Source organism: Salvelinus namaycush, chromosome 7 (genome assembly GCF_016432855.1).
Source record: "Salvelinus namaycush isolate Seneca chromosome 7, SaNama_1.0, whole genome shotgun sequence".
Lineage (NCBI taxonomy): Eukaryota > Metazoa > Chordata > Actinopteri > Salmoniformes > Salmonidae > Salvelinus > Salvelinus namaycush.
In genome coordinates, this window is record NC_052313.1 from 11,712,815 (window position 1) to 11,784,903 (window position 72,089).

General features: G+C 44.7%; 2 protein-coding genes across 3 annotated transcripts in view; one reads left to right on the plus strand and one right to left on the minus strand.

Annotated features, from left to right (window-relative positions):
* Window positions 1-7,702: 7,702 nt before the first annotated feature.
* Window positions 7,703-59,664, minus strand: LOC120050962 (SH3 domain-containing kinase-binding protein 1-like). 2 transcript variants are annotated; one of them, XM_038997512.1, is made up of 19 exons: window positions 59,401-59,664; window positions 57,824-57,981; window positions 42,223-42,325; window positions 40,793-40,899; window positions 34,892-35,036; window positions 32,909-32,982; window positions 32,696-32,779; window positions 20,414-20,483; window positions 20,160-20,254; window positions 13,399-13,500; window positions 13,240-13,291; window positions 10,600-10,677; window positions 10,134-10,272; window positions 9,974-10,038; window positions 9,573-9,682; window positions 9,356-9,502; window positions 8,828-9,054; window positions 8,637-8,700; window positions 7,703-8,545 (listed from the first exon to the last, which is right to left on the minus strand). In XM_038997512.1, exons 1-19 carry the CDS (start codon window positions 59,402-59,404, stop codon window positions 8,507-8,509), a joined length of 1,863 nt encoding a protein of 620 aa, XP_038853440.1. In that variant the 5' UTR covers window positions 59,405-59,664; the 3' UTR covers window positions 7,703-8,506. The 2 variants fall into 2 exon arrangements, with proteins under 2 accessions (XP_038853440.1, XP_038853439.1); XM_038997511.1 differs by lacking the exons at window positions 40,793-40,899; window positions 59,401-59,664 and having other exon boundaries at window positions 57,824-57,933.
* Window positions 59,665-68,279: 8,615 nt separating this feature from the next.
* Window positions 68,280-72,089, plus strand: part of LOC120050333 (thiosulfate:glutathione sulfurtransferase-like) — a 9,456-nt gene continuing 5,646 nt past the window's right edge. Inside the window, exon 1 of the mRNA XM_038996914.1 lies at window positions 68,280-68,585. Within this exon, the coding sequence (XP_038852842.1) occupies window positions 68,435-68,585 (151 nt within the window). The 5' untranslated portion in view covers window positions 68,280-68,434. The remainder of the gene's footprint in view (window positions 68,586-72,089) is intronic.

Below are 72,089 nucleotides of genomic sequence, written 5' to 3' on the forward strand. Positions count from 1 at the left end.
AGTGTGTGTGTGTGTGTGTGTGTGTGTGTGTGTGTGTGTGTGTGTGTGTGTGTGTGTGTGTGTGTGTGTGTGTGTGTGTTAATAGTGTGAGTGACTGGTGTCTCTGTCCCAGGCAGGAGATGAAGCAGTTGTCCAGTGACCTGGACGAGGAGAAGAGTATCCGCCTCACTATGCAGGTGAACACATCTAGTGCTAAACAACATTCATTTACCGCTGCTACATTTTTCATCTTAGCTGTACATTACATGTACAGGGAGAGCTAGAGGGATGGAGTGAGAGAAGGACAGAGAGAGCTAGAGTGATGGAGATAGCGAAGGACAGAAAGAGAGCTAGAGGGATAGAGAGAGAGCTAGAGCTAGAGTGATGGAGAGAGGACAGAGAGAGAGCTAGAGTGATGGAGAGAGAAGCACAGAGAGAGAGCTAGAGGGATGGAGAGAGAGGGCTCAAGGGATGAGAGAGAGGACAGAGAGAGCTAGAGGGATGGAGAGAGAAAAGGACAGAGAGAGAACTAGAGGGATGGAGAGAGAAAAGGACAGAAAGAGAGCTAGAGGGATGGAGAAGGGATGTAGAGAGGAGGACAGAGAGAGAGCTAGAGGGATGGAGAGAGAGGACACAGAGAGAGCTAGAGGGATGGAGAGAGAGGACACAGAGAGAGAGAGAGGGATGGAGAGAGAGGACAGAGAGAGAGAGCTCGAGGGATGGAGAGAGAGGACAGAGATAGCTAGAGGGATGGAGAGAGGACACAGAGAGAGAGCTAGAGGGATGGAGAGAGAGGACAGAGAGAGAGAGCTGGAGGGAGAGCTAGAGGGATGGAGTGAGAGAAGGACAGAGAGAGCTAGAGTGATGGAGAGAGCGAAGGACAGAAAGAGAGCTAGAGGGATAGAGAGAGAGAACAGAGAGAGAGCTAGAGGGACGGAGAGAGAGGACAGAGAAAGAGCTAGAGGGATAGAGAGAGAGAACAGAGAGAGAGCTAGAGGGATGGAGAGAGAGGACAGAGAGAGAGAGAGAGAGAGGGATGGAGAGAGAGGACAGAGAGAGCTAGAGGGATGGAGAGAGAGGACAGAGAAAGAGCTAGAGGGATGGAGAGAGAGGACAGAGAGAGAGCTAGGGGGATGGAGAGAGAGAAGGACAGAGAGAGAGAGCTAAAGGGATGGAGAGAGAGGACACAGAGAGAGCTAGAGGGATGGAGAGAGGACACACAGAGAGAGAGAGGGATGAGAGAGAGGACAGAGAGAGCTAGAGGGATGGAGAGAGAGGACAGAGAAAGAGCTAGAGGGATGGAGAGAGAGAAGGACAGAGAGAGAGCTCAAGGGATGGAGAGAGAGGACAGAGAGAGCTAGAGGGATGGAGAGAGGACACAGAGAGAGAGCTAGAGGGATGGAGAGAGAGGACAGAGAGAGAGAGCTGGAGGGAGAGCTAGAGGGATGGAGTGAGAGAAGGACAGAGAGAGCTAGAGTGATGGAGATAGCGAAGGACAGAAAGAGAGCTAGAGGGATAGAGAGAGAGAACAGAGAGAGAACAGAGAGAGAGCTAGAGGGATGGAGAGAGAGAACAGAGAAAGAGCTAGAGGGATGGAGAGAGAGAAGGACAGAGAGAGAGCTCAAGGGATGGAGAGAGAGGACAGAGAGAGCTAGAGGGATGGAGAGAGAGAAGGACAGAGAGAGAGCTAGAGGGATGGAGACAGAGGACAAAGAGAGAGCTAGAGGGATGGAGAGAGGACACAGAGAGAGAGCTAGAGGGATGGAGAGAGAGGACAGAGAGAGAGAGCTGGAGGGAGAGCTAGAGGGATGGAGTGAGAGAAGGACAGAGAGAGCTAGAGTGATGGAGATAGCGAAGGACAGAAAGAGAGCTAGAGGGATAGAGAGAGAGAACAGAGAGAGAACAGAGAGAGAGCTAGAGGGATGGAGAGAGAGAACAGAGAAAGAGCTAGAGTGATGGAGAGAGGACAGAGAGAGAGCTAGAGTGATGGAGAGAGAAGCACAGAGCGAGAGCTAGAGGGATGGAGAGAGAGGACAGAGAGAGAGCTCAAGGGATGGAGAGAGAGGACAGAGAGAGCTAGAGAGATGGAGAGAGAAAAGGACAGAGAGAGAACTAGAGGGATGGAGAGAGAGAAGGAGAGAGAGAGCTAGAGGGATGGAGAGAGAGGAGAGAGAGAGAGAGCTAGAGGGATGGAGTGAGAGAAGGACAGAGTGAGAGCTCGAGGGATGGAGAGAGGACAGAGCGAAGGACAGAAAGAGAGCTAGAGGGATAAAGAGAGAGAACAGAGAGAGAACAGAGAGAGAGCTAGAGGGATGGAGAGAGAAGCACAGAGAGAGAGCTCGAGGGATGGAGAGAGAGGACAGAGAGAGCTAGAGGGATGGAGAGAGAGGACTGAGAAAGAGCTCGAGGGATGGAGAGAGAGGACAGAGAGAGCTAGAGGGATGGAGAGAGAAGCACAGAGAGAGAGCTCGAGGGATGGAGAGAGGACAGAGAGAGCTAGAGGGATGGAGAGAGAGGACAGAGAAAGAGCTAGAGGGATGGAGAGAGAGGACAGAGAGAGAGCTCGAGGGATGGAGAGAGAGGACAGAGAAAGAGCTAGAGGGATGGAGAGAGAGGACAGAGAGAGAGCTCGAGGGATGGAGAGAGAGGACAGAGAGAGCTAGAGGGATGGAGAGAGAGGACAGAGAAAGAGCTAGAGGGATGGAGAGAGAGGACAGAGAGAACTAGAGGGATGGAGAGAGAGAAGGAGAGAGAGAGCTAGAGGGATGGAGAGAGAGGAGAGAGAGAGAGAGAGCTAGAGGGATGGAGAGAGAGAAGGACAGAGAGATCTAGAGGGATGGAGTGTGTGTGCTTTTACCAAATGGGAGGTTTGAGTTTGAAGAGTTTTTCTGCAGCCTGCGTAGCTTTAGGGATGTCGTCAGCTGACATACTAATGGTGAAGAACGGTAACTAACATCCCATTAATTGTTCGTCTTCTCTAACGAGCCCTTACGACCCAGTAAACTGTTTAACCTTACACCTGGGAGAGAGAGAGAGCAAAAGAGAAAGAGCAAAAGAGAGAGTGAGTGACTAAACAGGAAATTGAGTATTGATCCCTGGGGAACCCCAGTGACACAGTCAAGTTAAGGGTGTAGGGGATAGGTTTACATGTAAGGGTTTACGGGTGTACTACAGTAGTGTAGAGTTCTTATCCATCTTCCTCAGCTCGAATGGAACTCTCAAACTTTTGTCCAGCAACAATGAGCAGAATAGCCAGGTTGACACCAAAGTAGAGAGGTGGCCTCAGTTCAAAACGTTTCCTGTACCTAGAGAGAGAAAAAGAGACAATTTATAGCCTACAAGGCCCCCTTCTTGGGGACAGTGCCTCATGGGACATAGCCACATGGCCCCCTGCTTGCTCGGGCTCCTGGGCTTCAGTCCTGGCAAACCTGTGTGTGTTTGTCTCACCACTGGATGGCATTGTCCCTGTTCTTGGTGTCTTAACAGTCAGATTCGAGGAAGATGTCCTTGCAGATCCGTCCACACAGACAGAACATGTCTGAAACCGGGGGGTCACATGACTTAACACATGTGACATCAAACCTAGAGCTCCCGGTCCCCTTGGCTGTTCCACCTTGAAACATGTTGGTATTACAGACTCAAAACTATCAAAATAAGGAAAGTCGCACACTCCATATATAAACTCCCAGCAATTTAATGGGTATTTACCAACATTTCGGCATCACTGTACCTTCCTCAGGGTAATGTCATGAATACTTGAACCAAATTATGTAGAAAAACAGTGCAATTAGTGCAACCAATGACAATAGTGAGGGGTGTTTACATACACCTTAGCCAACTACATTTCAACTCAGTTTTTACTAGTCCTGACATCTAATCCTAGTAAAAAAATCCCTTTCTTAGGTCATTTAGGATCTCCACTTTATTTTAAGAATGTGAAATGTCAGAATAATAATAGAGAGAATGATTTATTTCAGCTTTTGTTTCTTTCATCACATTCCCAGTGGGCCAGAAGTTTACATACACTCAATTAGTATTTGGTAGCATTGCCTTTAAATTGTTTAATTTGGGTCAAACGTTTCGGGTAGCCTTCCACAAGCTTCCCACAATAAGTTGGGTGAATTTTGGCCCATTCCTCCTGACAGAGCTGGTGTAACTGAGTCAGATTTGTAAGCGTTTCCTCTAAACATAATGATGGTCATTATGGCCAAACAGTTCTATTTTTGTTTCATCAGACCAGAGGACATTTCTCCAAAAGTACAATCTTTGTCCCCATGTGCAGTTGCAAACCGTAGTCTGGCTTTTTAATGGCGGTTTTGGAGCAGTGGCTTCTTCCTTGCTGAGCGGCCTTTCAGGTTATGTCGATATAGGACTCGTTTTACTGTGGATATAGATACTTTAGTACCTGTTTCCTCCAGCATCTTCACAAGGTCCTTTGCTGTTGTTCTGGGATTGATTTGCACTTTTCACACCAAAGTACGTTCATCTCTAGGAGACAGAACGCGTCTCCTTCCTGAGCGGTATGACGGCTGCGTGGTCCCATGGTGTTTATACTTGCATACTATTGTTTGTACAGATGAACGTGGTACCTTCAGGCATTAGGAACATTGCTCCCAAGGATGAACCAATTTTTTTCTGAGGTCTTGGTTAATTTCTTTTGATTTTCCATTGATGTCAAGCAATGAGGCACTGAGTTTGAAGGTAGGCCTTGAAAAACATCTACAGGTACACCTCCAATTGACTCAAATGATGTCAATTAGCCTATCAGAAGCTTCTAAAGCCATGACATAATTTTCTGGAATTTCCCAAGCTGTTTAAAGGCACAGTCAACTTAGTGTATGTAAACTTCTGACCCAGTGGAATTGTGATACAGTGAATTATAAGTGAAATAATCTGTCTGTAAACAATTGTTGGAAAAATTACTTGTGTCATGCACAAAATAGATGTCCTAACCGACTTGCCAAAACTATAGTTTGTTAACAAGAAATTTGTGGAGTGGTTGAAAAACGATTAAACGTTTTAATGACTCCAACCTAAGTGTATGTAAACTTCCGACTTCAATTGTATGTTGATGCTAATATGATGTATAATATTCAATTATGTTTCTATATGATAACAATGGCGTAATATATTTAATATGCCATAAACAATTGTTTTTTTAACAGTTTAACTAATTCATTTTAATTAACTTAATCATTATGACACACCCCTCACTATTGTCTACATAACCTGGTTCAAGTATTCATGACATCACTCTGAGGAAGGCACAGTGATGCCGAAGCGGTGGTAAATACCCATTCAATTGCTGGGAGTTTATATATGGAGTGTGCGACTTTCTTTATTTTGATAGTTTATAGTTTATTTGCCGTTTGTCAGCACCTCCACACAAAATACATTTCCTGGGTGTGCGCCATCTCATGTTTTTAATCTAGTATTACAGACTCAGTCAGGGACTGGTGGAAAATGTCAGAGAAGACACTTGCCAGTTGGTCAGCGCATGCTCTGAGTAAATGTCCTGGTAATCCGTCTGGCCCTGCGGCCTTGTGAATGTTGACCTGTTTAAAGGTCTTACTCACATCAGCTACGGAGAGCGTGATCACACAGTCATCCGGAACAGCTGGTGCTCTCATGCATATTTCAGTGTTACTTCTATGCTCGCTTCGAGGCAAGTAATTTAGCTCGTCTGGTAGGTTTGTGTCACTGGGCAGCTCGCGGCTGTGCTCCCCTTTGTAGTCTGTAATAGTTTGCAAGCCCTTAGTACGATTCAATCTTAGTCCTGTATTGACGCTTTACCTGTTTGATGGTTCGTTGGTGGGTATAGCGGGATTTCATATAAATTTCCGGGTTAGAGTCCCGCTCCTTGAAAGCAGCAGTGCGGATGTTGCCTGTAATCCATGGCTTCTGGTTGGGTATGTACGTATGGTCACTGTGGGGACAACGTCATCGATGCACTTATTGATGAAGCCAGTGACTGATGGGGTGTACTCCTCAATGCCATCGGAGGAATCCCGGAACATATTCCAGTCTGTGCTAGTAAAACAGTCCTGTAGCTTAGCATTTGCTTCATCTGACCACTTTCTTATTGACCGAGTCACTGGTGCTTCCTGCTTTAGTTTTTGCTTGTAAGCAGGAATCAGGAGGATAGAATTATGGTCAGATTTGCCAAACGCTTTGTACGCGTCCCTGTGTGTGGAGTATAGGTGGTCCAGAGGTTTTTTCCTCTCTGGTTGCACCTTTAACATACTGGTAGAGATTAAGTAGAACGGATTTAAGTTTCCCTGCATTAAAGTCCCCGGCCACTAGCAGCGCCGCCTCTGGATGAGTGTTTTCCTGTTCGCTTATGGCCATATACAGCTCATGGAGTGCGGACTTAGTGCCAGCATCGGTCTGCGGTGGTATATAGACAGCTACGAAAAATATAGTTGTAAACTCTCTTGGTAAATAGTGTGGTCTACAGCTTATCATGGGATACTCTACATCAGGGGAGCAAAACCTCAAGACTTCCTTAGGTTTCATGTTACCAGCTGTTGTTTACAAATATACATAGGCCGCTGCTCCTTGTTACCAGAAGCCGCTGTTCTATCCTGCTGAAAAAGCTTACAACGCGCCAGCTGTATGTTAATCATATCGTCGTTCAGCCATGACTCGGTGAAACATAAGATATTACCGTTTTTAATGTCCCTTTGGTAGGACATACATGCTCGTAGTTCGTCTATTTTATTATTGATTGATTGTACGTTGGCTAATAGAACCGATGGTAAAGGTAGATTACCCTCTCGGCGACGGATCCTTACAAGGCACCCGGACCGCCGTCCTCGATATCTCCGTCTTTTCCTCCTGCGAATGATGGGGATGAGGGCCATGTCCGAAGTAAATCCTTCTCGTCCGACTCGTTGAAGAAGAATTCCTCCAGTATGAGGTGAGTAATCGCTGCCCTGATATCTAGAAGCTCTTTTTGGTCATAAGACATGGTGGCAGAAACATTATGTACAAAATAAGTTAACAAATAACGCGAAAAAACATATACAATAGCACAATTGGTTACGGGATCGTAAACCGGTAGCCATCTCCTTCAGCGCCATATATAATCCACTGTCTGTCCTCTGGTCTGACACCCCCAGACAGCCAAGCGGAGTTATGTCCACCGCCTGAGGACATTCTTCAACTGTCGCACACGATCTGCGGCTTTAATCAAAACAACACACACACACACAAAACATGCACACACTACCTGATGAGACAGAGATGGTAACACACTTGTCTACAACACACACAGCAGTTTATACAAGCAAGTGTCTGTGTGTGTCTGTGTGTGTGTGTCCAGCACTCTATGATGTTCAACCAGACTAATTACCTGAATCAACAGAGTAAAGAGCAGTGGAGGGGCACTGGACAAACACACACAAACAATGCACACATGTGGGGTGGCAGGTAGCCTAGTGGTAAGAGCATTGGACAAGTAACCGAAAGGTCGCAAGATTGAATTCCCGAGCCGACAAGGTAAAAATCAGTCGTTCTGCCCCTGAACAAGGCAGTTAAACCCACTGTTCCTAGGCCGTCAATGAAAATAAGAATTTGTTATTAACTGACTTGCCTAGTTAAATAAAAGTAAAATAAAAAATGTGTATGTTTGGGTTGGGTAAGGTAGTCTGAGACAGAGTAACTGATACTGTGGCTCCCCCTACTGGGGGTAGGGTGACAGACAGAAACAGGTTGGTTGAGTTTTTTTAAACTTTTATTAAAATCGGCACACATCCATAATCTTCATCTTTAGAACACTGGAATATAAAAGTCTATTTCACTTTCCTGGAGATATGAAGTCCAGAAACTGTCTTTATGTCATCAGAAACTGTCTTTATGTCATCAGAAACGGTCTTTATGTCATCAGAAATGGTCTTTATGTCATCAGAAATGGTCTTTGTCATCAGAAATGGTCTTTATGTCATCAGAAACGGTCTTTATGTCATCAGAAACGGTCTTTATGTCATCAGAAACGGTCTTTATGTCATCAGAAATGGTCTTTATGTCATCAGAAATGGTCTTTATGTCATCAGAAACGGTCTTTATGTCATCAGAAACGGTCTTTATGTCATCAGAAAGAAAGACATCTAAAACAGGAAGGAAGGCCACAGTGTGGGGTTGCCATAGAAACATTGTATGCTGACACACACACACACACACACACACACACACACACACACACACACACACACACACACACACACACACACACACACACACACACAAACAAACAGCAGGTGAAGGTGTTCCAGGTGTTTTGAGTAGCGTGGTGTCGGACAGAGTACTAGTGAGGCTACGCCCTTGATCCAGAACACTCCAATCAGATAGCAGGAAACAAAAAAATAAGCAAGCCTTTTCAACACAGACAAGAGGGGATTGGGATCGTCTGTCATTGATGTTGATTTCTGGCACAAACTAGTTCATCTGAACCCTGCCCCGGGATGACATCACACTCTGGCTCCAGCGTGAGGTGACGTCATCAATATGCGCCGGGGAGGGTGAAAGGTCATTTAAATAAACTCCTCTTAATCTTCTCCACCTCCATCTGAAAAAGACAAACACCAAATGTAATGTACAGCTAAGATGAAAAATGTAGCAGCGGTAAATGAATGTTGTTTAGCACTAGATGTGTTCACCTGCATAGTGAGGCGGATACTCTTCTCCTCGTCCAGGTCACTGGACAACTGCTTCATCTCCTGCCTGGGACAGAGACACCAGTCACTCACACTATTAAAACACACACACACACACACACACACACACACACACACACACACACACACACACACACACACACACACACACACACACACACACACACACACACCTGTGTTGGCTCTTCAGCAGTTCTACAGAGGCTCTCAGCTCTCTCAGTTGTCCCCTCAGCTCCTCCAGGGTGGGCATCGGCCTGGGCTCAGGGGAGGGGCTTATACATGAAGAGGTGGGTTTTGCGTATGAAGGGGAGGGGCTTATAGGGCGGAGGGCCAGGCTTTCTGTCGACGGTGGGTGAAGGACAGCAGGCTTGGGTGTCAGCACACCCTTACTGTCAGGTACCTGTGGAGTATGGCACAAATCAGGATTCATGAGTTAGCCAGCTAACTTACTTAAATGTTTGGAAATAACTTCCCATTTGTTAGGAAGATATGCTTGAAATGGGCATGGATTGATTCTATTGTTTCCATCAGCAACTCATACACAGGTCTAGGTTCATTAATAAACCAGAAATCCTTTTAATTTTTCGCAGGCCAACTTGATGATCCAGGAATACACAAACACACACAATATACTACACACAATACACTCTGATTCACTGCTAAAATATAACTCAACACATTTAAATTCAACAAATTCTTACAGTGATGGTGGGAAGTGCTTTCCTCTTAGAGACATTTACTGGTCTAGGACACAAGGAGTCCTGCAGTTTCTCCTTTTCTCTGTCCTTCCCCCTTCTCTGCTCCTCCACCGGAGGAGAGTCCAGCAGGTCAATACTGGACAGAGAAGACTGAGAGAGAGGAGAGAGGTGTCATCAAGACATGTTAAAGAAAAGAATGTGTGTGTGTGCGTACACTTACTGTGCTGATGATCAGGGAGCGTGGTCTGCGGACGAGGACTCTTGGTCGCATTGCGGTGGGATGGCTTAGTTTCTCTGTAGACAAGACTAGCGAGTCCAAATAAACCACATCTACACACAGACATACATTATATTGTTAATCCACAGGAACACATAAGATCTTACCAGAGAACAGGCACAAACAAACACACAGTTCCCTGACCAATATGAAGGCTAGGGCAGCTAACTCCTCACATATGGACAGAGACAGAGAGAGAGAGAGAGAGAACTGAGGATCTTCATTCATATTCAAACCTCTCTGTCTCTTAAGTCAGCCAACTCCCTACTCTGATTGGACTAGTGTCCTGTCACATAACTGTCAAACTGCCCAGGTCTGCCCTTTGTCCTCTCAGTCAAACTCACCAACGTCTTTTGACATGTCAGAGGCAGGATCTGGAGTCCCACTCTCAGACGTAGGGCTCTCACACCTGAACAGGCAGACCAGTTGACAACTTTAGTGTGTGTGTGTGTGTGTGTGTGTGTGTGTGTGTGTGTGTGTGTGTGTGTGTGTGTGTGTACTGACGGTACAGAAGGAGGTCTCTCAGGTCTGTCTGGGCCTCGGGGAGGGAGGTGGGAGGAGCTTGTCTTTGGTGGGCGGGGCTTTTTTGGAGGGATGGACGGAAGGGCGGGCTTAGGGATCTCTCCATTCTTCACCTCCTCACCTACACACATACACATACACATATATGGACGGGATAAGTGGGGATGTCACACGCGCACGCGTACACACGCACACAGTGTAGAGGCGAGGTGTGAGCCAGCTGAAGAGGCGAAGAGAGTTAAGGCAGGCAGGCTGAATAGGGCCATATAGGGTAGTAGTCAGGCTGCAGCAAGCCAAAGCAGGTATTGTAGATGATTGTGGAATAGTGTAGTATAGTAATGGTAGTAGTAGTAGTATAGTAGTAGTAGTAGTAGTACCTCTGTTGTCATCAGATCTGAGGCAGAGTTAGTAGCTTTTTTATAGTATTACTGTAGTAGTACTGTAGTACCTTTGTTGTCGTCAGGTGGTCTGTGAGGCACGTGCTCTGGGCGCTCCGGGGGTACCTTCCTGACCTCTGACCTTTTCTCTACAAGTCACATAGGGGTCAGCGGTCAACTGAGGGTGACATTACTGACACTCTTCCCTATAGATATCTCTATCTTTGGTTCTCTCCCTGTTTAATTATCACCATTTGGTTCTCTGCCTGTTTAATTATCACCATTTGGTTCTCTGCCTGTTTAATTATCACCATTTGGTTCTCTGCCTGTTTAATTATCACCATTGCTCCTAGTTTCTATCTCTCTCCCTTACACACAATAACACAAAACAGAGAAGAGCAGAGATGGAGATAGAGAGATGATTGATGATTGAGACACGCACAAAACGGTACCAGTGGCTGAGCAGAGAAGAGCAGAGAGGAGAGATAGAGGATTGTGATAAAGGAGCAGTAAAGTGAAGAAAAATAGTGGGATTACCTGTGGAGAGAGGAGATGGGGGGATTACCTGTGGAGAGAGGAGATGGGGGGATTACCTGTGGAGAGAGGAGATGGGGGGATTACCTGTGGAGAGAGGAGATGGGGGGATTACCTGTGGAGAGAGGAGATGGGGGGATTACCTGTGGAGAGAGGAAATGGGGGGATTACCTGTGGAGAGAGGAGATGGGGGATTACTGTGGAGAGAGGAGATGGGGGATTACCTGTGGAGAGAGGAGATGGGGGATTACCTGTGGAGAGAGGAGATGGGGGATTACCTGTGGAGAGAGGAGATGGGGGATTACCTGTGGAGAGAGGAGATGGGGGGATTACCTGTGGAGAGAGGAGATGGGGGGATTACCTGTGGAGAGAGGAGATGGGGGGATTACCTGTGGAGAGAGGAGATGGGGGGATTACCTGTGGAGAGAGGAGATGGGGGGATTACCTGTGGAGAGAGGAGATGGGGGGATTACCTGTGGAGAGAGGAAATGGGGGGATTACCTGTGGAGAGAGGAGATGGGGGATTACCTGTGGAGAGAGGAGATGGGGGATTACCTGTGGAGAGAGGAAATGGGGGGATTACCTGTGGAGAGAGGAGATGGGGGGATTACCTGTGGAGAGAGGAGATGGGGGATTACTGTGGAGAGAGGAGATTACCTGTGGAGAGAGGAGATGGGGGATTACTGTGGAGATGGAAGATTACCTGTGGAGAGAGGAGATGGGGGATTACCTGTGGAGAGAGGAGATGGGGGGATTACCTGTGGAGAGAGGAGATGGGGGGATTACCTGTGGAGAGAGGAGATGGGGGGATTACCTGTGGAGAGAGGAGATGGGGGGATTACCTGTGGAGAGAGGAGATGGGATTGAGAGGAGATGGGGATTACCTGTGGAGAGAGGAGATGGGGGGATTGGGGGGATTACCTGTGGAGAGAGGAAATGGGGGGATTACCTGTGGAGAGAGGAGATGGGGGATTACCTGTGGAGAGAGGAAATTGGGGGATTACCTGTGGAGAGAGGAGATGGGGGGATTACCTGTGGAGAGAGGAGATGGGGGATTACTGTGGAGAGAGGAGATTACCTGTGGAGAGAGGAGATGGGGGATTACTGTGGAGAGAGGAGATGGAAGATTACCTGTGGAGAGAGGAGATGGGGGATTACCTGTGGAGAGAGGAGATGGGGGATTACTGTGGAGAGAGGAGATGGAAGATTACCTGTGGAGAGAGGAGATTACCTGTGGAGAGGGGAGATGGGGGGATTACCTGTGGAGAGAGGAGATTACCTGTGGAGATGAGATTACCTGTGGAGAGGGGAGATGGGGGGATTACCTGTGGAGAGAGGAGATGGGGGATTACCTGTGGAGAGAGGAGATGGGGGATTACCTGTGGAGAGAGGAGATGGGGGATTACCTGTGGAGAGAGGAGATGGGGGATTACCTGTGGAGAGAGGAGATGGGGGATTACTGTGGAGAGAGGAGATGGAAGATTATCTGTGGAGAGAGGAGATTACCTGTGGAGAGATGAGATTACCTGTGGAGAGATGAGATTACCTGTGGAGAGATGAGATTACCTGTGGAGAGAGGAGATGGGGGATTACCTGTGGAGAGAGGAGATGGGGGATTACCTGTGGAGAGAGGAGATGGGGGATTACCTGTGGAGAGAGATTACCTGTGGAGAGATGAGATTACCTGTGGAGAGAGGAGATGGGGGATTGCCTGTGGAGAGAGGAGATGGGGGATTACCTGTGGAGAGAGGAGATGGGGGATTACTGTGGAGAGAGGAGATGGAAGATTATCTGTGGAGAGAGGAGATGGGGGATTACCTGTGGAGAGAGGAGATTACCTGTGGAGAGATGAGATTACCTGTGGAGAGATGAGATTACCTGTGGAGAGATGAGATTACCTGTGGAGAGAGGAGATGGGGGATTACCTGTGGAGAGAGGAGATGGGGGATTACCTGTGGAGAGAGGAGATGGGGGATTACTTGTGGAGAGAGGAGATGGGGGATTACCTGTGGAGAGAGGAGATGGGGGATTACTGTGGAGAGAGGAGATGGAAGATTACCTGTGGAGAGAGGAGATGGGGGATTACCTGTGGAGAGAGATTACCTGTGGAGAGATGAGATTACCTGTGGAGAGAGGAGATGGGGGATTGCCTGTGGAGAGAGGAGATGGGGGATTACCTGTGGTGTGTTTACCCGAAGGGACGCTGGGGGGAGGCGGCTTCTTTGGTCTCTGCAAACGCACACAAAGAAACACTAAGTGATTTTGCTCTCATGAAATGTCATTCGTTGAACACTATAATAACAATAAAAAAATCTAATGATATTTGTGCGTCTTACCTCTTTCTCCACATCAGGTATTAACAACTTGACAAAGTTATCAGGGAAGACTCCCTTTCTCCCCCCTATCTCCCCCATCCACCACCCCGCGTCAGCACAGTCCTACAACACACAGAATCCACATACACAGGTTAAACACACTAGGCTTGGGCGGTATACCGTATAAACTCTATACCGGGGTATTTGGAAACAGCCACGGGATGGGTTTCAATACCGTTGAAACTATTTTCAATCATTTGAATATTTGTAGCTACTTTAAGTAAATACCTGCAGTCAACTTGTGCAATACATTAGGAGATAAAGCAGATCACATTCTTCATTTCACCTGTCACATTATTTTACATTAGGAAGCTTAACGTAGTTCCCCACAACAGTTGAGCCAGTCACATGTTTGTGAGTCCAGCTGTTTATTGACAGGGGTCACGGTTTATATTGAAAGTGAAGTGTTTTTTTTGCTACAATAGAGTGATCAGGGACGTGCAACTATAGTTTTCCTTCCCAGAAAATACATCAGTGCACCACATTCGGCAGAAAACAGCTTTATTGTCATCAGATGACTACAGAAGTGCGACGCTAATTGGCTGCCAGCCACACAAGTAAATGAGCTTACAATGAAAAAGCAAGGTATTTCTTTGCAAAAAATGATGCATGGCCATCATATTTCTAATGTTTATCATATAAAGAATGTAACCAGCTACATTTCCTAATGTTTCGCTTAAAGTTAATATTGCATTTTACCGAAGAAAAATAGGCTGGCTACACCAAGAAAAGTACCAGAGAAAAGTAGCTCCACATCAGTCATAGGCTGTCTGCTGATAGAATGCCCGTTCGTGAATTCTCATCCGAGTGGAGAAGCGCAACTGAAGCAAAAAATTAAGTTAGATCTGCGTTTACTAAACGCAGCAATATATTTCTTATGCATTTTATCTTTTTCGTTTATTTTCATTTGCGCTCGTTAGCATATTTAGCTAGCAGCCTCCATGGAAATTCACCTATAGTTGTGCTAATTTTGTTACCATTCTGGTAAAAGATGCCCAATTGGCTTTTTGGCGCCCCCTCGTGTACCAAACGGGTAATACAGCCAATCCCAACGTGAGAGAAGGACAGTCTGGATGCAACCCAAGCATAATACACACCGGGGTTGGGGTCAATTAAAATGCCATTTTAAATTGCAATTACATTTTTGAATTCACTCATGACGGGGAGCATTTATGTTGAATACAAAACAATCTTCCAGCTATGGAATTGTAATGTTTGAATTTAATTGGATTTGCCATATATTTTTCAACTGTGCTGTGATGCTTCACAAAAGTACTGAACCTTTCTATTCTCATAGCTTCTACAGATTGTTTTTGCTAAAATAATTATTATATTATTCATTGATTGACTGTGTCTTTTCAAATCACCCAATATTGCTATCTGCAGCGTTAGTTCTAGGCAAATGTTGCAATTCTTCAGCCATTCCTGGACCTGTGACCAAAAATGAGCTACATATGGACAATACCAAAATAAATGATCTAATGACTCTGCCTCCTCACAGCAGAATCTGCAGAGCTGGGAAGATTGTATTCCCCATATATATAACATTCTATTGGTTGCAAGAATTTTGTATAGTAATTTAAATTGAAACATTTGAAGTTTTGAATCTGGTGTTGTTTTGCGTATCAATTCATAAACCATGTGCCATGGAATGGGTACATCGAAAATCTCTTCCCAACTATTTTGCAATTTATATGGCACAGCTGTCAGTTTTTTGGTCCTTAAATGAAATTGGAATATGTTTTTATTTATCACACTTTTTTAACCATTTATGTTCTTTAATGCAGGGCCGACAGACAAGTGTCTTACTTTTTTACGCTTCTACTTGCCTCTTCCATTTTTGTGGTAATGCTGCAATTAGTTGGTTATAATTTTGGGTAGAGCAGACATTTCCATATGTCTGGGTTAGCTGCATGTGTGACATAACTCTACCAGTCCTATTTATGATATCATTCACAAAAATTATACCTTTTTAAAAATGTATATTTATATAGTATATTTGAGTTTAACCACAATATTTGTTCTATTATTTGTTCTGTCTTTTCAGGTGGATTAAACTGAAATTGCAACCAACTTTCTATGGCTTGTTTAAAAACTAACAATATTTTGGAGATTATTTCCTTTTCAAACAACCGAAAGTGAGCAGGTGTAATCTGGATAAAGGGGAAAAGGCCATTCTTGAACATGGGATGAGACATTCCTACCAATTTACTAGAGAACCAGTTTGGATTTAAGTATAACTTTTGTATGACTGATGCCTTTAGTGAGAGGTCTAATGCTTTAATATTTTATAATTTCATATTCGTTATATAAATAGGCCCTTTAAATCTTGTCTGGCTTGCCATTCCAAATAAAATGGAATATTTTTTGTTCATATAATTTAAAAAGCAGGTCACAGGCAAAACCATAAGCAAATAGGTAAACTGTGATATGACTAAAGAGTTGATCAGGGTGATTTTTCCACAAATAAACAGATATTTTCCTTTCCATGGTAGCAAGACCTTATCTATTTTTGCTAACTTTCTATAAACATTTATTGGAGTGAGATCATTTCTTTCTTTTGGGATTTGTATACCGAGTATGTCCACATCTCCGTCAGACCATTTAATTGGTAAACTACACGGTAATGTAAAATTTGCATTTTTTTGTGATCCAATACGTAATATCACTTATCATAATTTGGTTTTAATCCAGAGAGGATAGCAAAAGTATCTAGATCCTCTATGAGGCCGTGGAGAGATTCTAATTGTGGTTTAAAAAGAAAACATGAATCATCAGCGTACAATGACACCTTAGTTTTTAAGCCACGGATTTCAAATCCCTTAATATTATTGTTGGATCTAATTTTAACAGCTAACATTTCGATGGCAAAAATAAATAGATATGCCGATAGTGGACAACCTTGTTTTACTCCTCTAGATAGTTTAAAACTTTCTGAGATGTAGCCATTATTTACTATTTTACACCTAGGGTTACTATACATAACTTTAGCCCATTTTATAAAGAGATTCCCCAAAATTGAAATATTCTAGGCATTTATATATGAACTCCAGTCGTACTTTATCAAAAGCCTTTTCAAAATCAGCTATGAAAACCAGGCCTAGTGTCCCCGATATTACATAGTATTCTATTGTTTCCAGTACTTGTCTTATATTATCTCCAATGTACCGTACATGTAAATAACCTGTCTGATTAGGATGAATAATATCTGACAATACTTTTTAAATTCTATGCACCAAGCATTTTGCTAGGATTTTTGCATCACAACACTGAAGTGTAAGAGGCCTCCACTTTTTTAAATGGACTGGATCTTTACATATACCACTTGGCTCCTGTTTCAGTAATAATGATATCAGACCTTTGCCCATGGGAGAAGTATATTTCGCCCCCCCAGTCCTTTTTCCACAAAACTTAATCTAAAACTGTTGAATGAGTTTCCTGTAAACAATAGATATTATATTCCTTCTCTTTTGGCCAGGTAAATACTGATCGTCTTTTCTTATTATCTGCTAGGCCATTACAATTGTAACTGGCTATACTTATTTCAACACTTAACAAACTGAGACACAACTTTCAATTCTATTTATCAAAATATATGTTTGTAAACGTACCATAAAAAGTAACATGATGTTTTCTGTACCATGATATTTGCATTGCTACTAAGTAAACCTCCAATTGGTCCCCACCATTCCACCCACTAAAAGCCCTCCTCATCCCGAGTTGGGTTGTCATCCCAATGGCCGGCAGACCACCCTCGACCCCCCGTATCCCATAGCCCTGAAGAGACTGGGATCCATCCTTTGAAAAGTGCACACAGTGCCATTTACTGAATTGAAGTAGATCAACTGCCAAATGCATTTCCATCGCCCTCACCTCGATGTGTACTATATATAGCCATCAACAACAACAAAAACATTTTTAAATCCTGTTTCTTATTTTCCATAATTAGTTATCAATATTTGTAGTAATGTAGGCAATTTATGCAAATGATTTTACCTCTCACCAGTCTCGCCATTACCAAAATTACATTATTGCAAGCAATTATTATATTAGCAAACAATTATTGTGAATCAACTCTTAATGATCGGCTATGAAAAGCCAACTGACATTTATTCCTGATTATTATTTGACCATGCTTGTCATTTATGAACATTTTGAACATCTTGGCTCTCTCTAATTCTCTCCTTCTCTCTTTCTTTCTCTCTCTCGGAGGAACTGAGCCCTAGGACCATACGTCAGGACTACCGGGCATGATGACTCCTTGCTGTCCCCAGTCCACCTGGCCTTGCTGCTGTCCCAGTTTCAACTGTTCTGCCTGCGGTTATGGAACCCCTACCTGTCCCAGACCTGCTGTTTTCAACTCTTAATTATCGGCTATGAAAAGCCAACTGACATTTATTCCTGATTATTATTTGACCATGCTTGTCATTTATGAACATTTTGAACATCTTGGCCATGTTCTGTTATAATCTCCACCCGGCACAGCCAGAAGAGGACTGGCCACCCCTCATAGCCTGGTTCCTCTCTAGGTTTCTTCCTAGGTTTTGGCCTTTCTAGGGAGTTTTTCCTAGCCACCGTGCTTCTACACCTGCATTGCTTGCTGTTTGGGGTTTTAGGCTGGGTTTCTGTACAGCACTTCGAGATATTAGCTGATGTACGAAGGGCTATATAAAATAAACTTGATTGATTGATTGAATCATCCTATATTGTCCCTAACATCTTTTACTCCTTCGCAACAGTTGTGGGATACGCACATACACCCACACACACTCAACCCTTTCCCCCTCACATAACCATAAGCTCACATTCTCAACAGTTCCATCATCCCAGAGCCCAACTCAAGAAAGGTCTTGATTTATGAATGCATATACAGTTGCATGAGAAGGCCTGCAAGACTGTGCAAAAAAATGGGCAGAAATGGGGAGATGTTATTAACCATTGTCACGTCCAAGATGATGGAGGTCAAATGTACCCCTTTCCCTGAAACACGGTCCCCCGTGATAGGACAATAAATAAATTAAATGTATAATTTATTTTAAAATGCTGTTCCACCATGATAGGACAATAAATAAATAAGACGTATAATTCATTACAAAAAGTATATCCATCATCTGAACAACATTGAAAGCTCTCACACCCCCGCTCACAGCAATACATTGATTCTGGGATATGCAACAATTTCCTTTCTCACTCAACGCCACACATCAACAAAAAAACACACACCATCCACACATACTGTGCCCTCTGTTTACTGAGTTTTTATCTCCACCATGTTGAATTAGTGCTTTTGTGTTTCAATTAGTTATATTTGAAAATATATAGAAAAGCTATATTTTCTGTTGTATTATTACAATCCATAACCGGGCTAGAATTGTGTTTCATTATTTTCCTCGTCTATAAGAACTTTGTAATTTCCGTTCTGCAATTTCCTTTGGGAACTGGTCGTTCAGGTGAGGACACGACAGTTCACCTGACACAAGACTGAATCCAAACATTACACTGTTGATTGTATGATCATTTTACATTTACTGTACTTTTTGCTGCATTTGCTGATAAAGAAATCTGAAAATATTCTGGATATATTCAGTAACATGATAAGAATATTCTTGGTATATTTGGGGTAGGTGCAACATACGACGAAAAACTGGTGTCTCCAAGTGGTCACACACCTCTCCAAAGTGTGCACAGTTATTTAGTCATTTCAATGCACTTTTATGACTCAAAGAAGAGTCTTCAACTATAAGGTGCTTTTTTAAAGTTCTCCTAGCTGTGCCATTGAGGAACTAGAGCAAGCACACCTTGGAGTTGTTTTGTTGGAACACAGTCCTGCAATCACACAATTAGTGTTGTTTACCCAATCCAAAAACAGTCCATTAGAATTCGCAATCTGGGTCAGGTGGGCATCATTTGAAGGTGTGCTCTATTGCCAACATGACTAGCTAAGTTATAAAATATAATATGACATGTAGTCTTTGGTGCGTATAGAAAGGTGTGTTTTCAGCTCTTTATAGGCTCCTTCTGTTCAGGACAACCCAGGATATGACGCCATGTCATCTTGTAACTGTACATCAAACATAGTGATCATAAACGCTGACACTGTATATGACATTAGTTTTATGATATGGAAATGTGAAGTGCACATTTGCACTCACAGGCGTTTGGCTTGCTTGTATGACATCAAAGCGGTATTTATTATAATCCTCAACGTCTCATCTTTCAAAATATATAGTCCTTTTTTATTTACATAAAAAAATGTGCAAAAATGTGCAAAAGTTGTGACCAAAAATGTGCAAAAGTTGCCCAATCAGCAGGAGGGATGGGGGCAACTTCTTGGCGTGCGGTGCTCAAGTTCAAAACGGCTGTCAGTCAAAATCCACACAGCGCTGTGAACCGAAGAGCCAGAGCTCTGACATCATGTATAGCATGTTACTGTACAGCCACTGTGTTCCAACTTAGGTGCTTATTAGTGCCATTTTCAACCCGTATACGGGTACGAGTAGAAAGGGCTGCTTGAATTGGAATTCAATATTTATACATCTCCCCGTTAATGGATTTAATGCACTTAAAATAAAGAATTTACTCCAGAATTTGAATTAAATGGAATTTGGAATTTACAGGTAGAGGGAATTGAAATGGGATTGTGGAATTGTGGAATTAACCCCAAACCTGATACACACATGCACAACGGCATGCATAGACACTCAGAGGTTAGACACACACACCCTGTTGATTATGGTGACAATCTCTCCCTCTTTCATTGACAGCTCGTCTTCGTTATGGGCGTCGTATGGGAAGATGACCTTACACAGCTCACGGCCTGGGAACCAATCAGAATACAGACACTCACGTTGAATCCCAAAACTCAGGTTTATTCAAGTAAATCAAGAGACTCAGCAGGTGCGAGTCTTTATCTTATTCTAGGTGTGAAACAGGAATTGAGAAACTGTCTAGAAGATCCCAGGCCCCTCCCTCTCACCTTTCACCATGCCCTCAGGTTCCGCCTTCATGGTTTCCAGGGAAACAGAGGGTGATTTCCTAACCTGTGCCTAGAGAAGAGGGAAACACACAGGAAACTACATTACCAGAATACTCCATTTGCGATCAATTCCGGACAGACTGGGCCCTGTCTATGTGACACGCACACACACACACAGGGCCCGGTCTGTCTCAAACACACACAATTCTCTGTTTCACACTCAGAAGAACATCCCAACTCCTCTCCCCCTCTCTCTCCCCCCTGCCCCTCTCTCTCCCCCAGTCCCTCTTCACCTCCCTCCCTCCCTTCAGTCCCAGTTCCCTCTCCAACTTCCTGCCTCTCTCTCTCCCCCTTCAGTCCCAGTTCCCTCAACAACTTCCTGCCTCTCGCTCTCCCCCTTCAGTCCCAGTTCCCTCTCCCTCCACAACTTCCTGCCACTCTCTCTCTCTTCTTTCCTCCCACTGCATCCCTCTTTCTACCCTGTCGAGCTGTTCTAATTTCAAGCCATGTGGAGCACACACACACACACACACACACACACACTCTCTCTCTCTCTCTCTCTCTACTGGTCAAAGTAACGTCAGACTGTGACACACAGCTGGATACTCCTCAGCCCTCAGGGGAAGATAGACGTCAGTCTAGTACACAAGTTAACTGTAGACACTGTATTTTTTGGAGGTTGGGCAATCTGATCCTACATCTGTGTTTAAAGGCTACTACCAGGACCCACCCCCCAAAGTAACCCCCTCCCATCTAAACCCCTCTCCCACCACCAGCCCAATTATCATTAGAGAACAGCGATTACACTTCCCATAAACCACCACTACACAGCCACCCGCACAGCAGGACAGGCTGCAAAATATCCTACACACATCAGCACAAACACACACACACAGCCTGACACGTACCCAAACTCTCACACACACAAACACTGATACAGATCAATATACTCATACACAACAAACACTACACAAGACACACCCTAAACCAAACATGACCCTGCCATCATCCACACAGTCCCGTTATAAATCAGACTCCATTGTAATAAAGCGAGAGTGTGACAGGAGAAAAGGAGAGAGAGCAAAGTGAAGAGAGAGAGAGAGAGCAAAGTGGAGAGAGAGAGAGTGAGCGAGAGAAAGAGAACAAAGTGAAGAGAGAGAAAGAAAGAGAGAGAGCAAAGTGAAGAGAGAGAGAGAGAGAAAGAGAGAGAGAGCAAAGTGAAGAGAGAGAGAGAGAGAAAGAGAGAGAGAGCAAAGTGAAGAGAGAGAGAGAGAAAGAGAGAGAGAGCAAAGTGAAGAGAGAGAGAGAGAAAGAGAGAGAGTAAAGTGAAGAGAGAGAGAGAGAAAGAGAGAGAGTAAAGTGAAGAGAGAGAGAGAGAAAGAGAGAGAGTAAAGTGAAGAGAGAGAGAGAGAAAGAGAGAGAGTAAAGTGAAGAGAGAGAAGTGAGCAAGAGAGAGAGAGATAGAGAGAGAGCAAAGTGGAGAGAGAGAGAGTGAGCGAGAGAAAGAGAACAAAGTGAAGAGAGAGAGAGAGAGAGAGAAAGAAAGAGAGAGAGCAAAGTGAAGAGAGAGAGAAAGAGAGAGAGCAAAGTGAAGAGAGAGAGAGAGAGAGCGAGAAAGAGAGAGAGAGAGAGCGAGAAAGAGAGAGAGCAAAGTGAAGAGAGAGAGAGAAAGAGAGAGAGCAAAGTGAAGAGAGAGAGAGAGAGTAAAGTGAAGAGAGAGAGAGAGAGTAAAGTGAAGAGAGAGAGAGTGAAGTGAGCGAGAGAGAGAGATAGAGAGAGAACAAAGTGAAGAGAGAGAGCAAATTGAAAAGAGAGAGAAAGGGAGGAAGAGAGAGAGCAAAGTGAAGAGAGAGAGAGAGAGCAAAGTGAAGAGAGAGAGAGAGAGCAAAGTGAAGAGAGAGAGAGAGAGCAAAGAGAGAGAGAGAGAGCAAAGAGAAGAGAGAGAGAGCAAAGTGAAGAGAGAGAGAGAGAGCAAAGTGAAGAGAGAGAGCAAAGTGAAGAGAGAGAGAGAGAGCAAAGTGAAGAGAGAGAGAGAGAGAGAGAGAGCAAAGTGAAGAGAGGGAGAGAGAGCAAAGTGAAGAGAGAGAGAGAGCAAAGTGAAGAGAGAGAGAGCGAGAAAGAGAGAGAGAGCGAGAAAGAGAGAGCAAAGTGAAGAGAGGGAGAGAGAGAGCAAAGTGAAGAGAGGGAGAGAGAGAGCAAAGTGAAGAGAGGGAGAGAGAGAGCAAAGTGAAGAGAGGGAGAGAGAGAGCAAAGTGAAGAGAGAGAGAGAGAGAGCAAAGTGAAGAGAGAGAGAGAGAGCAAAGTGAAGAGAGAGGAGAGAGAGAGCGAGAGAGCAAAGTGAAGAGAGGAGAGAGAGAACAAAGTGAAGAGAGGAGAGAGAGAGCAAAGTGAAGAGAGAGAGAGAGAGAGAGCAAAGTGAAGAGAGAGAGAGAGAGAAAGAGAGAGAGAGCAAAGTGAAGAGAGAGAGAGAGAGAAAGAGAGAGAGAGCAAAGTGAAGAGAGAGAGAGAGAGAAAGAGAGAGAGAGCAAAGTGAAGAGAGAGAGAGAGAGAAAGAGAGAGAGAGCAAAGTGAAGAGAGAGAGAGAGAGAAAGAGAGAGAGAGCAAAGTGAAGAGAGAGAGAGAGAGAAAGAGAGAGAGCAAAGTGAAGAGAGAGAGAGAGAGAAAGAGAGAGAGCAAAGTGAAGAGAGAGAGAGAGAAAGAGAGAGAGCAAAGTGAAGAGAGAGAGAGAGAAAGAGAGAGAGCAAAGTGAAGAGAGAGAGAGAGAGAGTAAAGTGAAGAGAGAGAGAGTGAAGTGAGCAAGAGAGAGAGAGAGAGAGAGAGAGAGATAGAGAGAGAACAAAGTGAAGAGAGAGAGCAAATTGAAAAGAGAGAGAAAGGGAGGAAGAGAGAGAGCGAGAAAGAGAGAGCAAAGTGAAGAGAGCGAGAGAGAGAAAGACAGAGAGAGAGAGCAAAGTGAAGAGAGAGAGAAAAGGAGAGAGAACAAAGTGAAGAGAGAGAGAGAGAGCAAAGTGAAGAGAGAGAGAGAGAGCAAAGTGAAGAGAGAGAGAGAGAGCAAAGAGAAGAGAGAGAGAGAGAGCAAAGAGAGAGAGAGAGAGCAAAGTGAAGAGAGAGAGAGAGCGAGAAAGAGAGAGCAAAGTGAAGAGAGGGAGAGAGAGAGCAAAGTGAAGATAGGGAGAGAGAGAGCAAAGTGAAGAGAGGGAGAGAGAGAGCAAAGTGAAGAGAGGGAGAGAGAGAGCAAAGTGAAGAGAGGGAGAGAGAGAGCAAAGTGAAGAGAGGGAGAGAGAGAGCAAAGTGAAGAGAGGGAGAGAGAGAGCAAAGTGAAGAGAGGGAGAGAGAGAGCAAAGTGAAGAGAGGGAGAGAGAGAGCAAAGTGAAGAGAGGGAGAGAGAGAGCAAAGTGAAGAGAGGGAGAGAGAGAGCAAAGTGAAGAGAGAGAGAGAGAGCAAAGTGAAGAGAGGAGAGAGAGCAAAGTGAAGAGAGAGAGAGAGAGAGAGAGCAAAGTGAAGAGAGAGAGAGAGAGAAAGAGAGAGCAAAGTGAAGAGAGAGAGAGAGAGAAAGAGAGAGAGAGCAAAGTGAAGAGAGAGAGAGAGAGAGAAAGAGAGAGAGAGCAAAGTGAAGAGAGAGAGAGAGAGAGAAAGAGAGAGAGAGCAAAGTGAAGAGAGAGAGAGAGAGAAAGAGAGAGAGAGCAAAGTGAAGAGAGAGAGAGAGAGAAAGAGAGAGAGCAAAGTGAAGAGAGAGAGAGAGAGAAAGAGAGAGAGCAAAGTGAAGAGAGAGAGAGAGAAAGAGAGAGAGCAAAGTGAAGAGAGAGAGAGAGAAAGAGAGAGAGCAAAGTGAAGAGAGAGAGAGAGAGAAAGAGAGAGAGCAAAGTGAAGAGAGAGAGAGAGAAAGAGAGAGAGCAAAGTGAAGAGAGAGAGAGAGAAAGAGAGAGAGCAAAGTGAAGAGAGAGAGAGAGAGAGTAAAGTGAAGAGAGAGAGAGTGAAGTGAGCGAGAGAGAGAGAGAGAGATAGAGAGAGAACAAAGTGAAGAGAGAGAGCAAATTGAAAAGAGAGAGAAAGGGAGGAAGAGAGAGAGCGAGAAAGAGAGAGCAAAGTGAAGAGAGCGAGAGAGAGAAAGACAGAGAGAGCAAAGTGAAGAGAGAGAGAGAGAGCAAAGTGAAGAGAGAGAGAGAGAGCAAAGAGGAGAGAGAGAGAGCAAAGAGGAGAGAGAGAGAGCAAAGAGAAGAGAGAGAGAGAGAGCAAAGAGAAGAGAGAGAGAGAGAGCAAAGAGAGAGAGAGAGAGCAAAGTGAAGAGAGAGAGAGCAAAGTGAAGAGAGAGAGAGAGAGCAAAGAGAGAGAGAGAGAGCAAAGTGAAGAGAGAGAGAGAGCAAAGTGAAGAGAGAGAGAGAGCAAAGTGAAGAGAGAGAGAGAGCGCAAAGTGAAGAGAGAGAGAGAGAGCAAAGTGAAGAGAGAGAGAGAGAGCAAAGTGAAGAGAGAGAGTGAAGTGAGCGAGAGAGAGATAGAGTGAAGTGAGCGAGAGAGAGATAGAGAGAACAAAGTGAAGAGAGAGAGCAAATTGAAAAGAGAGAGAAAGGGAGAGAAAGAGAGAGCAAAGTGAAGAGAGAGAGAGAGAGAGAGAGAAAGAACGAAAGAAAGAAAGAAAGAGCAAAGTGAAGAGAGAGAGAGCAAAGTGAAGAGAGAGAGAAAAGGAGAGAGAGCAAAGTGAAGAGAGAGAGAGCGAGAAAGAGAGAGCAAAGTGAAGAGAGAGAGAGCGAGAAAGAGAGAGCAAAGTGAAGAGAGAGAGAGAGAGAGAGAAAGAAAGAAAGAGCAAAGTGAAGAGAGAGAGAGCAAAGTGAAGAGAGAGAGAAAAGGAGAGAGAGCAAAGTGAAGAGAGAGAGAGCGAGAAAGAGAGAGCAACGTGAAGAGAGAGAGAGCGAGAAAGAGAGAGCAACGTGAAGAGAGAGAGAGAGAGAAAGAAAGAAAGAGCAAAGTGAAGAGAGAGAGAGAGCAAAGTGAAGAGAGAGAGAAAAGGAGAGAGAGCAAAGTGAAGAGAGAGAGAGCGAGAAAGAGAGAGCAAAGTGAAGAGAGAGAGAGAGCAAAGTGAAGAGAGAGAGCAAAGTGAAGAGAGGGAGAGAGAGCAAAGTGAAGAGAGGGAGAGAGAGCAAAGTGAAGAGAGGGAGAGAGAGCAAAGTGAAGAGAGGGAGAGAGAGAGCGAGAGAACAAAGTGAGAAAGAGAGAGAGAGCAAAGTGGAGAGAGAGAGAGCGAGAAAGAGAGAGCAAAGTGAAGAGAGAGAGAGAGAGAGAGAGAGAGAGAAAGAAAGAAAGGGAGAGAGAGCAAAGTGAAGAGAGAGAGAGAAAAGGAGAGAGAGCAAAGTGAAGAGAGCGAGAGAGAGAAAGACAGAGAGAGCAAAGTGAAGAGAGAGAGAGAGAGCAAAGTGAAGAGAGAGAGAGAGAGCAAAGAGGAGAGAGAGAGAGCAAAGAGGAGAGAGAGAGAGCAAAGAGAAGAGAGAGAGAGCAAAGAGAAGAGAGAGAGAGAGAGCAAAGAGAGAGAGAGAGAGCAAAGTGAAGAGAGAGAGAGAGCAAAGAGAGAGAGAGAGAGCAAAGAGAGAGAGAGAGAGCAAAGTGAAGAGAGAGAGAGAGCGCAAAGTGAAGAGAGAGAGAGAGAGCAAAGTGAAGAGAGAGAGAGAGAGCAAAGTGAAGAGAGAGAGAGAGAGCAAAGTGAAGAGAGAGAGAGAGCAAAGTGAAGAGAGAGAGTGAAGTGAGCGAGAGAGAGATAGAGTGAAGTGAGCGAGAGAGAGATAGAGAGAACAAAGTGAAGAGAGAGAGCAAATTGAAAAGAGAGAGAAAGGGAGAGAAAGAGAGAGCAAAGTGAAGAGAGAGAGAGAGAGAGAGAGAAAGAACGAAAGAAAGAAAGAAAGAGCAAAGTGAAGAGAGAGAGAGCAAAGTGAAGAGAGAGAGAAAAGGAGAGAGAGCAAAGTGAAGAGAGAGAGAGCGAGAAAGAGAGAGCAAAGTGAAGAGAGAGAGAGCGAGAAAGAGAGAGCAAAGTGAAGAGAGAGAGAGAGAGAGAGAAAGAAAGAAAGAGCAAAGTGAAGAGAGAGAGAGCAAAGTGAAGAGAGAGAGAAAAGGAGAGAGAGCAAAGTGAAGAGAGAGAGAGCGAGAAAGAGAGAGCAACGTGAAGAGAGAGAGAGCGAGAAAGAGAGAGCAACGTGAAGAGAGAGAGAGAGAGAAAGAAAGAAAGAGCAAAGTGAAGAGAGAGAGAGAGCAAAGTGAAGAGAGAGAGAAAAGGAGAGAGAGCAAAGTGAAGAGAGAGAGAGCGAGAAAGAGAGAGCAAAGTGAAGAGAGAGAGAGAGCAAAGTGAAGAGAGAGAGCAAAGTGAAGAGAGGGAGAGAGAGCAAAGTGAAGAGAGGGAGAGAGAGAGCGAGAGAACAAAGTGAGAAAGAGAGAGAGAGCAAAGTGGAGAGAGAGAGAGCGAGAAAGAGAGAGCAAAGTGAAGAGAGAGAGAGAGAGAGAGAGAGAGAGAGAGAGAGAAAGAAAGAGAGAGAGAGCAAAGTGAAGAGAGAGAGAGAAAAGGAGAGAGAGCAAAGTGAAGAGAGCGAGAGAGAGAAAGACAGAGAGAGCAAAGTGAAGAGAGAGAGAGAGCAAAGTGAAGAGAGAGAGAGAGAGCAAAGAGGAGAGAGAGAGAGCAAAGAGGAGAGAGAGAGAGCAAAGAGAAGAGAGAGAGAGCAAAGAGAAGAGAGAGAGAGAGAGCAAAGAGAGAGAGAGAGAGCAAAGTGAAGAGAGAGAGAGCAAAGTGAAGAGAGAGAGAGAGCAAAGAGAGAGAGAGAGAGCAAAGTGAAGAGAGAGAGAGAGCAAAGTGAAGAGAGAGAGAGAGCGCAAAGTGAAGAGAGAGAGAGAGAGCAAAGTGAAGAGAGAGAGAGAGAGCAAAGTGAAGAGAGAGAGAGAGCAAAGTGAAGAGAGAGAGTGAAGTGAGCGAGAGAGAGATAGAGTGAAGTGAGCGAGAGAGAGATAGAGAGAACAAAGTGAAGAGAGAGAGCAAATTGAAAAGAGAGAGAAAGGGAGAGAAAGAGAGAGCAAAGTGAAGAGAGAGAGAGAGAGAGAACAGCACATGGCCTACAGCAGAGCCTGGACCTGCTAGAGCAGTACTGCCAGACCTGGGCCCTGGCAGTAAACCCCAAAAAGACTAAAATAATGATTTTCCAGAGAAGATCCAGATCTCAGGGAATTAGACCAAAGTTCTCAATTGGTACAAAATATATAGAGCACTGCACACACTACAATTACTTAGGTTTAAAAATAAGCTCAACTGGACACCTTAATGAAGCAGTGAATGAACTGAGAGAGAAAGCACGCAGGGCATTCTACGCAATTAAAAAGCAAATTCAAATTGAAATACCTATTAAAATTTGGCTAAAACTAATTGAATATGTCATTGAACCAATTGCACTTTATGGCAGCGAGGTGTGGGGTCCACTTGCAAAACAAGATTTCATCAAATGGGACAAACATCCCATTGAAACCCTGCATGCAGAGTTCTGTAAGATTCTCCTACATGTCCAGAGGAAAACTACAAACAATGCATGCAGGGCAGAATTAGGCAAATATCCACTAATAATAAAAACTCAAAAAAGAGCAATTAAGTTTTGGAAACATCTAAAATACAGTGACCCCCTCTCATATCATTACCAAGCCCTGCAATACCAAGAGCTGAACAAAGAAAAGAGTCCCCTCATCCAGCTGGTCCTGGGGCTGAGTTCACAAACCTGTTCTACTAACACACTGAAGCCTCAGGACCAGAACATCCAATCAATCAGGATAAACCAAATTACAACACAGTCAAAACAAAACTATATTGCTTATTGGGAAACACAAGCACAAGCACAGAGCAAAATGCAGTGCTATCTGGCCCTAAATCGACAGTACACCGTGGCTAAATATTTGACCATGGTTACTGATCAAAACTTTAGAAAAACCTTGACAAAGTACAGGCTCAGTGAGCACAGCCTTGCCATTGAGAAGGGTAGACACAGGAAAACCTGGCTCCCTGTAGAGGAAAGGCTGTGCAACCACTGCACAATAGCAGAACCTGAGACGGAGCTGCATTTCCTGACAAAATGTCAAAAATATAAAACAATTAGAGAGTGTCATTTCCCCAAATTTGAAACTCTTATTCAAGGTTTCAAAGACCTCTCTGATGAGGATAGGCTACCCGTCCTGTTGGGGGAGGACGCAGAGAGCTGTGGGTTGGCAGCGCACTACATTGCTGCCTGCCATAAGTTGAGGGACAGTGTCTGACAGACCAATCAACCTGCACATGTCCTTTACTGTATATTTATTGTTATTGTTGAATGTATGGTTATTTTGACCCTTGGTTATTGTTGTTACTGTTGTCCCGTTGACAATTTTGATTCTCATTTTTACATTGTAAACAAGCTTTGGCAATATGTACATTGTTACGTCATGCCAATAAAGCAAATTGAATTGAATTGAATTGAATTGAGAGAGAGAAAGAACGAAAGAAAGAAAGAAAGAGCAAAGTGAAGAGAGAGAGAGCAAAGTGAAGAGAGAGAGAAAAGGAGAGAGAGCAAAGTGAAGAGAGAGAGAGCGAGAAAGAGAGAGCAAAGTGAAGAGAGAGAGAGCGAGAAAGAGAGAGCAAAGTGGAGAGAGAGAGAGAGAGAGAAAGAAAGAAAGAGCAAAGTGAAGAGAGAGAGAGCAAAGTGAAGAGAGAGAGAAAAGGAGAGAGAGCAAAGTGAAGAGAGAGAGAGCGAGAAAGAGAGAGCAACGTGAAGAGAGAGAGAGCGAGAAAGAGAGAGCAACGTGAAGAGAGAGAGAGAGAAAGAAAGAAAGAGCAAAGTGAAGAGAGAGAGAGAGCAAAGTGAAGAGAGAGAGAAAAGGAGAGAGAGCAAAGTGAAGAGAGAGAGAGCGAGAAAGAGAGAGCAAAGTGAAGAGAGAGAGAGAGCAAAGTGAAGAGAGAGAGCAAAGTGAAGAGAGGGAGAGAGAGCAAAGTGAAGAGAGGGAGAGAGAGCAAAGTGAAGAGAGAGGAGAGAGAGAGCGAGAGAGAAAGAGAGAGAGAGCAAAGTGGAGAGAGAGAGAGCGAGAAAGAGAGAGCAAAGTGAAGAGAGAGAGAGAGAGAGAGAGAGAGAGAGAGAGAGAGAGAGAGAAAGCATTTGATTCAATTTGGCACGAAGGTCTTTTTTATAAACTAATAGAAAGTGGTATTGGAGGGAAAACATATGATTTTATTAAATCAATGTACACTAAAAACAAATGTGCGGTTAAAATTGGCAACAAGCAAACAGACTTCTTCTCTCAGGGGCGGGGAGTGAAACAGGGCTGCCCAATAAGTCCAACATTATTTAACATCTACATTAATGAATTGGCAAAAACATTAGAAGAATCGGCAGCACCTGGTATCACCCTACACAACACTGAAATCAAGTGTCTGCTGTACGCAGATGACCTGGTGCTGCTGTCTCCCACTAAAGAGGGGTTACAGCAGCACCTAGATCGTCTTCACAGGTTCTGTCAGACCTGGGCTCTGACCGTTAACCTAAAAAAAACAAATATAATGATATTCCAAAAAAGGTCGGGAAATAAGGATGACAAATATAAATTCTATTTGGACACAGTTCTATTAGAACACACCAAAAACTACACATATCTAGGACTAAATATGAGCAACACAGGTAGCTTTCACATGGCTGTGAATGAGCTGAGAGACAAAGCAAGAAGAGCATTTTATGCCATTAAAAGGAACATCAAAATTGAAATTCCAATTAGAATCTGGCTCAAAATTTTTCAATCAGTTATAGAACCAATTGCTCTATATGGCAGTGAAGTATGGGGTCCACTCTCTAATAATGAATTTACTAAATGGGACAAACATCCAACTGAAATATTGCATGCAGAGTTTTGCAAGACTGTATTGCAAGTACAAAGAAAAACTCCAAATAACGCATGTAGGGCAGAATTGGGCCAATACCCCCTCCTCATTCGAATAGAAAAAAGAGCCATCAAATTTTACAACCATCTAAAAACAAGTGACCCTAAAACATTCCATCACACAGCTCTACAATGTCAAGAGATGAAACCAGAGAAGAGTCCCCTCAGCCAGCTGGTTCTGAGGCTCAGTTCACCAACCCAAACCAACCCCATAGAGCCTCGGGACAGCCCTCAGAAAATCTGGCCCAACCAAATCATCACAAAACAAAAAGAAAAATATATAACCTATTGGAAAGACACCACAAAAAATCAAAGTAAACTTCAATGCTATTTGGCTCTAAACAGACAGTACATGGTGGCAGACTATCTGACCACTGTGACTGATAGAAAACTGAGGAAAACATTGACTAGGTACAGACTCAGTGAGCACCGTCTGGCTATAGAGACCGGTCGTCACAGACAAACCTGGCTGCCCAGAGAGGACAGGCTGTGCTCACTCTGCTCCAGAGGAGAGGTAGAGACAGAGGTGCATTTCCTACTACACTGTGACAAATACTCAGACCTAAGAGCATATTTCTTTCCCAAAATTATAACTCAATACAAAGAATTTGAAACTATAAAAGATGAAGAAAAAATCAAATATTTATTGGGTGAAAAGCCAAAATGTGCAGTTTTGGCAGCCAAATATGTGTCCTCCTGCCACAACCTGAGGGACAGCCAGTGAAAAATGCAAAGTAATGTTGATAATATTTCCCATTTAGCTTAGTTTTGTTTTGTCTTTCATACCAGGTCATATGTCTTCTCAGTCATATTGACACTGGTCTACTACTGTTGCTTTAATTTATTGTTGTTCTGATTAATATTGTTGTTGTAGTTGTTGTTAATGGTAATCCCATGTCCACAACTACTGTTATTATTGCTGTTGGTCCCACCATTTATTTATATATAAATATATATATATTTTGTATATATATACATATATATTTGATTTTGATTTTCGATATGTATACTTTGACAATGTAAGTAATAACGAACTTGCCATGTCAATAAAGTCAATTGAATTGAATTGAATTGAGAGAGAGAAAGAAAGAAAGAGAGAGAGAGCAAAGTGAAGAGAGAGAGAGAAAAGGAGAGAGAGCAAAGTGAAGAGAGAGAGAGAGAGAACAAAGTGAAGAGAGAGAGAGAGAACAAAGTGAAGAGAGAGAGAGAGAACAAAGTGAAGAGAGAGAGAGAGAGAACAAAGTGAAGAGAGAGAGAGAGAACAAAGTGAAGAGAGAGAGAGAGAACAAAGTGAAGAGAGAGAGAGAGAGAACAAAGTGAAGAGAGAGAGAGAACAAAGTGAAGAGAGAGAGAAAAGGAGATGTAGGCTTGTCTTACCCTAGTCCTGTGGTTCTAGACACAGCCCTGCTACATCAGCCATGCTATTTCAGCCCTGCCAGCCACAGTGACTCAGTGTGTGTGTCTGTGTCTGTGTGTACATGTAGGTGAAAACCTCTACTGCCCTCCCTCCCTCCGTTACTCCCTCCCTCCCTGTAGAGCGCTCTCACACGCCTTCATCACTGAACGGTGTGTGTGTGATATAATGAGGTACTTCCTGAAACTGAAAAAGAGGAAAAGGAGGAGCCTGGAATGGACTTCCTTCCTCCCATTTACACGTAAACACTGACATCGTATACAGATGTAGGATCTTAACTTGTCATGCAGCGTTTCCCAAACTCGGTCCTCGGGACCCCAAGAGGTGTACGTTTTGGTTTTTGCCCTAACACTACACAGCTGATTCAAATGATCAAAGCTAGATGAGTTGATTATTTGAATCAGCTGTGTAGTGGTAGGGGAAAAACTAAATGTACACCCTTGTGGTCCCAAGGACCGAGTTTGGGAAATTCTTTTGTAGTGTATTTCAGGTTTAAAAAGGCTTCCAAACGTTTGTGATTTTCACTTTAAAAATGTCAGACATGATTTACCCTAAAGACAAATGTCCATTAATTATAATCCATATAATAATTCACATTTCTTACTGCTGAATAATTATTTTCCTGCTTTAGCAAACTGGCTCAAATTAAAATCCTACATCTGTATGCACCATTAAAGGGATAGTTCAGGCAGAATCTATACTTGGGTGGAATTTCCCTTACATTGAGTTGTGTCTGAAGGCCCATAGTTACAGAATCCACAATAGTCCATTGTTTCCTTCTGCCATAGCCAGGAGCTTCCATAATTAGGATCATCTAAATTCATGAATTTAAACAGCTGGACTATTGTGGATTCTGTCACTATGGGCCTTCAGACAACTCAAGGTAAGGGTAATTCCACCCAAATATAGATTCTGCCTGAACTATCCCTTTAAGTTTGTGTGCGTGCGTGTATCACCTTCCCTCCCTCCATGTCTCCAGATGCAGGTCCCAGTCTGATGGGCTGGTCTTTAAAGATGTCACCGAACCCAAACCCTCGAACCTGGAGACACACGTTACCACGACTATAGTTACCGCGACAATACTGTTCTAACACATTACACGTATCATGAAACTGTTATTAAACTACACTTACAGACAGACAGACAGACAGACAGACAGACAGACAGACCTTCTTGGGTTGAATCTCTCCACTGTCAGAGCGACTCTCTCCTCCGTCACTCTCGCTGCCTGGACTGTCTTTACCTACGCGCACACACACACACACACACACACACACACACACACACACACACACACACACACACACACACACACACACACACACACACACACACACACACACACACACACACACACACACACACACACACACACACACACACACACACAATGACTATTTATGCTAACAATTGATTAGAAACCTTGTTGAGTTCAGCAGAATCATGTAACAATGTTCTTTAATTGTGTTACATCATATGAATATTGATCTGCCATTTCATGCATATAAAAAACATTTGATCAGTAACCAGGTTTCCATCCAACCTTTTTGTGTGTGTAAAGTACACGTTGGATAAAAATGTCACGACAGGCCTGATGGAAAACTTTCCAAATGTCAACAAAACTAAATCCACTAGACAAGGTGGTAAAATGAATTTTACAAGAAATGACGGTGGAAACGTTTTTATACGCAAATATTGATATGACAACCATCATTTCGAAGTCAGCTTGGAGTCATGCGATGGATGACATGTTGTGTGGTCCTCCCACTACGACTCGTCGGGAAACCATGCAGTTTATTAGACTTGTGGCGGATGAATCAGAATTAGTTGGGTAACATAGATAATTAAGATGTTTTATTTGCATAATATGCTTATGTGAGATACTTGTCATAAGAATGTATCCTTTTGGACTATAGTGTTGGCAGTTTGCAGAATATCAGAAAGGGAAGAGAACAGAATGGAACAATGTCTTCATATGTGAATGTGTCTTTACCTATTCTTAAACCATGTGAAGGGATGGCGTGATTAATAGGGAACCAATTACTTGTCTCCACAATGTCTGTGCGCCAGTCACTCCCTCCTTTTCCCATTGGGGGGAGGTGTCTGGCAGTGTCTGGAAACATTGTATGTCCTCTCTGATCTTACACTTATCCTGGGATAGTGTATGACCTAGAGGCTCACTCCCCTCAGTGAGCTTGTCCAGGAGTGGGGTCAAGAGGGGGTTTACTTGAGATGGGAGTATCTAGAGTTGATAATTGATATATGCCATTGGATGAGTTGGTGTTTTTGTACTATGAAGTACCAGGAACGAGATTAGAACCTCGTCTGAGGGACCAAACTCAACGATAATTAATAGCGAATGTTATCTGGCTAAGGGATACTCCTTTCTCAAGAAAAAGTATTTCTTTGTGAACAGTTCCTAAGATCTGTGGTTCGTCATGTAAATTGAGAGGGGTGTATCTTGGCTATAAAAGATATTTGTATTTTTCTGTTGGTACTTCTCAACAGTTCATTAGAAATAGGGAATTGTTGAAAGTCAAATGCTATTGCAAAGCTTATTATTATTATTAAAGATGTAGTTTAAGTATAACTCTGACTGGTGTGTAGTTTGTAACTCTCCTCATTTGGTTAAGCAGAAATATGCCACCACAGACTACAGATTAAATCAATTATGATTCATTTCACAGGGTGGTGAAAGTGCACGGTAATGAGCTTGATGCTGCTTTCCAATGAATATCGAGGGTCTTATTCTGGTGGCATGATGATCTATGCTTGACTGCCGTTTGACAAATAGAAATCCATAATAATCTCATCATGTAGACTAGACAACCCTCACAGCCTACCTGCACTGTATCTGTAGCTGTTGGCTAGAGTAGAGTTGAAAATGCGATAGAAACACATTGAATTTAAGAATTTTTATTCGGTATGTGAAAATATAAGCCAAAAGTTACTTTGTGCGCACTACGTCATCACGCACTGATTTTTATCCATAACAAGTCTGTTTAGTGGAAACACACAACTGGTGGGAAAATGAGCATATTTACTTTATGCAGATTTTAGAATATTCGCATGAAAATCTGTCACCAATTGGATGAAAACCTAGCTTGTGATGGTTTGTGCATGTGCATGGCTGTGATGAGTGTGTGACTCACTGGTCTTGTTGCTGCGTAGCTCCTCCTGTGATGACCTAGTGGATGTGTCTCGTGAAGGGGGCGTGTCCTCCAGCTCTCTGGTGAAGTTGGAGGGAAACATCCCTGTCTTACCCTTCAGACTGCCCTCCCACCAGCCCTCCTCCACCTGAACACATGAAACATCTCTGTCTTACCGTTCAGACTGCCCTCCCACCAGCCCTCCTCCACCTGAACACATGAAACATCCCTGTCTTACCGTTCAGACTGCCCTCCCACCAGCCCTCCTACACCTGAACACATGAACATCCCTGTCTTACCGTTCAGACTGCCCTCCCACCATCCCTCCTCCACCTGAACACATGAAACATCCCTGTCTTACCCTTCAGACTGCCCTCCCACCAGCCCTCCTCCACCTGAACACATGAAACATCCCTGTCTTACCCTTCAGACTGCCCTCCCACCAGCCCTCCTCCACCTGATCACATGAAACATCCCTGTCTTACCGTTCAGACTGCCCTCCCACCAGCCCTCCTCCACCTGAACACATGAAACATCCCTGTCTTACCGTTCAGACTGCCCTCCCACCAGCCCTCCTCCACCTGAACACATGAAACATCCCTGTCTTACCGTTCAGACTGCCCTCCCACCAGCCCTCCTCCACCTGAACACATGAAACATCCCTGTCTTACCCTTCAGACTGCCCTCCCACCAGCCCTCCTCCACCTGAACACATGAAACATCCCTGTCTTACCCTTCAGACTGCCCTCCCACCAGCCCTCCTCCACCTGAACACATGAAACATCTCTGTCTTACCGTTCAGACTGCCCTCCCACCAGCCCTCCTCCACCTGAACACATGAAACATCCCTGTCTTACCGTTCAGACTGCCCTCCCACCAGCCCTCCTACACCTGAACACATGAACATCCCTGTCTTACCGTTCAGACTGCCCTCCCACCATCCCTCCTCCACCTGAACACATGAAACATCCCTGTCTTACCCTTCAGACTGCCCTCCCACCAGCCCTCCTCCACCTGAACACATGAAACATCCCTGTCTTACCCTTCAGACTGCCCTCCCACCAGCCCTCCTCCACCTGAACACATGAAACATCCCTGTCTTACCCTTCAGACTGCCCTCCCACCAGCCCTCCTCCACCTGATCACATGAAACATCCCTGTCTTACCGTTCAGACTGCCCTCCCACCAGCCCTCCTCCACCTGAACACATGAAACATCCCTGTCTTACCGTTCAGACTGCCCTCCCACCAGCCCTCCTCCACCTGAACACATGAAACATCCCTGTCTTACCGTTCAGACTGCCCTCCCACCAGCCCTCCTCCACCTGAACACATGAAACATCCCTGTCTTACCGTTCAGACTGCCCTCCCACCAGCCCTCCTACACCTGAACACATGAACATCCCTGTCTTACCGTTCAGACTGCCCTCCCACCATCCCTCCTCCACCTGAACACATGAAACATCCCTGTCTTACCCTTCAGACTGCCCTCCCACCAGCCCTCCTCCACCTGAACACATGAAACATCCCTGTCTTACCCTTCAGACTGCCCTCCCACCAGCCCTCCTCCACCTGATCACATGAAACATCCCTGTCTTACCGTTCAGACTGCCCTCCCACCAGCCCTCCTCCACCTGAACACATGAAACATCCCTGTCTTACCGTTCAGACTGCCCTCCCACCAGCCCTCCTCCACCTGAACACATGAAACATCCCTGTCTTACCGTTCAGACTGCCCTCCCACCAGCCCTCCTCCACCTGAACACATGAAACATCCCTGTCTTACCCTTCAGACTGCCCTCCCACCAGCCCTCCTCCACCTGAACACATGAAACATCCCTGTCTTACCCTTCAGACTGCCCTCCCACCAGCCCTCCTCCACCTGAACACATGAAACATCTCTGTCTTACCGTTCAGACTGCCCTCCCACCAGCCCTCCTCCACCTGAACACATGAAACATCCCTGTCTTACCGTTCAGACTGCCCTCCCACCAGCCCTCCTACACCTGAACACATGAACATCCCTGTCTTACCGTTCAGACTGCCCTCCCACCATCCCTCCTCCACCTGAACACATGAAACATCCCTGTCTTACCCTTCAGACTGCCCTCCCACCAGCCCTCCTCCACCTGAACACATGAAACATCCCTGTCTTACCCTTCAGACTGCCCTCCCACCAGCCCTCCTCCACCTGAACACATGAAACATCCCTGTCTTACCCTTCAGACTGCCCTCCCACCAGCCCTCCTCCACCTGATCACATGAAACATCCCTGTCTTACCGTTCAGACTGCCCTCCCACCAGCCCTCCTCCACCTGAACACATGAAACATCCCTGTCTTACCGTTCAGACTGCCCTCCCACCAGCCCTCCTCCACCTGAACACATGAAACATCCCTGTCTTACCGTTCAGACTGCCCTCCCACCAGCCCTCCTCCACCTGAACACATGAAACATCCCTGTCTTACCCTTCAGACTGCCCTCCCACCAGCCCTCCTCCACCTGAACACATGAAACATCCCTGTCTTACCCTTCAGACTGCCCTCCCACCAGCCCTCCTCCACCTGAACACATGAAACATCCCTGTCTTACCCTTCAGACTGCCCTCCCACCAGCCCTCCTCCACCTGAACACATGAAACATCCCTGTCTTACCCTTCAGACTGCCCTCCCACCAGCCCTCCTCCACCTGAACACATGAAACATCCCTGTCTTACCGTTCAGACTGCCCTCCCACCAGCCCTCCTCCACCTGAACACATGAAACATCTCTGTCTTACCGTTCAGACTGCCCTCCCACCAGCCCTCCTCCACCTGAACACATGAAACATCCCTGTCTTACCGTTCAGACTGCCCTCCCACCAGCCCTCCTCCACCTGAACACATGAACATCCCTGTCTTACCGTTCAGACTGCCCTCCCACCATCCCTCCTCCACCTGAACACATGAAACATCCCTGTCTTACCCTTCAGACTGCCCTCCCACCAGCCCTCCTCCACCTGAACACATGAAACATCCCTGTCTTACCGTTCAGACTGCCCTCCCACCAGCCCTCCTCCACCTGATCACATGAAACATCCCTGTCTTACCGTTCAGACTGCCCTCCCACCAGCCCTCCTCCACCTGAACACATGAAACATCCCTGTCTTACCGTTCAGACTGCCCTCCCACCAGCCCTCCTCCACCTGAACACATGAAACATCCCTGTCTTACCGTTCAGACTGCCCTCCCACCAGCCCTCCTCCACCTGAACACATGAAACATCCCTGTCTTACCGTTCAGACTGCCCTCCCACCAGCCCTCCTCCACCTGAACACATGAAACATCCCTGTCTTACCCTTCAGACTGCCCTCCCACCAGCCCTCCTCCACCTGAACACATGAAACATCCCTGTCTTACCGTTCAGACTGCCCTCCCACCAGCCCTCCTCCACCTGAACACATGAAACATCCCTGTCTTACCCTTCAGACTGCCCTCCCACCAGCCCTCCTCCACCTGAACACATGAAACATCCCTGTCTTACCCTTCAGACTGCCCTCCCACCAGCCCTCCTCCACCTGAACACATGAAACATCCCTGTCTTACCCTTCAGACTGCCCTCCCACCAGCCCTCCTCCACCTGAACACATGAAACATCCCTGTCTTACCCTTCAGACTGCCCTCCCACCAGCCCTCCTCCACCTGAACACATGAAACATCCCTGTCTTACCCTTCAGACTGCCCTCCCACCAGCCCTCCTCCACCTGAACACATGAAACATCCCTGTCTTACCGTTCAGACTGCCCTCCCACCAGCCCTCCTCCACCTGAACACATGAAACATCCCTGTCTTACCCTTCAGACTGCCCTCCCACCAGCCCTCCTCCACCTGAACACATGAAACATCCCTGTCTTACCCTTCAGACTGCCCTCCCACCAGCCCTCCTCCACCTGAACACATGAAATATCCCTGTCTTACCCTTCAGACTGCCCTCCCACCAGCCCTCCTCCACCTGAACACATGAACATCCCTGTCTTACCGTTCAGACTGCCCTCCCACCATCCCTCCTCCACCTGAACACATGAAACATCCCTGTCTTACCCTTCAGACTGCCCTCCCACCAGCCCTCCTCCACCTGAACACATGAAACATCCCTGTCTTACCGTTCAGACTGCCCTCCCACCAGCCCTCCTCCACCTGAACACATGAAACATCCCTGTCTTACCGTTCAGACTGCCCTCCCACCAGCCCTCCTCCACCTGAACACATGAAACATCCCTGTCTTACCGTTCAGACTGCCCTCCCACCAGCCCTCCTCCACCTGAACACATGAAACATCCCTGTCTTACCGTTCAGACTGCCCTCCCACCAGCCCTCCTCCACCTGAACACATGAAACATCCCTGTCTTACCCTTCAGACTGCCCTCCCACCAGCCCTCCTCCACCTGAACACATGAAACATCCCTGTCTTACCCTTCAGACTGCCCTCCCACCAGCCGCCCTCCACCTGAACACATGAAACATCCCTGTCTTACCCTTCAGACTGCCCTCCCACCAGCCCTCCTCCACCTGAACACATGAAACATCCCTGTCTTACCCTTCAGACTGCCCTCCCACCAGCCCTCCTCTACCTGAACACACAAGTCAATATTGTAATGAAACAGGAAGGGAGAGTGAAGTTGTCTGAAGATTAAAATTGAAAGCACAAGGTTCTGGTTGGGAGACCTGCATGCTCTCCATGGTGTAAGACAGCTAGCTCTCGTGGAGGAGCTAATATACATGACTGTGAACACAGGGTCACTACAGTATTATGTGGTTTAACAGATCTGTCATGTGGCCATCAGAGGAGGAAGTTACTACAGTAAAGAAAAAGTTGAAAACGACACACACCCAAACACACAGTCACCCTCCCCTCTCACCTCGCCCAGTATGTCACCCTCCCCTCTCACCTCCCCCAGTATGTCAGCCTCCCCTCTCACCTCCCCCAGTATGTCAGCCTCCCCTCTCACCTCGCCCAGTATGTCAGCCTCCCCTCTCACCTCGCCCAGTATGTCAGCCTCCCCTCTCACCTCGCCCAGTATGTCAGCCTCCCCTCTCGCCCAGTATGTCAGCCTCCCCTCTCACCTCGCCCAGTATGTCAGCCTCCCCTCTCGCCCAGTATGTCAGCCTCCCCTCTCACCTCGCCCAGTATGTCAGCCTCCCCTCTCACCTCCCCCAGTATGTCAGCCTCCCCTCTCACCTCGCCCAGTATGTCAGCCTCCCCTCTCACCTCGCCCAGTATGTCAGCCTCCCCTCTCACCTCGCCCAGTATGTCAGCCTCCCCTCTCACCTCGCCCAGTATGTCAGCCTCCCCTCTCACCTCGCCCAGTATGTCAGCCTCCCCTCTCACCTCGCCCAGTATGTCAGCCTCCCCTCTCACCTCCCCCAGTATGTCAGCCTCCCCTCTCACCTCGCCCAGTATGTCAGCCTCCCCTCTCACCTCGCCCAGTATGTCAGCCTCCCCTCTCACCTCGCCCAGTATGTCAGCCTCCCCTCTCACCTCGCCCAGTATGTCAGCCTCCCCTCTCACCTCGCCCAGTATGTCACCCTCCCCTCTCACCTCGCCCAGTATGTCAGCCTCCCCTCTCAACTCGCCCAGTATGTCAGCCTCCCCTCTCACCTCGCCCAGTATGTCAGCCTCCCCTCTCACCTCGCCCAGTATGTCAGCCTCCCCTCTCACCTCGCCCAGTATGTCAGCCTCCCCTCTCACCTCCCCCAGTATGTCAGCCTCCCCTCTCACCTCGCCCAGTATGTCAGCCTCCCCTCTCACCTCGCCCAGTATGTCAGCCTCCCCTCTCACCTCGCCCAGTATGTCAGCCTCCCCTCTCACCTCCCCCAGTATGTCAGCCTCCCCTCTCACCTCCCCCAGTATGTCAGCCTCCCCTCTCACCTCCCCCAGTATGTGGATGACATCTCCTATCTTCAGCTCTAACTCATCCTCGTTCTGGGGAACATAGCTGAAGGAAGCCTTACACCTCCTCTGGCTGATCTGATCTCCTGGAACACACACACTAGAATATTATTTAACTATTTATTATGTTCACAAATATTATTTGTAGCCCACACATACTAACATTATATATACATATACACACACACACTACCGGTCAAAAGTTTTAGAACACTCATTCAAGGGTTTTTCTTTATTTTTACTAATTTCTACATTGTAGAATAATAGTGAATACATCAAAACTATGAAATAACATATGGAATCATGTAGTAACCAAAAAAGTGTTAAACAATATATTTTTTATTTGAGATTCTTCAAACAGCCACCTTTTGCCTTGATGACAGCTTTGCACACTCTTGACATTCTCTCAACCAGCTTAACAATGTAGCAACCTGGAATGCATTTCAATTAACAGGTGTGCTTTCTTAAAAGTTAATTTGTAGAATTTATTTCCTTCTTAATGCATTTGAGCCAATCAGTTGTGTTGTAACAAGGTAGGGTTGGTATACAGAAGATAGTCCTATTTGGTAAAAGACCAAGTCCATATTATGGCAAGAACAGCTCAGAAAAACAAAGAGAAATTACAGTCCATTACTTTAAGACATGAAGGTCAGTCAATACGGAAAATTTCAAGAACTTTGAAAGTTTCTTCAAGTGCAGTCGCAGAAACCATTAAGCGCTATGATGAAACTGGCTCTCATGAGGACCGCCACAGTAATGGAAGACCCTACGCTCTTTCTTCCTGAGGTCTTGGCTGATTTCTTTTGATTTTCCCATGATGTCAAGCAAAGAGGCACTGAGTTTGAAGGTAGGCCTTAAAATACATCCACAGGTACACCTCCAATTGACTAAAATTATGTCAATTAGTCTATCAGAAGCTTCTAAAGCCATGACATAATTTTCTGGAATTTTCCAAGCTGTTTAAAAGGCACAGTCAACATAGTGTATGTAAACTTCTGTGATACAGTGATACAGTGAATTATAAGTGAAATAATCTGTCTGTAAACAATTGTTGGAAATATTACTTGTGTCATGCACAAAGTAGATGTCCTAACCAACTTGACAAAACTATAGTTTGTTAACAAGAAATTTGTGGAGTGGTTGAAAAACGAGTTTTAATGACTCCAACCTAAGTGTATGTAAACTTCCGACTTCAACAGTATGTATATATATAGTACTGTTAATATTGTGAATAATTCCTTTAGTGAACGGTAGTACCAGGAATGTGTGCACGTGTGTGTGAAGGACAAAGGATAACCTGACGCTAATCCCTATCACTCTAATAGGATCTGTGTATGAGCAGGGGGACATTAACCTACCTAAGGATGTGTGTGTGTGTGCGTGTGTGTGAAGGGGGGGGGGGGGGGTACCTTTCCTGGCTGGTCGTAGGTCAGGCTCAGGTACAAGGCTTGTACTGCCATTGGACAAATCAGATTTAGGACCCGCCACTCTCTTCACCTCCTTCTTCATCTCCTGGACAGAGACAGAGAGAGAGAGAGAGAGAGAGAGAGATAGAGCGAGAGACAGAAACAGAGAGATAGAGCGAGCGAGAGATAGACACGTGAGAGAGAGACAGAAACACAGAGAGAGAGAGAGAGACAGAGACACAGAGAGAGAGAGATAGAAACACACACAGAGAGAGAGAGTTTGAATGTTTGTTTTGTATCTCTGTGTATCTTATGTCCCATCTATCTATCAGGTGCTGAAGTCATGGTAATGGTTAAAAGGTCTGTAACCCGAGTCACCTAACCCTTTATGAGCAGGAAGAGGAACACACACACACACACACACTTCATGTCCACCCACAAACGCTAACGCAGTTATTGTGTCTTGCCCTTTTTTTCTTATGTAAACTATCACAGGACACACACGACCCAAGTTACTATGTGTACGTCAGCATTGCCCTACCCGAGTTACTGTGTGTACGTCAGCGTTGCCCTACCCGAGTTACTGTGTGTACGTCAGCATTGCCCTACCCGAGTTACTGTGTGTACGCCAGCATTGCCCTACCCGAGTTACTGTGTGTACGTCAGCGTTGCCCTACCCGAGTTACTGTGTGTACGTCAGCATTGCCCTACCCGAGTTACTGTGTGTACGTCAGCGTTGCCCTACCCAAGTTACTGTGTGTACGCCAGCATTGCCCTACCCGAGTTACTGTGTGTACGTCAGCGTTGCCCTACCCGAGTTACTGTGTGTACGTCAGCGTTGCCCTACCCGAGTTACTGTGTGTACGCCAGCATTGCCCTACCCGAGTTACTGTGTGTACGCCAGCAAATCCCTACCCGAGTTACTGTGTGTACGCCAGCAAATCCCTACCCGAGTTACTGTGTGTACGTCAGCAAATCCCTACCCGAGTTACTGTGTGTACGTCAGCATTGCCCTACCCGAGTTACTGTGTGTACGTCAGCATTGCCCTACCCGAGTTACTGTGTGTACGCCAGCAAATCCCTACCCGAGTTACTGTGTGTACGCCAGCATTGCCCTACCCGAGTTACTGTGTGTACGTCAGCATTGCCCTACCCGAGTTACTGTGTGTACGCCAGCAAATCCCTACCCGAGTTACTGTGTGTACGCCAGCATTGCCCTACCCGAGTTACTGTGTGTACGCCAGCATTGCCCTACCCGGGTTACTGTGTGTACGTCAGCATTGCCCTACCCGAGTTACTGTGTGTACGTCAGCGTTTCCCTACCCGAGTTACTGTGTGTACGTCAGCGTTGCCCTACCCGAGTTACTGTGTGTACGCCAGCGTTGCCCTACCCGAGTTACTGTGTGTACGTCAGCGTTGCCCTACCCGAGTTACTGTGTGTACGTCAGCATTGCCCTACCCGAGTTACTGTGTGTACGTCAGCGTTGCCTTACCCGAGTTACTGTGTGTACGTCAGCGTTGCCTTACCCGAGTTACTGTGTGTACGTCAGCGTTGCCCTACCCGAGTTACTGTGTGTACGCCAGCAAATCCCTACCCGAGTTACTGTGTGTACGTCAGCATTGCCCTACCCGAGTTACTGTGTGTACGTCAGCATTGCCCTACCCGAGTTACTGTGTGTACGTCAGCATTGCCCTACCCGAGTTACTGTGTGTACGTCAGCATTGCCCTACCCGAGTTACTGTGTGTACGTCAGCGTTGCCCTACCCGAGTTACTGTGTGTACGCCAGCATTGCCCTACCCGAGTTACTGTGTGTACGTCAGCATTGCCCTACCCGAGTTACTGTGTGTACGTCAGCAAATCCCTACAGCTGCAACATACACACTTTTTATTCACACACACGGCTGTGTATTTCACAGTTCTTTAATGCATTCGTCAGGATGCAGTTTCATAATCCCTGCTCTGCAGCTAACAGACTAACGCAATAACACACACACACATTCACACACACACCTCAGTGTGTCAGAGTATAAGTGAGTGTGTTTCTCTATAGAAGGAAACCAAACTGATATAACAAAAGGAAGAGGAACAGATTTGCAATGTCAGAACAGGAAACACCTGCTTACTGTACAGTCGTGGCCAAAAGTTTTGAGAATGACACAAATATTAATTTTCACAAAGTCTGCTACCTCAGTTTGTATGATGGCAATTTGCGTATATTCCAGAATGTTATGAAGAGTGATCAGATTAATTGCAATTAATTGCAAAGTCCCTCTTTGCCATCCAAATTAACTGAATCCCCCAAAAACACTTCCAATGCATTTCAGCCCTGCCACAAAAGGACCAGCTGACATCATGTCAGTGATTCTCCCGTTAACACAGGTGTGAGTGTTGACGAGGACAAGGCTGGAGATCACTCCGTTATGCTGATTGAGTTCGAATAACAGACTGGAAGCTTCAAAAGGAGGGTGGTGCTTGGAATAATTGTTCTTCCTCTGTCAACCATGGTTACATGCAAGGAAACACGTGCCGTCATCGTTGCTTTGCACAAAAAGGGCTTCACAGGCAAGGATATTGCTGCCAGTAAGATTGCACCTAAATCAACCACTTATCGGATCATCAAGAACTTCAAGGAGAGTGGTTAAATTGTTGTGAAGAAGGCTTCAGGGCGCCCAAGAAAGTCCAGCAATTGCCAGAACCGTCTCCTAAAGTTGATTCAGCTGCGGGATCGGGACACCACCAGTACAGAGCTTGCTCAGGAATGGCAGCAGGCAGGTGTGAGTGCATCTGCACGCACAGTGAGGCGAAGACTTGTGGAGGATGGCCTGGTGTCAAGAAGGGCAGCAAAGAAGCCACTTCTCTCCAGGAAAAACATCAGGGACAGACTGATATTCTGCAAAAGGTACAGGGATTGGACTGCTGAGGACTGGGGTAAAGTCATTTTCTCTGATGAATCCCCTTTCCGATTGTTTGGGCCATCCGGAAAAAAGCTTGTTCGGAGAAGACAAGGTGAGCGCTACCATCAGTCCTGTGTCATGCCAACAGTAAAGCATCCTGAGACCATTCATGTGTGGGGTTGCTTCTCAGCCAAGGGAGTGGGCTCACTCACAATTTTGCCTAAGAACACAGCCATGAATAAAGAATGGTACCAACACATCCTCCGAGAGCAACTTCTCCCAACCATCCAGGAACAGTTTGGTGACAAACAATGCCTTTTAAAGCATGATGGAGCACCTTGCCATAAAGCAAAAGTGATAACTAAGTGGCTCAGGGAACAAAACATCGATATTTTGGGTCCATGGCCAGGACACTCCCCAGACCTTAATCCCATTGAGAACTTGTGGTCAATCCTCAAGAGGCGGGTGGACAAACAAAACCCCACAAATTCGGACAAACTCCAAGCATTGATTATGCAAGAATGGGCTGCCATCAGTCAGGATGTGGCCCAGAAGTTAATTGACAGCATGCCAGGGCGGATTGCAGAGGTCTTGAAAAAGAAGGGTCAACACTGCAAATATTGACTCTTTGCATCAACTTCATGTAATTGTCAATAAAAGCCTTTGACACTTATGAAATGCCTGTAATTATACTTCAGTATTCCATAGTAACATCTGACAAAAATATCTAAAGACACTGAGGCAGAAGACTTTGTGAAAATTAATATTTGTGTTCTCAAAACTTTTGGCCACAACTGTACACACACACACACATCTAGTCAAACTCTTTTCCTTTGAGATGAACATTTTCCAACCCTGGTCCTGGAAAGCAGTTGTTTTTACAGGTTTTTGTTCCAGCCTAGCACTAACACATACCAGCAGGGCCCATATCCATAAAGCATTACAGACTAGGAGTGCTGATCTAGGATCAGGTACCCTCTGTCCATGTAATGTTATTCATTATGATCTGCTCTGAGATGCTTTATGAATACCAAAAAAAATGATAATAATCTAAATCAAATATATTTATAAAACCCTTTTTACATCAGAAAGATGGAGAAGGGAATCATAAAATGTGTAATTCTTGGCACAGCCAAGCTGACAAGGTGGTGCAGCGCCCCCCTTGTTTGGGGAGAACCCTGCCATAGTGACCATACAGAGCCTTCTGAAAGAATATACCCACTGACTTATTTCACACTTTGTTGTCACAGCCTGAATTAAAAATGTATTAATTGTATTTCTCTCTCACCCATCTACACACAATACCCCATAATGACAAAGTGAAAAGATGTTTTTAGAAATGTTTACATTTACATCTCAGTATGTGTTGACCATATATCTAATGCTGTCTGGACCAAAATATTATAGCATGTCATACTATTTCTGGCCAGACCGCGTCAGATACATGGTCTATATATAGAGGGGTGCTGTTCCACTCGCTTAGATGCTTTCTCCGGTGATATAGTTTTAGCAGACAGGAAAAGGCGAAGTGAGAGGGCTAACTCTTACCTAAATCTGTCCAGTACAAGACCAATGCTGTTCTATGGGTATAATGTGCAGACCTGTGTGTGGAGGAGGGGTGTTTGGACAAGATATGGTGCAGCTCTCCAGAATGTGCTCAGCTGTCTACCGCCAATTCTTGCCCATACATTTTTTCATTGTGTGAATTCTTTGCCCTTTGATGGTACATTTTTGATCAATTCCCCATTATATATGTCTCCAGTAGGCCTAGTAAATGTACTGTTATTCCCTCATCATATGGTTACATACACTTCTATCAATGCATGTATTAATTACAGTAATTCACCGTTCTCATTCTCGGAGTGGAAACATTGCTTGCAGAGTTCACAACCTTCTAAACTTGTGATAAACACGTTTTGGTTTTGTCCAAAAGTTTTGGTTTTGTTTTTTCACTAGCAATAGCTCAAATCAAGACAGATAGAAAGGGAGGCAGACAGGTGGAGAAGAGAGATGATTGTGATTGAAAGAACCAGAAATTTCATCAGGTTATTTTCTACTGTTTTTATTTGTCAGCTTTACTTAGTTGAGATGGAAGTTACAGGCCTACTGCTACATTGGCCTATAGGCTATCTCGGAGTTCTATGAGCTCATTTCTTTAGCCGCCAATGGATCACAGTGTATCAATGTGTTCATAAGGCAGAGGCTGCTGCTCTCACCTCAGTTGAATTTTAACATTTTATCATTTTATTTCAGATTTTTATGATTAACCACGTGACAATGATTTTGAGAAAATAAAATGTTATTATTGAAATTAAACTGTTCCACAAAAATGTGCATATAAAAGATAGATCGGTAGAAATGGTAGGATAAATTGTAAGCTTCTCCAAACTTGAAACTCACCAGCTGCCTATGGTCTTTACTATTACACCTATTGAAACTAATTATGAACGCGCATGCGGGTGCACACATGGCCGGCCCAACTGAATTGTTCTGGCGCCGGCCCTGCCCTGAGTCAATACTTTGTAGAATCACCTTTGGCAATGATTACAGTTGAGTGTGTGAGTCTCTAAGAGCTTTACATATCTGGATGGTGCAACATTTGCCCATTTATTATTTTCAAATTCTTCAAGCTCTGTCAAATTGGTTGTTGATCATTGCTAGACAACCATTGTCAGGTCTTGCCATAGATTTTCAAGTAGATTTAAGTCAAAACTGTAACTCGGCCACTCAGGAACCATCACTGTCTTCTTGGTAAGCAACTTCAGTGTAGATTTGGCCTTGTGTTTTAGGTTATTGTCCTGAGAAATCAAATGGAACCCTGTTTACAACTCTGTACAGAAAAGAAACGGACAGAAATGCTCTTTACAGGTGGACAGCTTCCATCCTGAGCCATTAAAAAGAGGACTTCCAAGAAGCCAATCTTTTAGACTGCGCCGTATATGCCACTCCACAGAGGATTATCTAGAAAAAGCAGCGAAGATGCGCATTAGGTTTCTAAGAAGAGGCTATTCGTCACAATGTGTGGATGAAGCTCATAATTTGGCATTGGAAAAAACACGAGATGAACTGCTACAAAAAAGACCCGCTAAAGAACACTCCGTAATGTTCAGAACCACATATACTTTGAACTCGCGAAAAGTGGGAGATGTGGTCAAGAAACTGGGAGATGTGGTCAAGAAACACTGGCATATTTTACCACCACTTATTGTGTATAGGCGAGGTCGCAATTTACGCGCTAAATTGGTTCATGCCAACTGCCAGCCACAAAAGAAAATCAGCCAGGCTCTTTTACAGCCTCTACCAAATGGTAGCTATAAATGCAGAGGATGCGCACAGTGCAACAATATGATGAAGTGTGAATATTTCTGCCACCCACACACAGGAAAACAGTTCCAAATAAATTACATTATTACGTGTTCCACCACCCATGTTATTTACATTATTAAATGTCCATGTGGGCTCTGCTATGTCGGTAAAACCTCCCGCTCTCTCAAACAGAGAATTAGCCTATGTATGTTATGTTGTGAATTTGAACATGAGTTATGTTCCTATTTAAGATTACTCTGATGTTTTTCATACGATGATTAATGAAAACGTGCTATGTCTTCATTGTTGTTTTACAGACGTGTTTAATACGTCTTATTTACACACTTTATTCGAATATTTATGAAATGCATATTGTTATATTTGGTAGCACTTATTTATTTTTCCTTCGCCTCCAACCCCTTTCGATGCGTGTAACGGATGTGGGTGGGGCTAGGTCTACATAACGGTGCTAATTTTTAGATAATCACAAAAGCTCTGACGAAGGCCGTGAGGCCGATACGCAAGCTTATTAAAGATCAGTGATACTATTAAGAGCAGTGTGCGGTTTCCTTTTTCCTTCATCAGGTTATTGTCCTGCTGAAAGGTGAATTCATCTCCCAGTGTCTGGTAGAAAGCAGACTAACAGGTTTTCCTTTTCACTCTGTCAGTTAGGTTAGTATTCTGGAGTAATAAGTACAATGTTGTTGATCCATCCTCAGTTCTCTCTTATCACAACCATTCAACTCTGTAACTGTTTTAAAGTCACCATTGGCCTCATCTTCATATCCCTGAGTGGTTTCCTTCCTCTCTGCAAACTGAGTTTAGGAAGGACGCCTATATCTTTGTAGTGACTGGGTGTATTGATACACCATCCCAAGTGTAATTAATAACTTCACCATGCTCAAACGGACATTCAATGTCTGCTTTTACACCCATCTACCAATAGGTGCCCTTCTTTGCATGTCATTGGAAAACCTCCCTGGTCTTTGTGGTTGAATCTGTGGTTGAAATTCACTGCTCGACTGGGGGCCCCCACAGATAGTTATTTCTCGGGACGCTCTGCATAATATGTATTATTCCTGGTGTTGAAACCTGAAAGATTCTCTGGAAAATATTCATCCCATGAGGGGAGTGAACAAATGCACATTTTATTGGGAAGAACAAGAGAATGATAACATGCATGACTCATGCACACACAAACTGAGCACAGGGTGAGTGTAATCTGTGGGAGCAGTGACATTCAACACAACAGTTATTAAATCATGACTTTTAGGAGCAACAACTCAGCAGATGAATATCTCGTCCGTTCTATTCTAGATCGACTTTATCATTGACCATTCAGGGTTAAAGAAACACACAACACTGGGTTCATGTTTGCTTGTATCATTTTTACTTCCTCTACTGTGAAAGGAAGTGGATGCTTCCCCCGTACCACACACCCACACCACTGTTAGATACTGATGTCAGTGTTTTTGCTGCAGCATCTGGTCTCCCATCCAGGACATTCAAAGAACATGTTTGTGTTCTTTACAGGTTCGCAGAACCATTCATTAGGTTCATTAGGCTACACTGTAAAAAAACATGAAACGTGACGTGTTTAAAACTTTAACGTTAGACATTTAGATTTGCCAATAAGTGTTCTCATCCTAAACACAAGCATTTAGAATGCAAGATTAAACATGATAGTGAGCTTTTTCCGGTTAGTTTCCAACCAGGAGAGCACCTTCATCTCCTAAGTGTTCACATTTTAAACACTAGTGTTTACTTTCCCATAGTCCTGTTAAGAGTGGCTTTAGTCAATAGAAATGGATGTGACTTTCCATGCCTTCTATTCAGATCAGTATTAGGAATGTCTGCCACCTTTCCCTCTTCAAAAGGACCATAATGGAAATAAGCTGTTAAGATTTATTGTGTTATCCTTGATGATTTCCTTCAATTGTATGTGGAGGCGTCACCAGCTGGAGCGCCCTTATGTATAGATTTTACAAATTGTCAAATAAATTCAATCAATCAATCAAATCTACCTTTTCAGCACAACTGAACAAGACATTTGATTCAAGAAATGTTTCCATTCCCGTGGTGTTATTGTTTCTCAACTGTGTTGAGTTCAACTCTCTGAGTGAAAAAGACATGGGCGGGGCCTCATTATCAGTTTTGTCCAGCATGTTTGGTTGCAGGTTGATTTTTAGAATAGTTTGTTTTAATATCTATGTTTCCTCCTGCACATTGATTGATTACTTGATTGTATACTATACAAAGATAAATAACTTGCATTTTTCTAAACTAATCCAATCTGTAAGGGGTTGGATTTATTACACCCGTTGCTGAGATGGTGGTTCCAGTTTAGATGGTTAAGCTGGTCTTGTTTGTTAAGTCCTTCACCACAGCAGTCATTCTGAGTGCAGGTTTGGGTGAAAAAATATTGGCTTTAATATTTTATTTATTATATATATTTTTATAATACAAAATATCCACATACAAAACGACAACATACAGATGCACACAAACATCCACGACATCACTCCTGCCAGGACCCAACTGCTCACACCCCTCATCTCCAGCGCCTGCATCACTCTCCGCCACATGGCCTTAAACTGCACCATTTTGTTTCTCTCCGTCGCCCACGCACTTGCAACCTTTAGATAGTAAAGCATTTGACCTTTGGTTGATTTCGAGTTTTCAAAAGCTGCAATATGTAACTTTTTTTAGGCGGACCGACCAAATTCACATAGAAATGTGTGTTATAGATCTCAATGAAAGCAAGTCTAAGAAGAGGTAGATCAGTTCTATGTGCGCTATTTCTACACTTTCTGTTCTTAAGTTTAGTTTTTTGCGTATTTCACTTTCGGTTTTATACACCAGCTTCAAACAGCTGAAAATACAATAGTATTGGTTATGCAAATATATATTTCAGAGCGGTTTAGACAGTACAATGATTCTCTACACCTACCTGTTGGTTTTGCCACATAAACTGAAATTAGAAGAACTTTTGGAATTTTAGCAACCAGGAAATGGTGGAGCGATTTTTAGTACAATCTTTAACTATACATTTTTTTTTTCAAGAAGATTGACGAGAAAAGTATCATCTAACCGATTGGGTATCTCACTGCTCCCCCATATGCCATGTCTTGACTGAAAAAATATTTAAATTGTTGGATATACACCCTCCATCTGTATTCCAATAAGATTTAATCACTTCACAAACCAGTGTATTGTGACTTGCAGGTCTGATGTGGCCCATGAGTCAAGATTTTCAGAACACATTATGGAGGATAACAAGGTCATAACTAAACAACTGATGACATGTATAATATGTGAATGGCCTTTAGTTATTGCCAAGTTGGAGTATATTTTATATTTTAAAAAGTAACATGTTCAGGTATGGTCAATCAAGTTATTGAAATCAACAACCATGTCCCTCTCACCAACAAACACAGTCATACTTTTAAACTCGGACAAAACAGAGATGCTTGTTCTAGGTCCCAAGAAACAAAGAGATCTTCTGTTGAATCTGACAATTAATCTTGATGGTTGTAAAGTCGTCTCAAATAAAACTGAAGGACCTCGGCATTACTCTGGACCCTGATCTGATGACGGATTACAAAAAGAAAACCAGCCCCGTCGCAGACCAGGATGTCTTGCTCCCAGACAGACTAAATAACTTTTTTGCTCGCTTTGAGGACAATACAGTGCCACTGACACGGCCCGCTACCAAAACCTGCGGGCTCTCCTTCACTGCAGCCGAGGTGAGTAAAACATTTAAACGTGTTAACCCTCGCAAGGCTGCAGGCCCAGACGGCATTCCCAGCCGCGTCCTCAGAGCATGCGCAGACCAGTTGGCTGGTGTGTTTACGGACATATTCAATCAATCCTTATCCCAGTCTGCTGTTCCCACATGCTTCAAGAGGGCCACCATTGTTCCTGTTCCCAAGAAAGCTAAGGTAACTGAGCTAAACGACTACCGCCCCGTAGCACTCACTTCCGTCATCATGAAGTGCTTTGAGAGACTAGTCAAGGACCATATCACCTCCACCCTACCTGACACCCTAGACCCACTCCAATTTGCTTACCGACCCAATAGGTCCACAGACGACGCAATCGCAACCACACTGCACACTGCCCTAACCCATCTGGACAAGAGGAATACCTATGTGAGAATGCTGTTCATCGACTACAGCTCAACATTTAACACCATAGTACCCTCCAAACTCGACATCAAGCTCGAGACCCTGGGTCTCGACCCCGCCCCGTGCAACTGGACTTCCTGACGGGCCGCCCCCAGGTGGTGAGGGTAGGTAACAACATCTCCACCCCGCTGATCCTCAACACTGGGGCCCCACAAGGGTGCGTTCTGAGCCCTCTCCTGTACTCCCTGTTCACCCACGACTGCGTGGCCATGCACACCTCCAACTCAATCATCAAGTTTGCGGACGACACTACAGTGGTAGGCTTGATTACCAACAACGACGAGACAGCCTACAGGGAGGAGGTGAGGGCCCTCGGAGTGTGGTGTCAGGAAAATAACCTCACACTCAACGTCAACAAAACAAAGGAGATGATTGTGGACTTCAGGAAACAGCAGAGGGAGCACCCCCCTATCCACATCGACGGGACAGTAGTGGAGAGGGTAGTAAGTTTTAAGTTCCTCGGCGTACACATCACGGACAAACTGAATTGGTCCACCCACACAGACAGCGTTGTGAAGAAGCCGCAGCAGCGCCTCTTCAACCTCAGGAGGCTGAAGAAATTCGGCTTGTCACCAAAAGCACTCACAAACTTCTACAGATGCACAATCGAGAGCATCCTGTCGGGCTGTATCACAGCCTGGTACAGCAATTGCTCCGCCCACAACCGTAAGGCTCTCCAGAGGGTAGTGAGGTCTGCACAACGCATCACCGGGGGCAAACTACCTGCCCTCCAGGACACCTACACCACCCGATGTCACAGGAAGGCCATAAAGATCATCAAGGACAACAACCACCCGAGCCACTGCCTGTTCACCCCACTATCATCCAGAAGGCGAGGTGCATCAAAGCAGGGACCGAGAGACTGAAAAACAGCTTCTATCTCAAGGCCATCAGACTGTTAAACAGCCACCACTAACATTTAATGGCCGCTGCCAACATACTGACTCAACTCCAGCCACTTTAATAATGGGAATTGATGGAAATTTATGTAAAAATGTATCACTAGCCACTTTAAACAATGCCACTTAATATAATGTTTACATACCCTACATTACTCATCTCATATGTATATGTACAGTATATCACAAAAGTGAGTACACCCCTCACATTTTTGTAAATATTTGAGTGTATCTTTTCATGTGACAACACTGAAGAAATGACACTTTGCTACAATGTGAAGTAGTGAGTGTACAGCTTGTATAACAGTGTAAATCTGCTGTCCCCTCAAAATAACTCAACACACAGCCATTAATGTCTAAACCGCTGGCAACAAAAGTGAGTACACCCCTAAGTGAAAATGTCCAAATTGGCCCCAAAGTGTCAATATTTTGTGTGGCCACCATCATTTTCCAGCACTGCCTTAACCCTCTTGGGCATGGGTTCACCAGTGCTTCACAGGTTGCCACTGGAGTCCTCTTCCACTCCTCCATGACGACATCACGGAGCTGGTGGATGTTAGAGACCTTGCACTCCTCCACCTTCCATTTGAGGATGCCCCACAGATGCTCAATAGGGTTTATGTCTGGAGACATGCTTGGCCAGTCCATCACCTTTACCCTCAGCTTCTTTAGCAAGGCAGTGGTCGTCTTGGAGGTGTATTTGGGGTCGTTATCATGTTGGAATACTGCCCTGCGGCCCAGTCTCCGAAGGGAGCGGATCATGCTCTGCTTCAGTATGTCACAGTACATGTTGGCATTCATGGTTCCCTCAATGAACTGTAGCTCCCCAGTGCCGGCAGCACTCATGCAGCCCCAGACCAAGACACTCCCACCACCATGCTTGACTGTAGGCGAGACACACTTGTCTTTGTACTCCTCACCTGGTTGCCGCCACACACGCTTGACACCATCTGAACCAAATAAGTTTATCTTGGTCTCATCAGACCACAGAACATGGTTCCAGTAATCCATGTCCTTAGTCTGCTTGTCTTCAGCAAACTGTTTGCGGGCTTTCTTGTGCATCATCTTTAGAAGAGGCTTCCTTCTGGGACGACAGCCATGCAGACCAATTTGATGCAGTGTACGGCGTATGGTCTGAGCACTGACAGGCTGACCCCCCACCCCTTCAACCTCTGCAGCAATGCTGGCAGCACTCATACGTCTATTTCCCAAAGACAACCTCTGGATATGACGCTGAGCACGTGCACTCAACTTCTTTGGTCGACCATGGCGAGGCCTGTTCGGAGTGGAACCTGTCCAGTTAAACCGCTGTATGGTCTTGGCCACCGTGCTGCAGCTCAGTTTCAGGGTCTTGGCAATCTTCTTATAGCCCAGGCCATCTTTATGTAGAGCAACAATTATTTTTTTTCAGATCCTCAGAGATTTCTTTGCCATGAGGTGCCATGTTGAACTTCCAGTGACCAGTCAGTATGGGAGTGTGAGAGCGATAACACCATATTTAACACACCTGCTCCCCATTCACACCTGAGACCTTGTAACACTAACGAGTCACATGACACCAGGGAGGGAAAATGGCTAATTGGGCCCAATTTGGACATTTTCACTTAGGGGTGTACTCACTTTTGTTGCCAGCGGTTTGGACATTAATGGCTGTGTGTTGAGTTATTTTGAAGGGACAGCAAATTTACACTGTTATACAAGCTGTACACTCACTACTTTACATTGTAGCAAAGTGTCATTTCTTCAGTGTTGTCACATGAAAAGATATACTCAAATATTTACAAAAATGTGAGGGGTGTACTCACTTTTGTGATATACTGTATATACTGTACTCTATATCATCTACTGCATCTTGCCATCTTTATGTAATACATGTATCACTAGCCACTTTAAACTATTCCACTTTATGTTTATATACCCTACATTACTCATCTCATGTGTATATACTGTACTCGATACCATCTACTGCATCTTGCCTATGCCGTTCTGTACCATCACTCATTCATATATCTTTATGTACATATTCTTTATCCCTTTACACTTGTGTGTATAAGGTAGTAGTTGTGGAATTGTTAGGTTAGATTACTCGTTGGTTATTACTGCATTGTCGGAACTAGAAGCACAAGCATTTCGCTACACTCGCATTAACATCTGCTAACCATGTGTATGTGACCATTAACATCTGCTAACCATGTGTATGTGACCATTAACATCTGCTAACCATGTGTATGTGACAAATAAAATTTGATCTCTCTTTTGACGAACATATCAAGACTGTTTCAAGGAAAGCTTTTTTTCATCTACGTAACATTGCAAAAATCAGAAACTTTCTGTCCAAAAATGATGCAGAAGAATTAATCCATGCTTTTGTTAGTTCTAGGTTACACTACTGCAATGCTCTACTTTCCGGCTACCCGGATAAAGCACTAAATAAACTTCAGTTAGTGCTAAATACGGCTGCTAGAATCCTGACTAGAACCAAAAAATGTGATCATATTACTCCAGTGCTAGCCTCCCTACACTGGCTTCCTGTTAAGGCAAGGGCTGATTTCAAGGTTTTACTGCTAACCTACAAAGCATTACATGGGCTTGCTCCTACCTATCTTTCCGATTTGGTCCTGCCGTACATACCTACACGTGCGCTATGGTCACGAGACGCAGGCCTCCTAATTGTCCCTAGAATTTCTAAGCAAACAGCTGGATGCAGGGCTTTCTCCTATAGATCTCCATTTTTATGGAATGGTCTGCCTACCCATGTGAGAGACGCAGACTCGGTCTCAACCTTTAAGTCTTTACTGAAGACTTATCTCTTCAGTAGGTCATATGATTGAGTGTAGTCTGGCCCAGGAGTGAGAAGGTGAACGGAAAGGCTCTGGAGCAACGAACCGCCCTTGCTGTCTCTGCCTGGCCGGTTCCCCTCTCTCCACTGGGATTCTCTGCCTCTAACCCTATTACAGGGGCTGAGTCACTGGCTTACTGGTGCTCTTTCATGCCGTCCCTAGGAGGGGTGCGTCACTTGAGTGGGTTGAGTCACTGACGTGATCTTTCTGTCTGTGTTGGCGCCCCCCCTTGGGTTGTGCCGTGGCGATCTTTGTGGGCTATACTCGGCCTTGTCTCAGGATGGTAAGTTGGTGGTTGAAGATATCCCTCTAGTGGTGTGGGGGCTGTGCTTTGGCAAAGTGGGTGGGGTTATATCCTTCCTGTTTGGCCCTGTCTGGGGGTATCATCGGGTGGGGCCACAGTGTCTCCTGACCCCTCCTGTCTCAGCCTCCAGTATTTATGCTGCATTAGTTTATGTGTCGGGGGGCTAGGGTCAGTTTGTTATATCTGGAGTACTTCTCCTGTCTTATCCGGTGTCCTGTGTGAATTTAAGTATGCTCTCTCTAATTCTCTCTTTCTCTCTCTCTCTCTCGGAGGACCTGAGCCCTAGGACCATGCCTCAGGACTACCTGGCATGATGACTCCTTGCTGTCCCCAGTCCACCTGGCCGTGCTGCTGCTCCAGTTTCAACTGTTCTGCCTGCGGCTATGGAACCCTGACCTGTTCACCGGACGTGCTACCTGTCCCAGACCTGCTGTTTTCAACTCTCTAGAGACCGCAAGAGCGGTAGAGATACTCTTAATAATCGGCTATGAAAAGCCAACTGACATTTACTCCTGAGGTGCTGACTTGCTGCACCCTCGACAACTACTGTGATTATTATTATTTGACCATGCTGGTCATTTATGAACATTTGAACATCTTGGCCATGTTCTGTTATAATCTCCACCCGGCACAGCCAGAAGAGGACTGGCCACCCCTCATAGCCTGGTTCCTCTCTAGGTTTCTTCCTAGGTTTTGGCCTTTCTAGGGAGTTTTTCCTAGCCACCGTGCTTCTTCACCTGCATTGCTTGCTGTTTGGGGTTTTAGGCTGGGTTTCTGTACAGCACTTTGAGATATCAGCTGATGTAAGAAGGGCTATATAAATAAATTTGATGGGTGGGTCTCTCACATTCACCTGAAATGCATGCTGGGAAATATGCAAATTGTGCTTTACACCCTACACTGTTAAAACCTCATCCCCAGTGTTTAGTTTTTAAAACCTAAAACGCATTGTGCTAAATAAATATGTTAATGTGTTTAAAAAGTGTTATGGTGAATAAACATGTTGAGGTATTTACAATTTAAACACTGTGAAGCATTTTCATTGACATTCTAAATGCATTGACACAGTTAAAAAGTGCTACAGATCCTAAACACTTGGTTGTACAATGCTCTTGAAACACAATATGGGAACAACAACATTGATTTGAGTGTGTGTTGTCATTGTTACTCACTCTGACAAAGTTGTCTGGGAACAGCCCCCTCCGTCCGTCTATCTCTCCTTTCCACCACCCTCCGTCATCCTTGGTTACCTTGACGATGATGTCACCGACACGCAGACTCAACTCATCCTCCTGTTGAGCCTCATAGTCAAACTCTACCACCGCCTCCACTGGAAACACACACAGAGACAGAGAGAAAAAGAAAGACAAGAGAGACAAGAGAGAAAAGACAAACTATTTAGACTTAATGGCTAACAAACTTAAGCCTGAATCTTAATGTGAGAGATCTGTGCCGAAGTCATCAACTTTTCCATTGACATGAATGCATCATTTAGTTCCTGTTTTTTATTTATTTTTAATTGTAGTCATTTACTGCATTGACTGATAGGGTCTAGGAACATAAGCATTTCGCTGCCCCGCCATAACACCTGCTAAACTGTGCAGGTGACCCATAAAATGTTATTTGATTTCCGCAATAGTTGAGTTGTGTTTGCATCCCAAGTCAGGAATGCGCCCAAAGAGAATAGCTCAGTTTGTAAAAGGACACACAAATACACAGATCGCTGTCATAGTTGTGTGGGTGGTGGTGGGGATGTAACCACGGGAATGGTGGAATGAGACGGAGGACTGCTATAACTCAATCCTCCTCCTCCTAGCTCCCAACCCCTAAAACATCCTTTCTCATTCTCTCCCTATCTATCCCCATCTACCCTGTGCCTCTCTGTACTGAGAGAAAGAACAGAGGAACCATATGTGTGTACCAACTATGCCTGTAGACATAATACACTCCCAACTCAGTAGTAGAGCACACACACAACACTGATGACACACTGCAGCTGCATCATGAATATTCATATGTCAGCTGGCCACCAATAACAATCCCCATGGAGGTGCTGCTGAGGTGTCTGGTTACCATGGGGACCAGGACTCCAACTGATGGTGCCAGGTGGTGTCTGTAGGTATCTGAATGAGTATATTATTGGTCACAACTAGGGGGGTGGCTTATACAGGCACTACAGGAATAGAATGAAGAGAGGAGAAGAAGAAGAGAGGAGAGGATTGAAATAATAGAGGAGGAAGAGAGGAGGGGACATCTGGCCTATCTCAGTCTGTATTACAGTGAAGATCATGAAGCTGTTTTCTCTTCCGGTTCTCCCCCTCCTCTCTCCCCCCACTTCTCCCTGGGGTTTACCTGGAGGGAGCTTCACTACCTATCAGTAACTCTACAACTAAACCCATTTACACTCAGTTAGGCTATATTCGAGCAAAAATGGGGAGAGGAAGAGCGAGATAGGGGAAGAGAGAGGACGGAGAATGAAAATGTAAACGTGTCATCATCTGTAGCACATCAATGTCTTCTTACTGTCTGCTGTACTCGCAACACACACGCAAGTTCCCCGCCTAAGCATCGCGTTATGATCATCAGCACACGCAGCTAACGAAAACATAGTTTAGACTACATTCAGCATCTGTACTGTAAAGTATCCAGGTGTGTCCAGTTGTGTTTAGGTTTTCTACTGTTACAACTATAAATTGACGAATCACAAAGGTAAAAAAATATATTAAAAAATCATCTTGTCTCAACTCACCCATCTGTTCCCGTGACGCTCAGCTACTGCTGACTGACTACCGTGTTAAACGGGAAAGGCAGGAATCCTGGTTATTCGGTGGACCGAGTACAAGCCCCAGCCGCCCGCACGAAAACTCCGTTATGACAGCGCTGCAGCCGGAGGGACGTGAGATGGAACCATATTCCTTCCGCTTTATCTCCTTATCACACCAGACAGCAGTCAGATAGCGGAAAACCACTGATGTACAGAAAGATCTGCGCGCTCGCTTTCTCTTTGCCCTGAGCTGCGTACCACGTCAGTACAAAAAATATCGCGAGAAATCACGAATCTTCCACCAAAAGATTGGGTGCGTTCCAGATACACAAACGATATAATTTTTTTTATAGGCCTATACAGTGGCGACCCGTCATTCCGGGCAGGTTGGGCAGAGGCTAGCTTCAGTCCTTTAGAAAGGGTAGACATCCAAAATTTCAGGCCTTTGGGTCCTACCATAGAGTTATATTAAAAGTGCCCTTCCAAGAAGGCTCAAGGTCATTGGCCACAGAAATGAGGTCAAGTCACGTTATATGTACAGTAGCTTTGATTGGACTGATCATGTCAACATCTTACTTTCACAATCTCAACTAGCAATCATCCTCGTGGATCAAGTCTACTGGCAAATCCTTCTTAATCCTTGTCAAATTAAGAGAAATAATGAAGAGAAAATATAGATGAAACGTATCAGTGCTCATCGGCCATTGAACAGAAACATTACACAACAAGTTGGAAAACTTAAATTCAACAATGAGTTGTTTGGAAGGAATCGGTGACAGTGGATAATCGCAAACATTGCAACTGGGAAGTCAGACTGGGAACATATGTTTTGAACGGTCATCCAACTTTTCTTTAATGACAAAAAATGCTGCTGCATAAATTATGTAATATGCCAGGAAGATATGGTCAACCATATCAGCTATGTTGTTTTTTTTAAAGGCAGTAAACGAAGCTGAATGAATTGTTTCGCTGCTAGACAAGACTCCGCTGATAGCCTGGTGTAGGGGTGGTAAATTCACTCCATTGTGCTGGCAAGAAAGCTCTGCTGTAGGGACAGCTTTATGTAGGCCCTAAACGTTTGTGGGCACCGCTTGTCGCCGTTATAGTGCTATTCATGTAGTGGTTTTTCTGGCATGCATCTAAAAAATATTTTTGGGAGTTTACCCCCACCAAGATTTACATGCTAAAATCGCCACTGGGCCAATAATATTAATGTGGATTATCCGATGATAAACGTCCTCCGGCCATTGAAAATAAAGACTGGATAATCTGCACAGGCCTGAACAGAATTTGGTGGCGTTCCATGCTGCCTACATTGCAGACATGTTGGGCAGATTATCACATAGTTCCTCGTATGTAGAGACCTTATATACATTTGATCTGTATCCGATCTCTGCAAATGTGGACGTAGTGTTTAACATGGCATATTGATATATATACACTGAACAAAAATATAAATGCAACAATTTCTAAGATTTTACTGAGTTGCAGTTCATATAAGGAAATCACTCAATTGAAATAAATTAATTAGGCCCTAATCTATGGATTTCACATGACTGGGAATACAAATATGCATCTAATGGTCACAGATACCAAAAAAACCCGACATGGATCAGAAAACCAGTCAGTATCTGGTGTGACCACCATTTGCCTCATGCAACACGACATCTCCTTCACATAGAGTTGATCAGGCTGTTGATTGTGGCCTGTGGAATGTTGTCCGACTCTTCTTCAATGGATGTGCTAACTTGCTGGATATTGGAAACTCTGTCGCACACGTTGGTCCAGAGCATCCCAAACATGCTCAGTGGGTGACATGTCTGGTGAGTACGCAGGCCATGAAAGAACTGGGACATTTTCAGCTACCAGCAATTGTGTACAGATCCTTACGTCATGGGGCTGTGCATTATCATGCTGAAACATGACGTGATGGTGGCGGATTAATGGCACGACAATGGGCCTCAGGATCTCGTCACGGTACTTCTGTGCATTCAAATTGCCATCAATAAAATTAAAATTGTGTTCATTGTCCGTAGCTTATGCCTGCCCATACCGTATCCCCCCTCCACCATGGGGAACTCTGTTCACAACATTGGCATCAACAAACTGCTCGCCCACACAACGCCATATGCCCGGTACAGTTGAAACCGAGAATCATCCATGAAGAGCACACTTCTCCAGCGTGCCAGTGGCCATCGAAGGTGAGCATTTACCCAATGAAGTCAGTTACGACGCCAAACTGCAGTCAGGTCAAGACCCTGGTGAGGATGACGAGCACACAGATGAGCTTCCCTGAGAAAGTTTCTGACAGTTTGTGCAGAAATTATGTGGTTATGCAAACCCACAGTTTCATCAGCTGTCCTTGTGGCTGGTCTCAGGTGTTCCTGCAGGTGAAGCCACATGTGGAGGTCCAGGGCTGGCGTGGTTACACGTGGTCTGCGGTTGTGAGGACGGTTGGACGTACTGCCAAATTTTCTAAAATCATGTTGGAAGCGACTTAAGGTAGAGGAATGAACATTCAATTCTCTGGCAGCAGCTCTGATGGACATTCCTTCAGTCAGCATGCCATCCTGTGGCGTTCTGCATTAGCATCGAATAACCCCCGCGATATGCAACTTTTCAGGGAAGTCAGGAACCAATATACTCAGTTAGGAAAGCTAAGGCTAGCTTTTTCAAACAGAAATTTGCATCCTGTAGCACTAATTCCAAAAAGTTTTGGAACACTGTAAAGTCCATGGAGAATAAGAGCTCCTCCTCCTGCCCACTGCACTGAGGATAGGAAACATTGTCACCACTGATAAATCTACGATAATTGATCTTTCAATAAGCATTTTTCTACGGCTGGCTATGCTTTCCACCTGGCTACCCCTACCCCGGCCAACATCTCAGCACCCCCTGTAGCAACTTGCCCAAGCCCCCTCGCTTCTGCTTCACCCAAATCCAGACAGCTGATGTTCTGAAAGAGCTAGAAAATCTGGATCCCTACAAATCAGCTGGGCTAGACAATCTGGACCCTCTCTTTCTAAAATGATCCGCCGAAATTGTTGCAACCCCTATTATTAGCCTGTTCAATCTCTCTTTCGTATCGTCTGAGATCCCCAAAGATTGGAAAGCTGCTGCGGTCATCCCCCTCTTCAAAGGGGGAGACACTCTAGATCCAAACTGTTATAGACCTATATCCATCCTGCCCTGTGTCGTAGCAATTTCCTGTATTACGAAATGAGGAGAGTTACAAACCACACACCAGTCAGAGTTATACTTAAACTTAATCTTTAATAATATGAGCTTTACAATAGCCCTTTGACTCTCAGATCAAGTCAGTGTCTATAATGAATTCTGAGAGTCCCTACAGTCGAATACAAAGATATTTTATAGCCAAGATACACCCCTCTCAACTTACATGACGAACCACAGATCTTAGGAACTCTGCACAAAGGGCCTTTTACTTGAGAAAGGAGTATCCCTTAGCCAGATTGCATTCGCTATAAATTATCGCTCAGTTTGGTCTCTAAAACGAGGTTCTAATCTCGTTCCTGGTACTTCATAGTACAAAAACATTACCTCACTATCTGGAATGCTCTTTAGGCTTTATTGGCCAAAGACATCGTAAATCTCCTCTGTCAGTGCTATCTCATAGAGGCCCATCCTCAGTGGAACACACACACACAATAGTCGACAGATTCTATTCTGTCAAATAAAACAACCATTCTAATGCAATACAAAGATTATAATATAATCTTACAAGCACTATAACATAATCTTGCAATTTTACACGACACCTGCCTTTCTAAAATCTTCGAAAGTCAAATTAACAAACATATCACCGACCATTTCGAATCCCACCGTACCTTCTCCACTATGCAATCTGGTTTCGGAGCTGGTCATGGGTGCACCTCAGCCACGCTCAAGGTCCTAAACGATATCATAAGCGTCATTGATAAAAGACAGTATTGTGCAGCATCGACCTGGCCAAGGCTTTCGACTCTGTCAATCACCACAATCTTATGGGCAGACTCAATAGCCTTGGCTTCTCAAATGACTGCCTCGCCTGGTTCACCGACTACTTCTCAGACAGAGTTCAGTGTGTCAAATCAGAGGGCCTGTTGTCCAGACTCCTGGCAGTCTCTATGGGGGTGCCACAGGGTTCAATTCTCGGGCTGACTCTTTTCTCTGTATATATCAATGATGTCGCTCTTGCTGCTGGGGATTCTCTGATCCATCTCTACGCAGATGATACCATTCTGTATACTTCTGGCCCTTCTTTGGACACTGTGCTAACAAACCTCCAAACGAGCTTCAATGCGAGCTTTTTTGCACTATTGGTTAGAGCCTGTAAGTAAGCATTTCACTGTAATGTCTACACCTGTTGTATTCGGCGCACATGACAAATAAACTTTGATTTGATTTGCTATATCACACTCCTTCCGAGGCCTCCAACTGCTTTTAAATGCAAGTAAAACTATGTGCATGCCCTTCAACCGATTGCTGTCCGCACCCTCCCGCCCAACTAGCATCACTACTCTGGACGGTTCTGACTTAGAATATGTAGACAACTACAAATACCTAGGTGTCTGGTTAGACTGTAAACTCTCCTTCCAGACTCACATTAAGCATCTCTAATGCAAAATTAAATCTAGAATCGGCTTCCTATTTCACAACAAAGTCTCCTTCACTCATGCTGCCAAACATACCCTCATAAAACGGACTATCCTACCGATCCTTGACATCGGCGATGTCATTTACAAAATAGCCTCCAACACTCTACTCAGCAAATTGGATGCAGTCTATCACAGTGCCATCCATTTTGTTACTAAAGCCCCATATACTACCAACTACTGCGACCTGTATGCTCTCGTTGGCTGGCCCTCACTACATATTCGTTGCCAAAACCACTGGCTCCAGGTCATCTATAAGTCTTTGCTAGGTAATGGCCCACTATATATCTCAGCTCACTGGTCACCATAGCAACACCCACCCGTAGCACGCGCTCCAGCAGGTTTATTTCACTGGTCATCCCCAAAGCCAACACAAGCCTTTCCTTCCAGTTCTCTGCTGCCAATGACTAGAACGAATTGCAAAAATCACTGAAGCTGGAGTCTTATATCTCCCTCTCTAACTTTAAGCATCAGCTGTTAGAGCAGCTTACCGATCACTGTACCTGTACACAGCCAATCTGTAAATAGCCCACCCAACTACCTCATCCCCATATTATTACTTACCCTCTTACCCTCTTGCTCTTTTGCACCCAACTATCTCTACTTGCACATCATCATCTGCACATCCATCACTCCAGTGTGAATGCTAAATTGTAATTATTTTGTCTTTATGACCTATTTATTGCCTACCTCCCTAATCTTCTACATTTGCACACACTGTACATAGATTTTTTCTATTGTGTTATTTATTTATTTATTTATTTATTTTATTTTTTTAATCCCATTTTCTCCCCAATTTTCATATCCAATCGCTAGTAATTACTATCTTGTCTCATCGCTACAACTCCCGTACGGGCTCGGGAGAGACGAAGGTCGAAAGCCATGCGTCCTCCGAAGCACAACCCAACCAAGCCGCACTGCTTCTTAACACAGCGCGCCTCCAACCCGGAAGCCAGCCACACCAATGTGTCGGAGGAAACACCGTGCACCTGGCCCCCTTGGTTAGCGCGCACTGCGCCCGGCCCGCCACAGGAGTCGCTGGAGAGCGATGAGACAAGGATATCCCTACCGGCCAAACCCTCCCTAACCCGGACGACGCTATGCCAATTGTGCGTCGCCCCACGGACCTCCCGGTCGCGGCCGGCTGCGACAGAGCCTGGGCGCGAACCCAGAGACTCTGGTGGCGCAGCTAGCACTGCGATGCAGTGCTCTAGACCACTGCGCCACCCGGGAGGCCTCTATTGTGTTATTGACTGTACATTTGTTTGTGTAACTCTGTGTTGTTTGATTTTGTCGCACTGCTTTGCTTTATCTTGGCCATGTCGCAGTTGTAAATGAGAACTTGTTCTCAACTGTCCTACCTGGATAAATAAAGGTGAAATAAAATAAATACAAAATTGCACATTCTCTCTAAACTTGAGACATCTGTGGCATTATGTTGTGTGACCAAACTGCACCTTTTAGAGTGGCCTTTTATTGTCCCCAGCACCAGGTGCACCTGTGTAACGATCATGCGGTTTAATCAGTTTCTTGATATGCCACACCTGTCAGGTGGATGGATTATCTTGGCAAAGGAGAAATGCTCACTAACAGGGATGTTCAATGTATAAACCCCAATTAGAGGTTTTGAAGCTACCAGCTGCCATATTTGTACTCCTCAAAAGGAGCAGTCCTCCATAAGAACAGATAGAATTTTACAGTATTTCATTAAAATGTCTCAAGGACAAAATTACATTTATGTGTTTATGTTTTGTCCTCTGCTGCCCTCCTCTGGTTGCAGCTCTCTCTCTAATTCTATCTCTCTCTCTCAATTCAATTTAAATTAAAGGGCTTTATTGGCATGGTAAACATATGTTAACCATGCCAAAGCAAGTGAACTAGATAATAAACAAAAGTGAAATAAACAATCAAAATTAACATCAAATCAAATTGTATTAGTCACATACCCATGGTTAGCGGATGTTATTGCGAGTGTAGCGAAATGCTTATGCTTCTAGTTCCGACAGTGTAGCAATATCTAACAAGTAATCTAACAATTACACAACAACTACCTAATACACACACATCTAAGTAAAGGGATGGAATAAGAATATGTACATATAAATATATGGATGAGCAATGACAGAGTGGCATAGGCAAAATGCAATAGATGGTATAAAATACATTATGTACATATGGGATGAGTAAACATCATTATTAAAGTGGCATTAATAAAGTGACTAGTGATCCATTTGTTAGAGTGGCCAATGACTTCAAGTCTGTATGTAGGCAGCAGCCTCTCTGCTGCCTCTCTCAGCCTCTCAAAGTCTGACATTCTCTGGATGTATGGTGCTTTCACAACAACTGGGAACTCTGTAAAGGTCGAATTATGATGACGTCATTGATCTTCAGCTCGGAGCTCTAGAAAGAGGCCGGATTTACAATTCCGTGTTGGATGACCGTTCAAAACGTATATTCTCAGTCGGAGCTTGTTTATTCCCGACTTCCCAGTTGTCTTGAACTCACTGAAGTCAAGTTATCGCAGTTCCGATTTAACAGTTATTTTGAATGTGGCACAAACCATGCTTCATTGACAGCATGGCCAATGTTGAATGTTTATCATTTTAAACTTGGAAAAGAGACCCTTAATACCAGATTTGGGACCACACAGCCACTCCACTGAATAGCAGGTGAGTGATTGCTTTGCAATGCTTGCAGTTAGCCACTGTCACTGATTCCTTCCAAACCACACATTGTTGAATTTGCCATTTCCAACTTGTTGTGTAATGTTTATGTCCAATGGCCGATGAGCAGTGATACGTTTATCTATAATTTCTCTTATTTCTCTTCATATGACAAGGATTAAAAAGGATTTGCCAGTAGATTGTCGACTTGATTCATTATGACTGCTAGCTAAGATTTTTAAAGTATGATGTTGACATGATCAGTCCAATCAAAGCTACTGTAGATATAACGTGATTTGACATCATTTTATCTGTAGCCAATAACCTTGAGCCTTCTTGGATGGGCACTTGTAATGTAACTCTATGGCAGCACCCAAGGAGCTAGAATTCTCTAGCTCTACCCTTTGACTTGGTGGTGATGTAGTGTTCCCATGAGTGACAGAACACTGAACAACGCTGCATATTTTCTGCTGGCTTGCCCCACCACCACAGAAAGCACTGAGCTAAGCTGAAAGACCTGCATTTTGGAGCTCTATTAACTCAATTATATATATTTTTTACATTGTTTAAAAAACTGATATGTGACACATATTAATGGCAAAATAACATGCAAAACAGGCAAGTCCCCCCCACACAATTTATTTTATTACATTTTTGGTATTTACATTTTTTTAGGTAAAAACAGCCCCACCTGCCCTGAATGATGGGTCACCACTGATACGTTAATTATCCAAACCTGATACATTAATTATCCTAACCTGTCACGTTAATTATCCTAACCTGTCGCGTTAATTATCCTAACCTGACACGTTAATTATCCTAACCTGACACATGAATTCTCCTAAACTGTCATATTAATTATCCTAACCTGCTATATAAACAAACCATCAGACCCGACAACACATCAGTATCAGCACACTGGCAGACCGCTGATGTAGAAGTAGGCCTATGTAACTTTTTGGGCCCAAGCCAAGTTTGGCATTTTATGTTTTGTCCTGCACTGTAAATAATTCCCATGCACTGCACTGGAACTCAACATATTGCTTGTAAAATAGGCTAAACTATAACAATGGTCAAGGTTCCTTTCTGTATAAGATAAGATAAAATACACTTTATTAGTCCACGCCAGAAGGGAATTTGTCGTCTGGGCGTTCCCTTTCTCGTGCTCCGTCTGGCGAGACAAAAATTACCAAGTGAGATGTCTCGCTTACCTTTGGTCACGTTCGTGTGGGTCAAACAAAAATACATTAATTATTAGTTAGAACAATAGAGCCTTCCACAATGCATGCGATGGCTGCAGGATGAAGTTGGTGAAGAACTGCAGAAACCTGCAGTAAAAAACTTCGTTTTTTTGGTAAAGTTCATGCAGTCGGGCAATTTTTATTCCCGGAATGCAACACATGTTGAAAGGCAGTGATCAACGATGGTCACCTACTTGAGAAAAGTAATCTGCTCGAACGCGCCCATTCACTATGCGCCTAATTCCTAGAACTCATAAATCGACGCAATAGCCTCAATCTTATCTTTCTCGATAATATGACTCGAGATAGGCATGGCCGAATTTCTCAACACTTAAACAATGGTTAGGGTACGTGCACTCTTGAAACATTGTAAACACGTATTTGTCGGCAGAGGGCAGAAAGAAAATACTGTGTAATACATTTATAGTTTGTTGCTTTGCTTACAACGGGAAGTCGGTCTATGGTCAACATGGTGTTCGGTCTGCTGTTACGGAGAATATTTCTGACCGTTGTCGAAACCAGCAGCCGCGTTTCGCTCGGTACGAGAGGCCAATGGTGTGGTTTCACGACCTCAACAACCAGATTCAGCGAGTCCTCCTTGCCCAACCCCGGTAGGCTATAATGCTTCCACCTGTCACGGTCACCACTCATCTTGAGGCCTGTCAATTTGGTTAATAAAATCAGTTGTTCAACCTGAATTCAACATAGACCTAGTTGTTGTTCAATGTGACTGCGCTATATAAACCCGTGTAATAACTTAAATGCCTATGTGTTACCAATGTCATCATATAGCCTAAGGCACCTTTAATTTAAGGGCAATTTGTGATTGATACATCAATTTTGGACTTTTGAATTAATTATATATAGCTTACCCATTGACAGTGCTTAAAATGTATGCACTATGCAGAAATCACTCCGCTATTTCCTGGTTACTAAATACTAATAGTTTGCCTAATTTCAGTTTGTGACAAAACAAGCAAGTATAGTTGAAAATCATTGCACCATCTAAACCTCTGTGAAATATATTTTCCATAACCAAAACTATTGTATATTAAGCTACTCGAAGCTGGTGTGCAAAACCGAAGTAAAAGACGCAAAACCTAAACTTAAGAACGGGAAACATAGAAATAGCGCACTTAGACCGCTTCTTAGAGTGGCTTCCACTTTTCAATGTGTATTTGGTCAGGTAGCCCAAAAAGTTACATATTGCAGATTTAATTTGAGCCACCTCTCAGTTTTGGACTGTTTAGTTCCAGAACCTATTGAATAATTTTCAATGCAATGTAAAAGTTATAATAAAAACAGAGTTAATTGGAATTGCCTTCTCGTAAAATGTCCTGCCCCCTAAAAAAAACGTAATGTGAAAATTTAGGTTTTCAGCCGCTGCCTGATTATTCTAAGAATGTATTCTGGTTGGGAGGCCTGGGTTTATGGTTTGTGCAACATTCTGGACAGAATGGTGCCGAAGAGGATGGCTGCCGTTTTTACGTACTCCTAACCAACTGTGCTATCATCCAGAGGCATGCTCCTAGTAGCCGGACTATAATGCAGGGAAACTTAAATCTGTTTTACTTCATTTCTACCAGCATGTTAAATGTGCAACCAGAAGAGAAAAAAACTCTAGACCAACCTTTACTCCACACACAGAGACGCATACAAAGCTCTCCCTTGCCCTCCATTTGGCAAATCTGACCATAACTCTATCCTCCTGATTCCTGCTTACAAGCGAAAACTAAAGCAGGAAGTACCAGTGACTCGCTCAATAATGAAGTGGTCAGAGGACGCAGATGCTAATTCTGCTATGCCCTCCGACAAACCATCAAAGAGCCAAAGCGTCAATACAGGACTAAGATTGAATCATACTACACCAGCTCGGGTGTTTGTGGGATGTGGCAGGGCTTGCAAACTATTACGGACTACAAAGGGAAGCACAGCTGCCCAGTGACACAAGCCTATCAGACGAGCTAAATAACTTCCATGCTCGCTTTGAGGAAAGCAACACTGAAGCATGCATGAGAGCATTAGCTGTTCCGGATGACTGTGTGATCACGCTCTCTGTAGCCGATGTGAGTAAGACCTTTTAAACAGGTCAGCATGCGTTGACCAACTGGCAAGTGTCTTCACTGACATTTTCAACCTGTCCCTGACTGAGTCTTTAATATCAACATGTTTCAAGCAGACCACCATAGTCCATGTGCCCAAGAACACCAAGGTAACCATGAAGTGCTTTGAAAGGCTGCCTATGGCTCACATCAACACCATTATTCCAGAAACCCTAGACCCACTCCAATTTGCATACTGCCCTAACAGATCCACAGATGATGCAATCTCTATTGCACTCCACACTGCCCTTTCCCACCTGGACAAAAGGAACACCTATGTGAGAATGCTATTCATTGATTACAGCTCAGCGTCCAACACCATAGTGCCCTCAAAGCTCATCACTAAGCTAAGGACCCTGGGACTAAAAACCTCTCTGTGCAACTGGATCCTGGACTTCCTGATGGGCCGCCCCCAGGTGGTGAGGGTAGGTAACAACACAGCCGCCACACTGATCCTCAACACGGGCTCCCCAGGGGTGCTTGCTCAGTCCCCTCCTGTGGCCCCTGTTCACCCATGACTGCATGGCCAAGCATGACTCCAACACCATCATTAAGTTTGCTGATGACACAACAGTGGTAGGCCTGATCACTGACAATGATGAGACAGCCTATAGGGAGGAGGTCAGAGACCTGGCAGAGTGGTACCAGGATAACAAACTCTCCCTCAATGTGATCAAGACAAAGGAGATGATTGTGGACTACAGAAAAGTATGTCTGAGCAAGCCCCCATTCTCATTGAAGTGGCTGTAGTGGAGCAGGTTGAGAGCTTCAAGTTCCTTGGTGTTCACATCACCAACAAACTATCATGGTCCAAACACACCAAGACAGTTGTGAAATGCGCATGACAATGCCTATTCCCCCTCAGGAGAATGAAAAGATTTGGCATGGGTCCTCAGATCCTCAAAAGCTTCTACAGCTGCACCATCAAGAGCATCCTGATTGGTTGCATCACCACCTGGTATGGCAACTGCTCGGCTTCTGACCACAAGGCACTAGAGAGGGTAGTGCGTATGGCCCAGTACATCACTGGGGCCAAGCTTCCTGCCATCTAGGACCTCTATACCAGGTGGTGTAAGAGGAATGCCACAAAAATTGCCAAGGACTCCCGCCACCCTAGTCATAGACTTTTCTTTCTGCTACTGCACGGCAAGCGGTACCGGAGCTCCAAGTCTAGATAAAAAAAATCTTAAAACTGCATTGTTGGTTAAGGGCTTGTAAATAAGCATTTCACTGTAAGGTCTACACCTGTTGTATTCGGCGCATGTGACAAATAACATTTTGATTTGATGTTTGAGAACAACACATGGCCGACTGGCCAATGCTGTGGTGAGATGGCAGAATTGTAATTCGTAACATTATACGAAATGGATGATACATTGAAATAAATTTGACAAAGTTATAGAATTACTGCAGTCTGTTCAGAAAGAAATGAAACAATTCAGAATACTACACCAGGAGTAGGCTTATAACTTCGCCACAGAGGATCCTAGCTGTTTATTGTGTGTTGCCCAATCACAAGGCATAGCCTACAGTCGGGAACTTGCTGCAAATCTTTCAGTGAACAGCATACAGCCAAAACAGGCCTTTCGCAATATTTCAAATACAATTGCAGGAAAACACAGGTTGGAAAGCAAATGGCTCCTGCTGATCAAAGGGAAGACTTTTTAATCTTGAAATTTCAGAATGTGGGGGGGACATGTTCCCCCCATCCCATGTGAAAGTTGCACCCCTGCATATACAGGTTAAAGGACTATTTTTACCCATGTAATACAGTGGTTTTGTTGTTTTCACTAGTCTATTGTAGACACATTCACAATTTTTTAAATTTTAAAACAATGTCTGAGTAGATATCTAGCTTTGAATGTCATGATCAGTCCTGATGTTCCCAATTGGCCGTTTAAGTCAATTCTAACAACTCCCAAGATTCCCCTCTCTCTAACTAGGTGGAGTGGGTGGTGTGTGGGTTGAACCTTGTTTAACACGTAGGTGTCAAAAGGGCTTCAACCTCATCAA

Excerpts from the sequence above, each read along its gene's own strand:
- LOC120050962 (XM_038997512.1), bottom strand. Across the intron at positions 32,983-34,891 it reads GCTACGCAGCAACAAGACCA|GTAAAGACAGTCCAGGCAGC; the intron begins GTGAGTCACACA and ends GTGTGCGCGTAG. Across the intron at positions 10,039-10,133 it reads GAGAGACCTCCTTCTGTACC|GTGTGAGAGCCCTACGTCTG; the intron begins GTCAGTACACAC and ends CTGCCTGTTCAG.